This window comes from Talpa occidentalis, unplaced genomic scaffold (genome assembly GCF_014898055.3).
Source record: "Talpa occidentalis isolate TD23 unplaced genomic scaffold, MPIMG_talOcc4v2.1, whole genome shotgun sequence".
NCBI lineage: Eukaryota > Metazoa > Chordata > Mammalia > Eulipotyphla > Talpidae > Talpa > Talpa occidentalis.
In genome coordinates, this window is record NW_026555331.1 from 85,253,494 (window position 1) to 85,314,441 (window position 60,948).

General features: G+C 38.0%; 1 protein-coding gene and 2 long non-coding RNA genes across 3 annotated transcripts; 1 reads left to right on the forward strand and 2 right to left on the reverse strand.

Annotated features, from left to right (window-relative positions):
• The first annotated feature begins 6,348 nt into the window (after positions 1 to 6,348).
• COL1A2 (collagen type I alpha 2 chain) lies at positions 6,349 to 42,345 on the forward strand. Its single transcript, XM_037508037.2, has 52 exons — positions 6,349 to 6,632; positions 9,158 to 9,168; positions 9,794 to 9,808; positions 10,468 to 10,503; positions 11,512 to 11,604; positions 13,153 to 13,206; positions 16,351 to 16,395; positions 16,484 to 16,537; positions 16,629 to 16,682; positions 16,996 to 17,049; positions 17,463 to 17,516; positions 18,012 to 18,065; positions 19,586 to 19,630; positions 19,910 to 19,963; positions 20,064 to 20,108; positions 20,458 to 20,511; positions 21,027 to 21,125; positions 21,237 to 21,281; positions 21,386 to 21,484; positions 21,899 to 21,952; positions 22,064 to 22,171; positions 22,535 to 22,588; positions 22,680 to 22,778; positions 23,690 to 23,743; positions 24,200 to 24,298; positions 24,681 to 24,734; positions 25,204 to 25,257; positions 25,404 to 25,457; positions 25,713 to 25,766; positions 26,708 to 26,752; positions 28,206 to 28,304; positions 29,381 to 29,488; positions 30,183 to 30,236; positions 31,148 to 31,201; positions 31,896 to 31,949; positions 32,052 to 32,105; positions 32,202 to 32,309; positions 32,676 to 32,729; positions 33,444 to 33,497; positions 34,748 to 34,909; positions 35,618 to 35,725; positions 36,374 to 36,481; positions 36,853 to 36,906; positions 36,992 to 37,099; positions 37,272 to 37,325; positions 37,698 to 37,805; positions 38,281 to 38,334; positions 38,460 to 38,567; positions 38,893 to 39,151; positions 39,548 to 39,732; positions 40,407 to 40,649; positions 41,352 to 42,345. The coding sequence occupies exons 1-52, from the start codon at positions 6,563 to 6,565 to the stop codon at positions 41,496 to 41,498; spliced, it is 4,101 nt and encodes a 1,366-aa protein (XP_037363934.1). The 5' UTR covers positions 6,349 to 6,562; the 3' UTR covers positions 41,499 to 42,345.
• A 2,251-nt stretch (positions 42,346 to 44,596) lies between these two features.
• LOC129145237 (uncharacterized) lies at positions 44,597 to 48,666 on the reverse strand. Its single transcript, XR_008550477.1, has 3 exons — positions 48,646 to 48,666; positions 46,113 to 46,202; positions 44,597 to 44,649 (listed from the first exon to the last, which is right to left on the reverse strand). It is a non-coding gene; the product is annotated as an uncharacterized LOC129145237 (long non-coding RNA).
• Positions 48,667 to 48,897: 231 nt separating this feature from the next.
• Positions 48,898 to 50,456, reverse strand: LOC129145236 (uncharacterized). The gene is made up of 3 exons (XR_008550476.1): positions 50,421 to 50,456; positions 49,997 to 50,055; positions 48,898 to 48,935 (listed from the first exon to the last, which is right to left on the reverse strand). It is a non-coding gene; the product is annotated as an uncharacterized LOC129145236 (long non-coding RNA).
• Between the last annotated feature and the right edge of the window lie 10,492 nt (positions 50,457 to 60,948).

The window sequence follows — 60,948 nt, forward strand, 5'->3', positions numbered from 1 at the left end:
GTACTATTCTCGGATCTGGTTGGAGGTGTGAATAAAATAGGCACTGTCTCTGCTATTAAAGATCTCAACTGAAGTGAAATCAACCAGTGAGTAAACTCCTTCAATTATTAATAAATTATCAATGATATATATATATATATATATATACACATATATATTAGAAGTACCAGGCATTCTGAAAATGTACATATCCATTCTAGAGTAACTGGGAAGCTTACAAGAGATTCTTCACCTCTCTAAGCCTCAGCTTTTTAATCTGTAAAATTTGGAAATAATAAAATATACCCCCAATATTTAGATAATTGTTAGATGTTTGTTTTTGTAAAATTCCCAGAGTGTGAAGTCGTGATGTCACATTAACTAACTGGTAGGGTTATCCATGTAAGCAGATAATTCCAAAGGTAAAAATTAAATTTTGAACTCTACCAGTTTGTCAGGAAGACCATTAACTTAATCCATCACTTATTTTTAGATGATGAAATATAAATTATATAAATTCTGAACATGGTACCGCACACCAAAGAGAATATATCATGATTGAAATTAATATGTGAATCAATTACCAACACCTGGAAAGTATCTGGCAACAGAAATGAAAGTATTCCAATTTCTTCTATCTACTGAAAAGAACTGGAAAATATGAGTCTGGAAACCAAGCCAAACAAAGTTCTTACAAGCCAGAGTGGAGTTTTGGACTACCTCAGCATTCTGGTGCCCTTCAATTTAATGATGGATTTGGAAGTAGCTGAAGAAATGTAATCAGCATCTTCTCAAAGAGAAAGGTAGACTTAATTGAAAGCTGAAATTTATGTGACCTAATATATCCCAACGAATTGTGGGGTTTAGAAGAGTCAATAACAAGAGAGCACAAAATAACTATGTCCATAAGATCTGTATGTCAGAATACTCAGAGTCATGCATAAGTAAAAAAGTGGCTGTTTATTTTCATATTTCTAAACTTCAAAAATGGGACACTGAATCCCAGATTAATCCTCCAAATTAAACTGGAATTTGTACTGAGATAAATTGATTCTGTGTACACATTTCAAAGAAACTCCTTAAAAAAAAATCATTCGCTACCAAGTTAAAAAAAAAAAAAAAAAAACCCTGAAAGCATGTAGGTTCTCCCTGCTTCAACACTAGAAAGCTAGTAAGAAGGGCATAACATGGGAACTGTAAAGAAGGAGAAGAACATTTCAATGGAAAGCTTTAAAATGGGTCCTAGTGTTAAGATTAAACATCTGCTTCAAATGTTATTATTCATACATGCACACTTCTCTTCCCTATTATTCCTCTCACCACCCTTAAACTATACCTCAGCTCCTTCCTATAATTAAAATCCTATAATTAAAATTCCACTAGGTGTGCTTATTACTTCACCTCAGACTCTTCCACTTTTTCTCAATGAAATGGAGTTTATTCCTTTAAAACCAACCTCACCAAAGTCACCAGTGATCTATAAACTGCGAATTTGTATGATCTCTTCAGCATTTACTTGACCTTTCAGAAAAAACATGAATCTTTTAGCATCCAAAAATTTATGCTCTCCTTCCCCCACCCCCAAACAACTTGCTCCTTTGCCTTTTGTGATGTATGTAGCATTGTGGTTTTCCTCCATCCCATGTGGCTGCTCCTTCATAGTCACCTAGATGGTTTTCCTCTTCTGTCCACTGCTTACTTGATGGACTTCATCAGCATTTTATCCTAGGCTTTCTTATTGTCTGTTTTCATTCACACATACAACCTAAGGGATTTCATTCATTCCTGTGATATCAGTCTCAGTTGACTCCTCCCTTTTCCATAAATCTACACCAAGTATTAATTTTGGACTTGTGAAGTAAATGTCTAATTATCTAGAGCTATCCACTTGGATAGCCCACAATCCCCCAAAACTGAGCAGATCCAGATTAGACCTCTTTATCTTCTCCTCGTCCAGTCAAAGCCTTTCCCTCCTCAGATGTTCCCAGCTCAATGGACATGGATGATTCCTCCAGGCAACCGGTGCTACAGCCAGAAACCTGGTGATGCTCTCCAGTCCCCCTCTTCCTCACTCCCCACAACCAAAGTATTTTATTCCACTTCAGTCCCACCAACTTCTCTCCAACTGTGCTTGCACACCCCAGTTCAAGCCACTATTATTTCCTTTCAGAGTCAGTGTGCAGCCTCCTTCCTTGTTTCTGTCTCTGCAGTGCTCCCCTTCTAATCACTTCTCTATACTGCAGTCAAAGTCATCATTTTAAGAGCTCTCTCTCTCATTACAGGATTTCTCCAGTTAAAATCATCTAAACTTTCCCCATAGCACAGTTAAGAAAAGACAAACACCAGAATACAGCCTAAAAGGTCCTTTTTGATCTGATTCCTGCTAAACCCACCAATTTATCTATAACTCCTTTCTCTAGTCTCCTCCTTTTCATCAGCCTACCATGGTGAAATGCTTCCATTCCTCACAAGTGCCAGATTTTCTAAAATCTGTGCCTGGATCTCTCCTTCATGTCTTTTTTTTTTTAAGATTTATTTATTTATGTATTTATTTATTTATTTATACAAGCACTGAGTACAGTCAGAAGCTCAGGAGGGTGAGAGAATTCACCAGAGCCAGAGCGGGGAGCAGAGCAGGCAGAATGACGAAGTACACTGCTGAGGGGAGCAGCGGGCGGCAGGAGAGGTCTGTGTGCCATGTGGGACCCTCTCGCCAGCGGCCGGGGATCAAACTGGTGCTGAGAGGCTGTGGGCAGCTTCACAACCCAGCACTCAACCGCTGAACCTCTTAATCACATTCATATTCAAGGTTTGCATATGTTGCACCTCCAGGAAGTCTTCCTTTTTTTTTTTTTGTGGGACCCTCATGGCGGGGGAACAAACCAGCGCTGCTGAGGCTGTGGGCACCCGTCAGCCTCACAGCCCAGCGCTCAACTGCTGCGCCACCAAAGGAGGCCCTCCAGGAAGTCTTCCTTAATTCCACTCAGTTAAATCTGGATTGGGTGTCCTTCGCAAATCCTCCTGTAAACACATGAGCAACTTGTGCACACCATCACAGTACTCCCCGCAATCTTCTCTGTCCTCCAATAGATTTTAATTTCCTGAAGGCAATAACTGCGCTATTCTGTTTGAACAGTTATGTATCCATCAACTAGTACAGTGCCTGGCACAATACTAAACATTTCTTGAGTGAATATATAACTGGTCACATTTAAATAACCAGAAGTAACTGAATAACCTAATTGATACAATGTAGGCAGGAATCTCCTAGCCTTCCAAAGAAATATCCCAGAGAGAAGTCAGTCCTCAAACCATTTCAGCAACCAACTCAATTATCAGTTAATACCTTCTTAGCCGTTGTTTGACAATCAACTCAGTTAGAATTAGAACTAGAATGAGGTGGTGTAGTATTTTGGTGCTTTCCACAGAGTGAATCCTCAATAAATGTTTGAAAGGAGATGTCAGTCAGATGCTTACTTTAATCAAAGAAAAAAGGAGTAGAAGTCTAAGACAACATGGTCTTATCAAGCTGTTCTACATTCCTTTTTTAGTCAGAATCTCAACCATTCTCTTGACATACTTTGAGGTATGGTCTGCCTTGTAGGTTGCAGGGAACTAAAGAGATTTTTTTTCCAACAATGATTTAGGAATAGGAACCCAAGTATTATCAGTCTAGCAGCAAAATGTAGGAGTTATTTTTCCTCTGCCTCCTTCCCTCCCTTGAGCTCTCCCTCTCTCTCTCTCCTCTGGTCTCAACCTCTGTGTCACTCACCACTCTACTCTCTTACTCCTTTATCCTCCTACTCAGTCTGCAAGCTACCCCTTCCCCCACAACACACACACACACACAAACACACACACTCACACACCATCACAGCCATCACCAGGGCTCTCCCTTTAGACTTTGGGTCTGCTCTCTTCCAGCTCCACCCCACCCACACAAAAAGCATCTCCTTCATTGAAGGCACAAACTGTTTAACAGAGATCTAAATTAAGCATTAAAGAATCCCTCCTATAGCACAAATATTCAATTATTTCTCTTCCCCCAATGAGTAAGACAGAGGAGCAAAACAATGTGTAAAAATGCTGGTACTGGAATCTGCCTCCCACTTTAAAAAGAAAAAAAAATCCCCTTCAGTTTTCTTCATGTGCATTGTTTCCTCTAGTTTGGGGCCTCCCACCAAATGCTGAGACTGCCTGCTTCAAACTCTGCCACATCAGCAGGGCGGGAGTGAGCAGAGCGGCAGCATTTGGTATTTGCATCAGTTTCCAGGAATGCTTTTCAAGTTATCAGTTCACTCTGCAGAGATGTTTTTCCTGTAAGTTTATAAATATGTGTTTGAACTTAACATTTCGCTAATTCTCAAAAACTAGCTGAAGATTTTTTATGCTGAAAGGGAAATTATAATTGCACATCCAGAAAATGTTCTACAGTTTATGAAGGATCAAATATAACTTTAAATTCCTCCTTGGAAACACCCTCCTAGACATGACCAGACACCCTTTCAAATTCCTTCACTCCAAGTTATCTCAAAAAGACTCCCAAAGTTACCTCCCAAGTCTATGTCCTTGATTAGAATGAAAGAAGAGTTGATTATAGTTTTGGTTTTTTCCTCCTATTTGTTGATGCTTTTGTTTGCTTTTAAGTTTAGAGGAAGCAAGCAATTTAAGAATATTCAGTTCTTTTGGTTTATAGCACTTGCTGTGGAGTTAACTTAGGCAGAAAATCTTCCCTAATGTACAGAAGAAAAAAAGAGCAAAGAGATGGGGATAAGGAAGGAAAAAAGATTAGTGAGGAACTAGAGCCCATTTGTTTCGGGTTTTTTTTTGGAGCCAAAATTGACAAAAGATGCCCTGTGCATGATGACTTTGGAAGAGGGTGGCACCATAACTAGTGCACGGCTACTACATGGGGGTGCTGGCCAACAGAGGTATAGCCGGAGATGGTGGCCTTTCCTCTGGATGTGGATGACATCTCAAGAGGGTTTGGGATAAGGACCATGCACAGTAGTTGACCGCACACAGTATTCCACAGATGTCAGGACCTCTTCTCACCCACAGTGCCTCAGGGTTAGCTCCCAGCTCCTCTTCTCCCAGTGGGAAGCAAAGAGTGGAATGGGGGAAAGGAAGTTGGATGTTGGGGTGAGTTAACATCACATGGATGGGGGGCCTGCTTGGGTTGTTAGCAGAGAAGTCTGTATTCCAAACTTGAATTAGAAGCCCCTATAGAAGAAAAGAGTGTGGAGAAAAGCTAGGACCAACACAGTAAGGTGGTTGGGCACAGATGTAAGAGTGGGGTCATTGAATAAGCAGTGAGATGAAGTGGGATTAAGAGACTCTTTGGAGGGTTTTCTAAGTCTAGACTCAGGATGAAGCTGGTGAATCCAAACAAGGGCTCTAGGGAAGGGGATTGGGTAAGGAGCATTGGTCGTGTGGAAGGGAGGGAGCAGATTCTCCACTGCCCTTTCAGAAAGGAGAGACGGTGTAAGAGAGGTGTCCCCCTTAAATCAATTGTAGCTATTTTGCAGGGCTACCCAGTGCCCCAGTCTTGGTTTTCAGCCTCTGCCTAGGGCAGCCAGGAGGTAGAAGGACTTCTAAGGCTTGATCTCCTCTCTGGTGTGCGCAGAGCTTAGTTTCCTTGGTCCTGGGTGCCACAGGGCCCTTGGCCTGTGCCCACCCCACCCACCCAGCAGTAGCAGTTCTCAGACTCTGACCCAACCCTCTAAGAAAGAACCCTCCTCTCAACCTCTCCCCGAGCCAGAAGAGCAAAAGAGAGTTAGTTACTGCAGAAAAAAAGTAGGCTCACACGTCCCATCGCTGGAAAAAAGCTGGACGGGGGCTGGAAGGGGCGTGCTGAAAGGAGTGGGGATGGGTGGAGGGTTGCGCCACGTTGTCTGGTCTGCACTCCCCGCTCCCCGTTCCCCTGCCCTCTTCGCGCCCTCCCGCCCCCAGCCCTGTCCACCTGCGGGTGGCCCGCGGGGCACCAGGTGAGGCAGGGCTGGACAGCTCCCGCTTTGATCTCCGAGCTCCCGTCCCCTCTCCAGCTGCCCGGGCGCTCCCGTCCCCTCTCCAGCTGCACACGGCCCCTGTCTGTATCTGCAGAGCGCTCCGACGTGTCCAAAAGTGTTTCCAAACTTGGAACGGGCAGGGAGGGCGGGGTGATGGGGAGGGCGGAGGTATGCAGACAGCGAGTCAGAGTTTCCCCCTCGAAAGCCTCAAAAGTGTCCACGTCCTCAAAAAGAATGGAACCAATTTAAGAAGCCAGCTTCGTGGCCACGTCCCTCCCCCCTCTGCTCCCTCCTCTGCGCCCCCGCAGTCTCCTCCCAGCTGTGGCCGCCCGGGCCCCCCGTCCCAGCCCTCCCATTGGTGGAGGCGCTTTTGGAGGCACCCTCGGGCCAGGGAAACTTTGGCCGTATAAATAGGGCAGATCCGGGCTTTATTATTTTAGCACCAAGGCAGCAGGAGGTTTCGGCTAAGTTGGAGGTGCTGGCCGCGACTGCATGCCTGCGCCCGCCAGGTGATACCGCCGCCGGTACCCCAGGGGCTCTGCGACACAAGGAGTCTGCATGTCTAAGTGGTAGACATGCTCAGCTTTGTGGATACGCGGACTTTGTTGCTGCTTGCAGTAACTTCGTGCCTAGCAACATGCCAATGTAAGTGCCTTCAGCTTGTTCGGGGCAGGCGGGGAGAGAGGCTAGAGGTTGGGCACCCTGGTCTGAAAGAGGAAAAACTAAACCTAAGTTCTAAGTGCAGTGTGGAGGGAATGCTCCCTGGCCTGTGGAAAAAGGCTGGTGTTGATAAGAAACATGAAAATTACTTTGGAAATGAAAACATAAAAGGCTCAGCTCTCGCCAAGAGTTAGGAAACTTTTCTCTTGACTCCGAGTGAGACTGTTCAATCGATCTGGAAGCTGGGGTGAGATCAAAGGGAACCTCAGTCTTTTCCCGAAGATAAGTTATAAACAACTGTCGTGATGGAGGAGGTAAAAGGTATACACGTCACAGGCCTCATAACTGCGCGGGAGCCTACCTTGTAAAACGTGAGGCCTACTTTAGAAAACCCCTTAAGATAGTCATGCAAAACTCACCCCTGCGAGATTTTCTCTTCTGGGCGTAGTTGGACTTGTCTGGATAATGCTGATGACTATAAGGCGCCCTCTGCAGGGGGGACAATGGAAGCACAGAGGACCAGGCCTTAAGGCTAAAAGATGACCTACAAGTTCATATAGAGCGAGCTGCATGTCTGATTAAAGCCATTCGCCATAAGTAGTCACTGTATCTTGGGAAGGAAAATGGAGACTGCTTGAAATGGATACATTCTGAAAAATAAAAGTGGCTTCTCAGTTCATTATCTATTCATGGAAATGGTATCATTTAACAATAAGCTGCTCTGCCTTTTGTGGGGGCTTAGAGTTACCGCCTCACAATATTCCCAGTGACCATCAGACATTCTAAACACAGCAAGCGGGGAAATATCGACAGTGAGATGGGACTTAAGCGACTAGGGTCTTCCTCATGACTTTGCCTCTAATTTATCCTGTAAGCTTGAGCCAGTAAAAGTGGGCCTTTTCTAAATTGGGGATGGAGGGACTCTTAAGGCCACTTTTCAGTTGTAGTTTTTGAGGCCATACTTTCATGTCAAGATAAAATGAAGAGACTCATCCTGTTTTTGTCTTTAAGAAGGTTGTCTAATTACCAGACAAAGATACTGACTTGGTGGGTATGAGAGTTGTTTGGCCACACCCATACTCCAAACTATTCGCTCCACCCACATGCCATGTGTCCATTGCATCATGACAGGTGCTTTTCTGTGTGTGTTTTTCTTCATTCATCCACTTTCAGTATATACATTGTGGATGTCTAATGCTAATTTTTTGAACAAATTTGCATAGCCAGGTTCATTTTTTTTAATGAGATAGGAGGATGGAAGGCAAGAATTGGCTCCTAAAGAAAGCATGGATGTTTGAAAGAATAAAAGGCGACTCACTTTCCAATCAACAGCCAAACATGGTCTGCAATAAAAGTTACCAAATACCCATTCTTCAAAATGGCTCAGTCTGAGTAATTAAAAGGCAAATTTCCAAAATCATAAGGACTTCAGCTAATCAAGTCCAGGCATAATTATTCTTCCTACTGATGGACACAATGAAGTAAACATATCATTTTCCTAATTTAAAAGTAATTCTCATAAATTGCCCTTAAATGTGAGTCCTGGATGTGGTCCACACTCCTGAATTGTGACTGTTGCAACAGATGTTCTCACTCCAAATGACACACTTCTTGGCCACCTAATTAAAGCAATTTGGGGGAGTGGGGAGGCGGTGATTCACCTTGTTGCCAGCTTGGCCACACTTATATCCTGTGTTAACCTGTAATTTTTATACCGTAGGAGAGGAATTCATCCTTTAAGAACTGACAGCAATTATGGCAAAGGGAGGAAGGATATTTCTTTAGTATATTTTTCCCATTATTTTTCAAGATCTTTAATCCACAATTTTTCCATTGATAAAGAGCAATTCCTCCTCAGGGACAAAAGTGATATATATCGGTAAAATGACCTTACCTAATTTATGTGAACAATTTAAAGCAAAATTTCAAATGTCCAAATGAATCCATTTCATGGTGATTAATTTGCAAATTATGTTCTTTTGAAATGTGTCCTTTAGAAAACAGACATTAAGAATAATACAAACTCAGTGAAGTACTAGGTAACTTTAATGTTTTATAAAAAATAAGATCTATTTTAGGTAACATACATTTCTAATTTTTCCCTTTGTAGACTTCTAAGTATCAAAAATGACCTCAACCATACATTATTTCCTCATCAATCTACTGGTCTTGCTCACATTCAGCATCCACCTGTGCAATTTATCAGCTTAATTACTAGGCATTAGAAGTATCCTTCAGACACATTAATATTTCACAATATTTATGAAATAGTAAATAATTAACAATTTAATTTCAAAATATATTTACATATTAATCTTGCAAGCAAATCACCCTGCTGATCCCTGCCATACTTTTGACCTGTGTAATTTCCAAGTCAGAATATTCTTAATAAAAATACAATTGATTTGCTAAATAGGTAAGTCAATTCTATTAAAAAATTTATTTGTTAATCACTGCTATTAAGAAAAGTATACTAATAATTATTTCCCACTTTTCCCATCCTTCTACAGCTTTACAAGAGGTGAGTAAAATTATTTTCAGAATTTTTTTTTACATTTTTATTTCCTTGGCCACAGTAATATCTTCTCTGGGGAAGAGAAAAGAGACCACTTTGGTATTGTCCAGCCTGAATTCCCAAGAAAACCAAGAGTTATGATAGTCAAAACCTTTCTGGCTGCCTTAGAAAGTATCCACCCCCAATTTCCGAAATGGGGCAGGACTACTAACTAAAGACTGCCCTCATTAGAAGGAATACCCATAAGAAATAGAGTAAATAAAATTTGGTTTTAGTATCAGCTACTATGTACCCACAAAGCCAACTGCGCAGTTCTAGACAATCATGTCTCTCTTGGAATCACTTGCAAGGGTATTATGAGCAAATTCTTAGATAATGAATTGAATCTGAGTCATAATTACAGATAAGTATATATTTTGATTATACCTATTTAATACATTGGTAAAATTCTAATTGTATTTTGAAATATTAGTATATAGTAAAGTGCAATGTAATGCATTCTATTGTATACTAATGTGTATCACACTGAATTGGGAACCATTTAAAATAATACATTTATATGTGCATACATACATATATATGTATGTATATACAATTTCATCATAATAATCTTTTGCTTATTCTTTTCTAGGTAACTGCAAGGAAGGTAAGAGTTGAGTACTTTTCTATAGTATCTGACATGATTAGAGATAACTTATAGAGATAACTTAAAGATTATAGATTAGAGATAACTTAAATTTATAGTAGATTATAGAAGGAAAATAATTTTCAACATTTTGCTCACATGAATATGTATTGGTTAAGCCATAATAAGTGGCTTTGATGTTTAAGATTTCAAGGCTTTATTATCTTCCAGAAATTATCTCTCATTATACTTACATTATACAAGATGATGATTTACATTCTAAAGAAAAAAAGTTGTTTTTATTCTCAAGATGGAACGAATATTATGTTAATTATGTGTAGTAAATGAAAGTTTATTTTAAAGGACTCTGACTATATAAATATGCTGTTAATGATGTAACAAAATGGTAATTTTGTCTGCAGAAATCATCTTTCTGAAAATAGTACTAATATTGATATAATGACTGGAGATAGAGCCTCCAATTTCCCAATTAAAAAAAAAAACACATGTAATTATAATTTTAAAATACACTTTTATCTCCTGCATTGTGCCATTTACAGCTACTATCTTTACATTGTGGTCATATCAGTCTTATCAACAATTATTATCAAGAATGCTTTGCTCATTTGCTGGAAATTGCTTAGACATTTGCTATTATGCTGTTTGCATCTTCCTTGTAGGGTCCAACCGGAGATAGAGGACCACGCGGAGAAAGGGTATGTAATTTTTGAACTATTGAGAGGCTTCTTTGGCTCATATTTGAATAGCTACATATTAGAAACTATGAGACACTGACAATTTATAAGAATATGCATCCAGATAATTGCACCACCTTTTAAACAGATAATGCCCTAAAGAGACAAATGAGCATTATTATATATAATCAATATTCTTATTCTTTATTCTTTAAAAAAGCAGAACTATTACAGATAACCATATTCTTTGCATAGCCCATCTTTCTTTGTGTTTAGTTGACCTGTCTAGTATACGCATAATGGAAATGGATCTATGTAACACTACGTATTCCTCTTTTCAACAAGTTTTGTTTGCTTTTCAAGTAAGATCTCTTAGGTTACCTGGGAATAACAGTGAAATAACAGTCATCATGTTTCTTTCTAAATTAAAAAATGTGCTAGTTAGACTTACATTTTTCATGGTAGTCTTAGATCTCTCTGCTATTCTTATTTGAGTATTTTCTAACTGCATGATTTTGCATCATATGGTACTTTCATCAATGTATAAATACCTGTATCTTACATCTACCAGGTACTGTAGACTTAATGTATTTTACTTGAGCAATCTATTAGTAAATTATTTTGGCAACATAAATAGCTAATGATAGGAAATATCTATCTATATATGTATGTATATATCCCTCTTCATTGCTAATGATATGAAATTTATAGAATCATAAATTTTAGCTAAAATTTTGATCTTTGAATAGTGGAGTTCCATTAGGAATTAACATTCAATGACTGAGATAGTCTTCTAGGAAAACTACCTTGTCCTGTGTCTTCATAACCTGTTACTAAAGCTCATTCTCAAGTAGACCTATATCATAAGTAAATGTCAACCAGCGACAAATATGCCAAGTTCAATTTCAATACCACTTGTGTCACACTGAAAGGTTTAACTGGTTTGACCACGTTTTCCTAAGTCTCCCTTTCCACGTAGAGATGTCTCTGGTTCTGACTAACACTGACTGTTGACTTTTTGCATAACAGGGTCCCCCAGGCCCACCAGGCAAAGATGGTGATGATGGAATCCCAGGCCCTCCTGGTCCACCAGGTCCCCCTGGCCCCCCAGGTCTCGGTGGGGTAAGGTGTCTCAAGTATTGTAACTTTTAGCTAAATTTAGTTTCTTATACCTCAATTGGAAGAAGACTTATTGTGGAATTTATTATTAGTAGTTAAGAAGAGTCTGCTATTTGAAAATTGGTATATTTTATTTCATTTTTTTGGTTTCTTCATTCAAAATTCTGCTTTTCCCATTTTCATTGTGAGTCCTTGTCAATTACAGAACTGGCCTTTGTGTTCAGTAAAGGTAGCTGCAGCCCTCATGACCATTATTTAATTTGGGGATTTAATATCTTTTATCAATAGAGCACAAATAAGAGGTGTTGCATTATTAAAGAGTTTGATTAGACTGAATTATAAGTGAAATCCCTGATCTTAAGCAATTTTGCAAACATCCTACTCTTTTTATTCTCCTTGGCTTGAAGTCTGCTGAACCAACATACAAAGCAGTTTTAGGTTTAATTTGCTTGAAACTAATTTGAGAAAAGTACATTTCCCTTTTTCATTAATATCTTCTTTTAGCTTTATGTCTTTAACAATGGTATGAGTGCCAAATGGCCTCACTGCAGGAAGGAAAACATATTTGCTTAATTGGTTAGCACTATGAATCAGAAGCCTAATTCTAATATCCAACTGTATGCCAGTAAAATAAGACCTTTTTCCCCCAAAGATCTTATTATGATTGCTTATCTACTGAGTGCATTGAAAAGCACCTTCTTTAATAGATCTACCACTATAAGAAAGATCTTTAACAGTAGAGTTATTACTGTGAACTATTTTTAAAAAGTTTAATCTTCCAAGGGGCATTTTAATTTAATTTTGCTCTAAACTTGAAAACTCTTTATATCCTCCTTGAAACTCCAGCAAGAGAAAGGTCTCTGAGTCATTTTGTTTGGTTCTGGAGAAGAGGGGCAAAAGGTGGAAATGCAATGTTATCCTCTTGGTCTCTGCTTAATTTATCAGGAGTCCACAGTGACTTTTAAAGTCTAGAACGATGTCCTTCCTCGGCATAGAGGTAGGGGTGGAGATGGGGCAGGAGAGGTTTAGAACCATAAAGGAGGGCAACTCTCCACTTCAAACTGGTTGTGAACTAAATTTTAAACTTTTATTTGTCCTTACTTTTTAGGAGTTTAGTTCAATATAGATTCCTAAACTAATAGCTATTTTTAAAATAGTGCTCCCTTTTATTTTAAGTAGAATGGGGCCTCCCTGGTGGCACAAGGGGTTAAGACACAGCACTATGAAGCAACCCGCAGCCACTGCAGCACGAGTTCAATCCCAGGCCAGGAGCTCCCACATGGTGCAGCAGACCTCTCCTGTCTCACCCGCTGCTCCCCATAGCAGTGTATTTCCATCATTCTGCTGTTCTGTTCCCCACTCTGTCTCTGGTGAATCCTCTCACACACACCCCCACATCTCTGGCCTGTAACCCAGTTCTTGTACGCAAATAAATATTTAAAAAATAACTTTAAATTAAAAAAAAAATAAATAAGCAAGTAGAATGAGCAAATGAACTAAATGGCTGGTAATTATTATAAATAAACATAAAACATATGTTTTCCCCCCTAGAACTTTGCTGCTCAGTATGATGGAAAAGGAGTTGGACTTGGCCCTGGACCAATGGTATGCTTGTATCTTTTTATCTTTTTATCTTATTCTTATCTCAATATAAGAATAGAGAATGTATCTAATGTTAAATTTCACATTGCCATTTGACTATGGAAGGTAACAATGCTTATATCAGACAAAAGCAGCAGCTCTTTTCATATTCAAATTTATTAAAATCAAAGCCTGCATTTGCTGGTTCCATTTTCTCTGCAAACCTGCCTCCTTCAGACAGGGCAGATATGTATGTCCAAGAAATAAACTCTCAACACAGTAGTTATACTTAGGTAAATCAGTTTAATGAAGGAGGGTAACCACTCTAATTGTTACATCCTTTAATATTGCTTAGAATTTTAAGCAACCCTGAGAGATATAGAATAAAGTTCTATAAACTTGCTGGAAAGGATCAACAACTTCTCATCCAGCCTATTTACTTTACAACTAAAAAATTTAAGCTCTTTTCTAAGTGTTTATGTGTGGTTATGATAAAACTGGGTCTCCCTACCAGGCAATATATCTGATAATGGATGTCATGTCATGGCTCATGTATCCAGTTTTTGAATGAAACATTAATTTAGTCAACAAATAAGTATATCTGATGCCTTCATTGAGCCTCAAGCTGTATTATGCACTGGGAATATAGCAGTGATTGTGGCACATTCTGACCCTTCCTCAGGGGTTAACAGTATAAGAGATGTTTCTCTTTATCCATTTTGGTAAATATTTTCATTTTAGTCTATTAATTATAAATAATTTTAGAAGAGAATGAATAAAATTTAGCATTGATATCACTCAGCCCAAATATTCAGCAACATGTTTGTAATTTGAGTAACATTTAGAAAATGTTTTTTATGTGATTATGATGATGATAGACTATCTTTAACAAATGAACCTTCTATCAAGCCTGGTGAGATGTGTTAGGGGAAAAAATATTGACATAAACATGCAAAATATATACTCATATGAATGTAAAAGAGGGAAAATTTTTGGAAGTAAGAACATTAAGTTGATTAAACACTGCAGAATTTAATACCCACACAGCGATAATTAAAATATTTTAATTAATTGTTTCCAAACAAAGGTATTTATCTACCCAAAGTTAACGTGGTCTTTAAAATATAAAATTTACCTGGACGATGCATTTAGTGCTCTATCTTCTAAAGAAGATGTTCTGATGGAGCTAATGGTCTGCAAATAAGCTAATTCACTATAAGGGCGAGATAATATTTTCTGTAAATTAAAACTTTCACTTGAGAAGTAATGTGCCTTTAATCGATGATTTCCAATTTCCTGAGTTTTTCTAGTAATTTAAAACATTCATATCTGAAATGAAGAAGTAGAGATTTTCTTTCGGCTTTGTTTATATTGGCTATTTGAAATTAGCCGTTTCAGCTAATGCAGGACATTAGTTAGTTTTAAAGCAGTACCTATATCTCAAGAAGAATAGGACAGCGAGAGCAAAGCTCTAATAAAAAAAGCTTACATAAGCCAGGAAAATTAATATGGATTTCACATTCCCCTGACTTTGGAATATCTCTCTAGGATGCATAAAACAGAATGTTTTACTTCTAAATATCAATGAAATAGAACTTAAGCTTGCATATTCACACACATTCACAGAGACCAACGGACATGTGTTTTGCAAATAGGCGGCCATAAAGTATTTAAATAATTTTCCATGTTAGAAAATCAATAACTATAAAACCCCACAGGGTTCTTCTCTGAATTAATGAATAATCATCATCTGCCTCACAGCATCCACAAAATAGACTACCTTTTATGTAAATGAAATTGTTGCAAATACATGGAAAAAGAAATAAATATAATTAAGAATTCATGGTGTCAAAGAAAATTATTTTTAATGTATACCTAAAAAAAATTATCTTGATTGAAAAGTGACAGTTTCTTTTAATGTCAAAGCAATTTCTAAAACCAATAAATAATTCTTATAATTAAGATGATGTGCTTTTTAATAAAATCCATATTATTTCACTTTAAGCATTAATACAATGGGACAGGCTTAACTGCAGCATCTTCATGGTTGATGTGTCATGAACAAATTACTCAAGTCTTATCTCTGCCATATTTTCAACATTAGAGGAACGGGCCCCTAGAAAACAATGTGCACAAGCATTGATTATGAAAAGGGAATCAAGAGTGTACATTTAACTCACAAACTAGTAACCCTGTTTTACTATACTCATGTGCTGCAGAATGAAGAACAATCTTCTGTCGTTTGAGCCACATTCTCAATAATAATGCCATATAATGGACTCTACCAGTAGACTGTTTCAATATTTTATTTTTCTCTCACCCCTCATTATATTCACTTTTGCTTGACATTTTCATCAGTCACCAACAGCCCTTCCAGGAGCTATAAGATGATAGCAAACCTCCCTCTACTCATTAAGAAGGACTTTTGATTCTTTTTCATTTATGCCCCTGGTGGCAATAAAAATATCAATTTCTTAGCTACGTATGACATGGGGTGATGACATATGATCAAGGAATCCAAATGGAAATGCTTCATCAGCTGCATGGAAGACAGTTGCATATTCTGAACAGTGCAAAGATTGATTTGGCTCGTTGCATTATAACAATCTCAATGTGCACAGTTGTACACAACTTGAAGAAACCTGAAGTTACCCATACATTTCTCATTGAGTTCTGCTAATTTGATTAGGAGAGAAGATGAAAGCAAAGGCAAAAAAAAAAAATAGTGGAAGAAAGTTGGGTCCTTAAATCACTCGTAGCAGGAATTTAGAAAACCTAAATAAGGGACCAGGAAAAAGACTAATTATAATAAAGTAAAAATCAAAATCAACAAGCAACTATAAACCAGAGACACACTATGGGAGAGGGTGGGGAGCGGAGGAGGGATTAGGGTCAAAATTAGGGGGGGTGGGAATTGTATGGGGAATATAACCAAGATGAAAATGCACATTGTGCAAAAATGAAAAATGATGTAAAAAATATATAAAATAATAAAAAAAATTAAAAAAATGATTCCTTGGGAGGAACAAAATCTTTGAAGTAAAAATCAGGAAAATTCTGTCTGTCTGTCACAAAAATATCTATAGTACTTACAAGCCTGTCCTATTTGAGCTAAACCAAGGCCATGAGAATTTACCAGTGCTAACTATATATCTGTCCTCTTTATAGGGTTTGATGGGACCCAGAGGCCCTCCTGGTGCATCTGGAGCCCCTGTAAGTACTAGAAGCTTACAATCTCTCTTATGTAAAAAGATTGAGAATTAAATAAAGGCTTGGAATATGACGTATTGTTTTCTTTCAGGGTCCTCAAGGTTTCCAAGGACCTGCTGGTGAGCCTGGTGAACCTGGCCAAACTGTGAGTTTATTTCCCCCATTTTGATAAATTTATTTTTCAAGAAGTTTATGAATATAAACCTAACAACATGATGGATCTCCCATTTTCTTAGGGCCCTGCCGGTTCTCGTGGTCCAGCTGGCCCTCCTGGCAAGGCTGGTGAGGATGTAAGTATTTTCTCTTAAGTATATCCGAGTGCTGTGCAATTACTCCTGCCTAAATAAGGTTTCTGGATTCATATTAAGTATTCTGCCAGGAAACTAATGTGCCTGACTTACTTTTCCCCAATGGAAAATATTATTTGAATGAAATATTAATGGATTTTATTGCATTTAATAAAATGTAGGTGTTAATTAACTGTATATTTGGGTGCATATTTTTTGTGATGCCTTTTCCCCTATTGTGAAAACCAAAATGTCATCACTCTTATCTGATAGTTTACAAGAAAAGGTTTTATTTTATGATGCATTCATATTTTAGGGTCACCCTGGAAAACCTGGACGTCCTGGTGAGAGAGGAGTTGTTGGACCACAGGTAAGACTTTTCATAGAAGAATATAGCCCAGAGGTCAGAGACCTCTCTTACATAAGATGAGTTGCTACAACTAGAATCAGTCAACATGGTAACATAGATGTCTGCATACTTATAGTACTAATTGACAAATGAAAGTATCCAATTAGAATGCATACAGTTGTTATTAATACAAGTAATGCAGTATTCATGACAGCAAGCATGCTATAAACAACAAAATCGTGTTTCCACAAAGTACCATAGTATTAGTTCCTCAAATTAGAACAAGTTAATTTGCTGTTCTGCATTTAAAAATGTACTAGTCTGTGATTTCAAGCATCAATTTTGATGAGAACAATACTTTGGAGGGAAGAAATCATTGGCTTTTTATTTAGAACAAACACATAATTAATTCGTCTTCTCTATTTGCTTTTAAGGGTGCTCGTGGTTTCCCTGGAACCCCTGGACTTCCTGGCTTCAAGGGCATTAGGGTGAGCACATTCTTTTTCCAAATGAGAAAAAGGTTGATTATTTTTAGGAACAACCGCAACTAGCTTCAGACTCCTGGGTGGCTCGGAGTTACTTTAAAATTCCTCGAGTTTGGCAGAGTGGAGAGAGAGGGCTGAGTAAGATCTCTGGAAAGTAAAGTGAAGTATAGTTTTTTCAGTCTGTTCTTAGCTTCCAAGAAACAAGGATTCCCACAGAGAAAATCACGCAAATGCAGATAACTTAAGTGGGATCTGCAATCATCTGAAAATTGTCAAATTATTGAAGACAGCAAGGATGTGAGAAAGTATTATACCCTCCCCTCTAAGTGTGGGGAGGCTTATCGCTTCCATAGGGCTATGGAGCCAGTTTGCCTGGCACTGAAGCCCTGCACTCCATGCCACTAAGTCAGTCACAAGATTGACCAGGAGGTAGTAACTGGGAAGACAGAAGACTTTTGACCAAGCACCACATTTTAATCATAAGGATTTGCCTTTCAGGGACACAACGGTCTGGATGGATTGAAGGGACAGCCTGGTGCTCCTGGTGTGAAGGTAAATCCTAGATCAGAAGTGTTGTTTTTAAAAGTACTCATTGTAAATCCCCATCACCATCAAAAAGTATATTTTTACTGAAGGCTGCCCATATTCTAAAAGTATCTTATTTCCTCTTCTACACTTTAAATCCCTCATTGGTGGAGACTATGAGGATTTTCTGACAAAAGGTCAATTATTAATATTTATTTAATTCAGTATCTATTAAATAAATGAGATAAAACAATGCCAATAATTTCTTCCACCATTCCCTTTTCCCCTATAATGTCACTCGACCTCTGCAGGCAAAATAAAAGTAAATAAACACATAATCAGATATTAGAACACTCCATGTTATTTGAAACTGTAAATTCTCCTTTGCCATGCACTAATTAGATAGGTACATTCATGTCACAATACGCTTTTCAACCTCTTTCCTGTGATTTATCTATGCACACTCAAAAAATTTTTAATTAGGTAATTAAAGTCTCAGAAGTGTGTTATCTCTTGGCTAGGCTCTTCTCTGACAGCATTTTCAACTATAAAATGTTCTCTCTCCTATTAAGGAGATAATGTGATATTAAAGTGAATACCAACGTAATTACAAATTAATGAGTAAGGAATACTAGCGGGACCAGAAATGTACATGAATATGGAGGATCTGTTCTAACCTTCCAGCTGCCACACAAATGGATAAGGTCAAACTCATTCTCCCAAGAGCCTAATATTATAGCTGAGACTACTAATCACAGCATCATAAAATAGCGCTTGCAAGGAGCTTTGGAAACTCCCTCATTTTGCAGATGAGGGAGACAGCCCGAGAGAGAGTGAGTGACTTGCCCAAAGTCACACATCTAGGGGTTGCAACAGAGTAGGCAAGAATTCCTGACTCTACTCTCCAGCTGATTCCCAAAAAGTGTATTCACATAGGCTCCTAGAAATGAACAGTCCTTAAATGGTCTCTCAAACCATCTTCTATATCTAAATCAGATTATCCGAAAGGAAATTTCTTTTCCATTTGCCATTGTGTTAAATTATACCACCCCATGGTTTTTATTTAAGAAAAGAATATAGATTGGAAATAAATAAGATAGCTATAACAGTTATTATGAAGCTTCACATTTTCATTCATATCATACAAAAATGAAAATAATGAATTTTCAAAACAAATTGAAAGAAGGTAAAGATGACTATAGTGAATGCAAATTTATCCTCTGCTATCTCTTTTTATGATATCATTCCTAATATTTATACCACTTAGTCTAAATGATGTCCAAAATCTAAGAGAGAAATTGGGGGCAGGGTAAATAATGCTCAGAAATAACCTCTCCCTACAACTGTGGTATTATCTAAATAAAAATCCATATTTTAGAATTTTTTTTAAAATGTGTATATTTGGCATATTTGAGTAACAATGTAGGTGTGTCACAACTGTTGCAAAATATATAACTAGGTTGCATTTAATAGGGTAAAAATTACCCAATCAGAAGAAATAATCAATATATGTAATGATCAAAACTCAAACTTCCTTTTCTATATAGGGTGAACCTGGTGCCCCTGGTGAAAATGGAACTCCTGGTCAAACAGTAAGTATTGGTTCCTTTATTGTAAACCTAAATGTGTGCACTCTGCAAGCTGGAGCTTCTTTAAGTGCTCTTTGCCAGCTCCCTCAGCAATGTATTCTTTCATATTTTTCAAAAAGTCTTCTGTTTATTAGTTGAAATCCATTATCTTTTAGTTGGAGTTAGAATTAAGTCTATTTCTAGTGAATTAAGGCACATACTAGAAATTGGGCAAAGCAAATGATGCCTATGATTTGTTTTAAGTACCAGTCTAAATTTCATTGAAAATATTTCTGTTTCTAGGGGGCCCGTGGTCTTCCCGGTGAGAGAGGTCGTGTCGGTGCCCCTGGTCCAGCTGTGAGTGCTTCCATTTTTATTCATTTTTAGCTTAAAAGATATCTTCTTGTCACTACCATTTCACTTTCTTCTTGACTTTTTCTGTTTATTTTCTTCATAGGGTGCCCGTGGAAGTGATGGAAGCGTGGGGCCTGTGGGGCCTGCTGTAAGTTTTTATTCTGAAGAATTGTGAGGGGTAGAATATGGGATGGGAACTCTCTTCTTTATTAATTTCCTTTAGAAATAACACCTTCAAATATCCCATAGACCTTTTGAAGATTCTGTTTATAAGTACTACTGTCCCAGGTTTTTGATTGATGTATAAAGTAAAATCTACCCCATCTTGGACACCTTGAATGTCTTCCACTTGATAAGATGCTAATGACAACAGACGAGCTGTCAGTTTTCTCTTTGCCAGTATTAAATAAATTCAAGCCATGTTTAGTCACTTCAATCTTCCTTTGTTGTTAATTTCCCAGGAAAAAATGTCTTACCATCTTGTATTTTGATTTTAGGGTCCCCTTGGGTCTGCTGGTCCTCCAGGCTTCCCAGGTGCCCCTGGCCCCAAGGTAAAAACACTCGTACCATTCTCATTACCTTAATAAATTACCTTGTGATATAAAAAATAGCGAGATTGTGTTTGCAGATTGAGCGATAATTACAGAACCGGTAGCTTAATTAGTCTCTCCTTCAAAATGAATATAGAATAGTCAGTTTTCTTGCTCCCAGCTTGAAATAGGTTGTCTCTCTGTACTTAAGCATTATGAGCATAGATATAGATGGTAACATGGAAATTGATTTCATGGGGTCCCTCTGGATAGACTCTCAAATAAGTTTGGACTGACTCGCTGAGAATCAGAGTCACTACAGCAGAGAGTCAGAGGAAGGAATGTAGCAGTGGTGGCCAAGATGGCAAAACCAGGCCAGGAACATAGAAACTCAAATCCTAATCTTCTGGTACCCAAACAGATAAGGGAAGTTATTGCTGTTCTGAAGAAATTTCATAAAACGTGATGTCCTAAAGACGGAAATATGCTGTCTCACTCTTTGCTGGTGGGTGCCTTAGTGTCATTCTCCCCTGTAGGGTGAACTTGGAGCTGTTGGCAACCCTGGTCCTGCTGGTCCCGCCGGTGCCCGTGGTGAAGTGGGCCTCCCAGGTGTTTCCGGCCCCGTTGGACCTCCTGTAAGTGGCTGTCATCATTATTCACCTCGTGAGTGGAAGGGAAAAATAAAAGAATGAAAGAAGAACAGAAATACTTATATTAACTGATTTCCTTCTGCCTTCTCCCCATAGGGTAACCCTGGAGCCAACGGCCTTACTGGTGCTAAGGGTGCTGCGGTGAGTAATGGCAAAGGCTAAAGTGCACCTCTGTGGTTTTCAAGTCATTTTAGTGGGTGTTGACTTTCCCTCATCATGGACCATCCTATGTTTTTCCTTCCTAGGGCCTGCCCGGTGTTGCTGGGGCCCCTGGTCTCCCTGGACCCCGTGGTATTCCTGGCCCTGTTGGCTCTGCTGGTGCTAGTGGTGCCAGAGGACTTGTCGTAAGTGGGCATGACTGTGGCTCTCATCCAAAAATTATCATCCAAAATGCCAGCTGTACCATCATGTCATCACCATCTAGGCTTCTTATAGTTTTGTCATTCTTATTTTTTACCCCTTGGCATTTCTAGTTTGTATTTCTTCAGTATGTTCATGTAGGTGCACTTACCCCGCTCCCTCCAACACACACATGCACAGATCACCCTAAAACATTACCCAAAGGTCAGTGAGGCACATTTCTATATCAGTCTTGCCCTCTCAACCAAGACCACTTTCTGGAAGTTGTTTAAATACGAACATTACTTAGAGATCTTGAACTTCTCTTTACCTTGATCCATAAATATTCTAACATGTATGTCTGTCAGAAAGTTGTAACAAGTATTTGTCATTTGATCACTGTTTTGTTTTGGATCTAGGGTGAGCCTGGTCCAGCTGGTTCTAAAGGAGAGACTGGTAACAAGGGTGAGCCAGTAAGTGCTCTATATCATAATTTTATGCAGTTATTTTTTTTCAATCCAGGTCCTCTAGCTGGATATGATATAAACAATGCTGTCTTCTACTCCCCCTTTTTCATTAAACAGGGCTCTGCTGGGGCACAAGGTCCTCCTGGCCCTAGTGGTGAAGAAGGAAAGAGAGGCCAAAATGGAGAAGCTGGATCCACTGGCCCCACAGGACCTCCTGGATTGAGAGTAGGTTCCAAGTACTCCTGATCCCAGATACACTAGCCCTTCTTTGGGAATTGGTCAGAATTACGGAATGCATTTGCTAGATGAAGGAAGCATCTGCTTTCCATCTGGTTTATTGAATCAGTGACTCTCAATTTGGCGTGTTTTAAAATGGGTCTGGAAACAGTGTTGACCTACTTCAGCATAATGCCTCCTCCACACATTCCTTTGGGGTTTGGGTGAAGTTTTTTTGGCTTCATTTGTGTTCACATCTCCCGCTCGAGGGGATCAAGGTTTCTTGCATGCATGTCACGTTTCAATAAACATTGCCCCGTTTGATTCAAAGATTTTCTCCAATGCTCTTCAGCTTCATGTTTTTTCTCCCAGGGGAATCCTGGTTCTCGTGGTCTTCCTGGGGCTGATGGCCGACCTGGTGTCATGGTAAGTTGTCTGTCATGCAGTTCCTGGGAACGAACATGGTGTTATGTGTCGTTCACTCCAGCAAACACCCCTGTTCCTTTCTATTTAATAGGGCCCCCCTGGTAGTCGTGGTGCAAGTGGCCCCGCTGGTGTCCGAGGTCCCAGTGGAGATTCTGGTCGCCCTGGAGAGCCTGGCCTCATGGGACCCCGAGTAAGTTGCAAACTGAGCACACCTGGCACTATTTCCTTTTTTAAAAAAAAGGCTACTTAGTATTTGAAGACAACAGTGAAAAAAAAATCAAAGGTAAATTGGTAAGACTTGCCTACGGTTGCCTTTTTAATTTGCCTTTATCAAAGCTCAGTGGATATTTTTGCAGATTTGGTTATTTCATAAATATCAGGTTTATTACTTGATACAAAAGCTGTGAGGTTTTTGGAAGAATAGATTTATTTCAATATATCCAAATTAGGTGGGTTCTTCTATCAGCATGAATCTTTAATCTTAATTTGTGAGTTTTATATAAGGTGTTCATGAAACATATTAGGACTATACATTATCAGTTTATTAGATTCATAAGTGAAATCATTTTCCCAGCAATCACAAAGTGCTGTAATGTATTCAGCATCACACTAGCTGTGGAGGGTGACCTTTAGATCTGTAGACACTCTAATCCATAGCAATAGAGTAATTTTTTTGCCTCCATCATCTCTAATGGATGAATACCAACTGTAATTGTACCATAAACAAGTAATAGAGACACCAAGTATAGCAATCAAAGAAAAATCCACTTTGAAAATTGCTTACAAAAAGTATTTGTTTTTCTGTTATGAGGTAAATAACATGACACATTTTGCCTATATTGTACATTGCTTAACTGTTTCTTGAGCTATCTGTAAATGGACCCCTTGCATTAATATTCAATAAAAGTAAAGGCACAAGAAAGAAAAAAGAAAGATTTCAAAGCACTTTTCATACCTCTCAGCTAGTGGCTAATACCCCTAGTGATTTACCCTAAGCGATAAAGAAGTGGGAGAAAATGCTTGTGTGAGAATTCAATTAATTGGAGGTTCAAGTATATGCTTTAAAATGCCAATATGAAAACATCCTCATTTGTTTTATAGGGTTTTCCTGGTTCCCCTGGAAATGTTGGCCCAACTGGTAAAGAAGGTCCTGTGGTAAGTATTGCTCATTCTTTATTTTATTTTCAAGGAAGCTTATTGCACCCTTATCAAGTCTATTCTGTGGCTTATTTGCACATGAACACAATGAAAATAAATATCAGCCACATATATCATCTGGGAACTCAAAGTAATAGATTGTAATTACAGAACCAAATGAATACATGACTCAAAGAAGAAATGGAAAAAAAAAGACACGGCAGGGAAAATTGAAGAGGGCAATAGGGTATGAAAGAGAAGGGGGAAAGGAAAATTGTGTGCATATAAGAGGGACTTGGATGTATGTTACCAACATCCTATTTCTACAAGGAAAATGGATTCATTACTTATTGACCCTTTCTTCAGGAAGCTCTATGCATTCGGAAAATGATTGTTTCATCCCATGGCAGGATAACAGGCTTGAGATTGTGAGACCCTGTTTGTGCATAAAATTTAAATCAAGTCTGCTTTCAGGGCCTCCCTGGTATCGACGGCAGGCCTGGACCAATTGGCCCAGCTGGAGCAAGAGGAGAGGCTGGTAACATCGGATTTCCTGGACCCAAAGGCCCCACTGTAAGAATCACCACAACCTCCAATCCCTCCTCACTTTTTGGCCATATTTCACCAAGCCTCTAGTATTTCTCTCCTGCCTCAGTCTGCTCTAACTCAAGAGAGTCCCTTTCAACACAGGAAAACCGCACATCACTTGCCACATTTAAAGTTGACCCCCAGAATATCTTTGTATACCTGCTGAAAATCCAGCTCCTGTGTCAACTCAGGGGTACCTTGCTGCGTATGGAGTTGCATGGGATGGATCACACCAGTGTGAACAGAATTCCAAGACTAGGAATTCCCACCCTTACCCCACTAAAAGCAAGCACGAAATGAACACTTCGAAATTGCTATGGTTAATTTAGCATCTAATGTGTAAAGTATTTTTTACTATTTATTATAGGGTGAGCCTGGTAAAAGCGGTGAAAAAGGTCATGCTGGTCTTGCTGGTCCTCGGGTAAGTGTTGACTTTTGTGCAGATATAGCCAAGTAGTATTCATGTAGGCCACATACAGCCTTTGAGGTCATCTAATATCCCAGCACTCTCTTCCCAAATGACATCCCCAAGAGCCCTTTACCATCGCTAAATACCTTCCCTCCCCACACACTTGTAAGATTGTGAGCTATAACAAATCAGAATGTACACTAAATCAAAAATATCTTTGGGTACACTTAGTTATTTCATTTGTTTTGCAATTAAGTGACAACAAATATGCCAGCAATGTTCTCTGGCCTTCATAAATTGCCCTCCCTCCATGTACTGCCTGTAAGCCCCATCAAGAGCTAGTAGGAGGTATTCGGACCTAGTCACCCAAAAAGAGCCTTATTCAAGCTAACATGACAAGCTGATTTTAAGGAAGCAACCCCTGAAGCATTACAGCATCTTAAACTCCCTGAGTCATGGGTCTTCCTGTTAAATATTTTAGGGTGCTCCAGGTCCTGATGGAAACAACGGTGCTCAGGGACCTCCTGGACAACAAGTGAGTACTTTTGCCTCTGTTACTCCATGCTATACTAAAATGAATCTGCTCTCACAAGATGACCAGCTCTGTTTTCCTGTCCAAATATGTAGCTCGGCAGTCATGTGTTAGACATCTCTGTTTATGTTCTTCCCTATCACTTCCAGGGTGTCCAAGGTGGAAAAGGTGAACAGGGTCCTGCTGGCCCTCCAGGCTTCCAGGTAAGTCAATAAAAAGATCCAGAATGCTCAGACTACTCTGTTGTAATTCACCCTACCACTCTCTCCCACCACACAGAACGTGATTTTAGAACTGAAGTAAAGAAAGGTACATATTTTCAAGGCAACTTTTGTGTAATGCTTTAATAACACACAGTAGTTGGTGACCATATTGATATTAGGTAGCTCCCCAAGCTAGTTATTAACATCCCCTTTGATTAGAGTAATAAGATTGAGAGTTGTATTTCTTCCTTGTAGGGTCTGCCTGGGCCCGCAGGTGCAGTTGGTGAAGTTGGCAAACCAGGAGAAAGGGTAAGTAAAACAGATGATAGTCAATTTACCTGAACTTGGGACTTTCTCCCTTTAATACCTTGCTGCAGTGCAATTATAATATACAAAAGGAAATTTTATATTTCACATGATAATGATAGTGTTCTGTATATGTTGGTACCAATGAAGAAAATAAGCCACGTTAACTCACATTTGTTCAAATTACTTTACGAATTGAATAAAACATCACATTATGGAAGTAAAATATGTCAATGAAAATTCCATTTAATAGCCTTACTTTTTATATTACTCTGGAAATGTTATAATACAAATTATCTCCTTCCCCATAGTGAAAAAGTAAATGCACTGATTTTCCATCAAAGTAGACCCTGAAAAATTGCTTTTAATGTTTTTCTTGGCATTCAGACATGACACTGCTGTCCACAATCAGGGCATGAGTTCTGAATCATTTTCTCTGTAATTGTGATGAATGTGCCTCAATTCAGTTACATTCTGTGGCCTGGTCTCCTTTGTCAACAGTGGGGCACATTAAGGAGACAGCTGGTCAGTAATAAAGGAGATGCACTTGGGTATACAATTAACTAGGTAATGTGCAGAATATGATCATTTCTATTAAAAAAGCAGTCTGTTATGTAGCTAAAAATAGGTAATGTCTGATATTGTTCATCATTATTTATCATATTTTCAAAGGAGAGAGTCGATTTTGTCACTTTTTAAAAATCAACAAAAGGGAAACTTAGATTTTCTGATACCATATTCTGGATTAGATAAATCTTTGATATCAATGGAATTTTTACTTTTTTGGTATCATTCCATTCACAACTGGAATTTCTTTTGTTCCTAACAGCCCACATCTTAAAAACGCATCAGCTTTATTTCATGCTATGTTTCAACATCACGATCATAAGTTGATTTAGATAGACATACATTTCATGCTTTACTTACTCTCATGTTTGGCATAGGGTCTCCCTGGTGAATTTGGTCTCCCTGGTCCTGCTGGCCCAAGAGTAAGTGCTACTTTATTTTCATAAATTTCTGGGATGTGATTTTAAAACTAATAATGCCTTCTTAAAACTATGGATGATCCTGCAACAAGTTTCTGACACTCCTCAGTAGTCAAACGCAGTCTGTAAAGCACATTTAATTTCTAAATCGGTAGTAGACTTTTTAAATTTGTCATATTTTCTATTCAAAAATCCCACAGTTATAAGAAACTAAATGAACTAATGCATGTATTATACCCAGTGATTTATATTGACAAGTATGATATATTTATGATAGTGGATTGACTCAAGCCAAAGAAAAATAATATGTTACTAAGATTTAAAGTCAATTTCTGCATGTGTGTTGATGTTCAAAGTCTAAAGCTGAAATCATGAGTCTGCTCTTAAAAAGAAAAAAGAAAATCACAATAAATAATAAGAGAGATTTAGTTTTTCCATGGTCATTAAAATAATGGGTATGTGAAACCATCCCATATTTATACCTATATGTGGAATATAGAGAAATCAAACAAACGTTCAAGAAAAAGACAGAACTTGCAAGCTGACCATAGACCTGAGGCATACAGCAGGGGAGGGAGGGCAAAGGGTCAAAACATGGCAGGGAAGAGCACAAGGTACTGTTGTGATGATTCATGGGTATTACGGTTGTGGAAGATCTATGGGGAATATACCTGAGGGGAGAAATCAAGTACTGCCCCAAAATTAACAGTGATGTAAGAAAATGAGTTAATTAATTTAATTAAAAAATAATAATGGGTATGATTATTTTGCCCCTAAAATATCTCATTATGTGTTCAGTTACCATTTACCTAGGATATCTAAACAAATTTAGTGTCACAGAATCACAGTCCTCTTGAATCACGTTATAACAAGGACTTTTGAAATAATTGTAATGTAAATTTACATGTAAAGTATTCTGGGCCAAAGAATGCTATGTCACAGTGATATTTACATGCAAATTGGGAAATAAGTAGAAAAATAGATAGATGATAGATAGACACATACATAAATACATACGTACATAACAACTGTTATGTCATTACTACATGTAATTGTAAAAAGGACGCAGAGAATCTAAAAACATTGACTCTTATTTACACCTAGCATTGCTTTTTACCTAAAATGGCACAATCTTTCCCTTTGAGTACTATGCATAACTGGCATCTCTTTTTTTGCCCGTGGATTTGTGACAGAAAAGAAAAGTAAATTAATTCCAATGTTTGAATACCATACCATACAAGCAACAAATTCTGGAGTTGTAACCACAACATTAGATCTAAATGAGACTAGAAATTCATCATCCCTTCATTTCACTGTAGAGAAATTAAAGGGGAAATTATAGTTTACTAATAAATGACAGAACAAGGACTGAGAAGTTAAAGAGTGAGCTCTGGTGTGTAAAACGTAGTCTCTGAAGGCAATGAACAATGCAACACTTCTAATTGCCTTTTTACAGGGCGAGCGTGGTCCACCTGGAGAAAGTGGTGCTGCTGGTCCTTCTGGTCCTCTAGGAAGTCGAGGTCCTTCTGGACCCCCAGGGCCTGAAGGAAACAAGGTAAAAGTTCCTGTCACATATTGCTGGTCTGGCTCCTTTATAGTAGGATAAGTAGATCCATTATAATAGTAAAAAAAAAGTGTTTTTCAGATTTTGTATTTGTTTCCAATTCTTGCTGATCTCCAGCTCTGTTTAAACTAAAAACATCGTATATATTTAGACACTCTTCTCAAAAAAAAAGTTTAATTTCTCAACTGATCCTACTTCATAGAATAAAATTTCAAAGAGCTATCCAGTAATCAGAGAATTTATAACAAAATTTAGCTAGACAAAATTTAACTCTGCAAATTTGTTTCAAAGTAGTTTGTAGTTTAGATTTTAAAATAGATGGAATTACATGTTTTAGAAAAAACATTACTTCAACCACAATAAAGAGAAGGCAACTCATATTACTTCTGAGTCTTATGTTAAAGGGAAAAAAACTGTAAAGATTAGTTGTAAAATGCTATTTTTGATATGTGGAAGGATATTGGAAAAACATAAAAACAAGGTAAGAAGGAGAGAGGAAATCAGAAAGAAATGTGCCTGTATGAGGTAGTACTTTCAAAAGGTTTTATCTGAGAAACTAGTCAACAAGTTTTACGCACGTTGGATTGTGGGGTTTTTCATAAAAATAGAACCTATTGTCCCCACTCTTATAAGAGAATAAATGTAAACATCTCCCCAATTGAAGTCTCCTTCAATATTTTCTGTCCGGCCTAAGAGACATCCTTGAAAAATGTTTGCGGATAAAAAAAAAAAAAAAGAAAAATGTTTGCGGATAAATATTTTTACATTCTGCCTGCCATTGTCCTATCTTCTTCTTTTCCATGCTTGCCTTCCTGAAGAGGATTGAGAGCAGGTTATAGAAAAATCATGGCCACCCACTCCTACTACTCTCTTCTCTTTAGTCACCGTGTCTTTAATAGCATCTTCCTTGGCTACATTGTCCTTCCTTTCAATAGACCTCTTTTGTGTCCCCAAGCAGGCAGGAATGCTATCTATTAAATGTTTAAATTGGAATCCTTCAAGAATTTGAGTCTTCATTTTCTTCTTTTGCCCCTGAAATAATTGATTTCACATGTGCTTGATTCCAGGGGGAAGCTGGTGCGGTCGGTGCTCCAGGCGCTCCTGGTGCACCTGGTCCTGGTGGCCTCCCAGGAGAGAGAGGTGCTGCTGGCATACCTGGAGGCAAGGGAGACAAGGTACCCTCTGAGTGTTGGACCTTAATACATGTTGTTGATGACCTCTAGCAAAGAAGGCTACACAAGGACATTCAGTTTTTACAATTCTAAGCAGGTGCCCTGGTGGCATTTTGATCTCTATCTGTATCCACTTCCCTCTGCCACGTAGCACCTACACATTTCTAAAGTCACTAATCTGGCAAGAATCCTTGCTACCATGGAATTTCACGCAAACAGATGGTGTTGAGTAATACATGAGGCTCATTTTAATGCCACTAACAATAATGCTTCATCCTGCCCTAATTAATGGGAAGAAACTATATTGAACAGCTGTCAACCGTGCTGCTGCATTAGTTATGCCGTAAGAGTGATCAGGCACTGAAGCCCATTGTGATGTTGCCTTATAATTCTGTCCACATGAATTTGTACCTTGCTTGATTATGCTTCAGGAGGGTATATGGAAATTAGGAAAGAATATTTAACAATAATCTGGAAAGAATTATTTTTTCCCCTCATTCAACATCCTTAGAAAGGTAGGGAACTAAGACATTACTAAAGATCTCAAATGACTAAAAGATTTACAGCATGTTCTGTAAAAATACATGATATTCATTTTGATTTAAAGAGTGGGGATTGAAAAAAGAAAAAAAATAATTGATAAAAATTAAAATTGGGGCTTGAAGAACAAAAAGTTGCTTTTGCTTTGTACTTTCAGGGTGAAACTGGACTCAGAGGTGAAATTGGTAACCCAGGCAGAGATGGTGCTCGTGTGAGTAGAATTTTGTTTACTCAGAGTGTTAATTTCTTTTTATTTTTCACTCAATTGGCATTGAGAAGTTTTCCAAAATAGAGCTAACAAAAGAAGGATTCAAGTTTAGTAAAGTAAAAGAATATTCCATTCCTTCCTGGGTCTGTGACTAATAATACCATATTACAGGTTCCAAAAAGAAAACTCAATAAGATTTATCCCTTTGAAAATCATAGCCTGAATTCTCTATTCCACCTAGTGTTACCTATACCAAGTATGTCCTACAGATCAAAAGCTCTAATTTGAATAGAACTTTAAATGACTGTTTACATTATTGTAGGACTTAGGGGAAAAAATAAAACAATAATTCCACTTACATTTTAAGAAGCCAGAATCCCTACTAAAGTCCTTCTTAATCAGATGTATGCCCTAAGAATTTATGACTCAAAGAGCAGCCCCAAAGATGAACTGTTAGTGCCATAAGGATGCTAACAACGAGCCCATAAAGGTGTAAGGTAGCCTTGTCTAGAGGGTTGGGCATTGTGGCTCTTCCAGAAACTACCTCAGTTCTTTCTTCCCACCTCTTCCTCAGAACACGTAACTCCCTGTAGCACATTCATAGTAGTGTTTCCTCTGAGTCGTTCAATGCTTTCGGTTCCAAACAATGCTGCTACCCAGGAAATGTTACAAGAGCAGAGAGTCCAGATCTCCCCAATTCCTCACCTGCCCTAGACCTACACGTTTCTATCACCTTCATGACTGAGATATCCTCTAGTTAGAACTGAAATACACCAGAGGCTTTCTTAATGTCCACCCGGAGTGTGTAGGCAAGGTGTGCAGCACCAGTACAAGTACAGTAAGGGGGAATGGCAAGGGTCATTTTGATGATTTGGTGGTATTACTAGTAAGACTTGTTTTCTTCTTGGTACTAGGGTGCTCCTGGTGCCGTTGGCGCCCCTGGTCCTGCTGGAGCCACTGGTGACCGGGTAAGCATGCATTTTCACTGAGTAGCAACTCTGAGCCTGTAGCAGTATCTAAAATTTCCTGCCTGCTGTAGCCCCAAAGAGCCCCGGCAATTCATTTTTATGACTTGGTATAAAACCCACTTATTTAAAAACCCATCTGTTGTGACTGGCAGCAGGAAACAAATGCTGTATATTTAAAGTTCTCCTTCCCCTTACTATAGATGTGCCAGCTATCTGATCTATACTTTAATCCCTATCGTTTGTTTTAAAGTCCCTGTTGCCCATTAACAAAATCGTAATGCACTGAGCCTTCTCAAAGCCTCAATTATAAAAAATCAATAAAATACATAGTGTGCCCAACTCACATCAAACAGTCCACTTAAAATAGATCTTATTTATTGTATTGCACAGATAGCAACAAATAGATCAGCCCTGTGTCCATCTAAAAATTAAAATGTTCTCTTCCTGGTATTGTGGGTACTGATTTATAGTGTTTTGCAAGTGTACGACCAATATCACTTCAACCCCCAAAATGAATACAACATCAAGCAGAGTAAAAACCCACTTTATCTTATTAGGTGATATGTACCTTAGTCATCTCTTCTGATGCAACTGAAAACTCTAAAAGAGTCCACGTCTCGCACCCTTCCCTCTCCTAACCTCTTTGAGCATCTATGTGAAACACATTAACAAACTCACCTTTGTCTTATTATAGGGTGAAGCTGGTCCCGCTGGTCCCTCTGGTCCTGCTGGTCCTCGTGGTAGCCCTGTAAGTAGAAAACTGGTCATTTTGGACACTCATACTCACAAATTTTAGACATCAATGAAGCTAAGATGGCTTAGACATCTTTAAATCCCTTCTCCCACTTAGGGTGAACGTGGTGAGGTTGGTCCTGCTGGTCCCAATGGATTTGCTGGTCCTGCTGTGAGTATCATGCAATGAAGGTTAATCTGAAAACATCTCAAGTGGGTGAGTAGAATTAAATGGAACACTTGAGCAATACCTGTTCCTTTCCAACAGGGTGCTGCTGGCCAACCTGGTGCTAAAGGAGAGAGAGGAAGCAAAGGCCCAAAGGGTGAAAATGGTGTTGTTGGTCCCACGGGTCCTGTTGGAGCTGCTGGCCCATCTGTAAGTTGAAGTCACTGGTGGCTAATACAATTTGTGTAGTTACCCATGAAATCTTTTAACTCAACGCACATTAATCAAGTGCCTAGTATACACCAGGGCCTATACTAGCTAGAAGATGACTTTAAAAATAAAAATTAACATTTGCATCCTGCTTTACAATTTATAAAAGTCTTCTTCTTCAATAACCCCATAAGGGTCATAATAATGAAGCAAGAACATTTAGTTGAAATGACACAGATAATAATTTTTTTTTTATTTCTATATTTTCTCTACTAGCCATGGGAATGATTCCTTTGAAGGAAAGAGTGACATTTATAAGAATTGTTTTATGATTTGACCCCATCTTTTTTGTTTGTTTCTATTTAGGGTCCAATTGGTCCTCCTGGTCCTGTTGGAGGTCGTGGTGATGGCGGCCCCCCTGTAAGTATTTACAGTATTTACTGATCACTTTTCTTTCTTAAGAACCTATTTAGGGACAACTTGAAAGTATGCTCATTTTTGGTGTTTGGACTATAATAAAGAAACCAGTGAGAATAAAGTTAACTCTATTCAGAGAAATTCTGAAATTAAGATCAGGTTCATGGGATATTAACTTAACATTCTCACGAATGTTATTAATGTTAATCTCAGCTGGAACTCAGTGTGGTTTATATCCCCAGAGATCCAGAGCTCCCCAGGAATGAACTTCAGTGACTCCTTCCTTCTTTCATTGTAAAGTTAATGCTCTAGGTCTTTTGTTGTACCTTCCTCTGTAAATAAAATCACTTAGTCAGCATCCATTCCTTATCACCCAGCCAGGTTTTTAAGTAATGATTGCACATCAATGAGCAATAATGGCACAGGATTTTAGCATCTTGCTCTTACAACCATTAGATAATATGTTGGCATTTCAAAAGACCCACCGGAGCCTTAATGCAACATATTGGGTGTTGCAACTGGCAGCACACTGATCAGAAAGGCGTGTGGAAATGGAAGGTGTTCAAGACCCTGCTTAAATAATACCATTTAAGGCTGCACCTACCTAACTCTTGGCCCATCCTTGGCTACATGTATTGAGGGGCTACCAAAGAAGAAATTTCCATATGATGCCTAGAATTGGCACCAACTGAAATTTCCATGTGCTTGCGTTCTTAGGGTGTTACTGGTTTCCCTGGTGCTGCTGGACGGACTGGTCCTCCTGGACCCTCTGTAAGTAAATCATTTCAAACATAGGTCTTCACTTACTCTAGCTAAAAGACTTGGCCTCTGGTAGGAAACTGGTAAGAAACTCTCTATGAAAACATGCTAATAATATTTTGCTATTACTTTCCTGGTCTGAAATCAGTTTTTCTGACCCATTAAAGCCAAACCATCACAAATTACATTGTACAATATCAGTTTAAGAGGCTTTTATTCATGGGAACACAAGTTCCCTTTGAGGGGCACGGTCTCTGTTAAAAATAAAAACAGAACAGTTTTAGTCACATATCAGATATTTCTATATCTAATTACCCTTTATGGCCAACATTCTGCCTCTGTTGTTAAGGTATAATTGTTCCTGAATTTAAAGGTGGTTTAGCCTCTAATTTAATTCTGATTCAGACTCTCCTGTCAGGACTCAAGAGAATTTAATTAATTACCAAGGATTAAGTCTTCCGGTTAAGGTTTCAGGGAAAAAATAAAATAGCAAAGATGTTGATTTCTTGGAATCCTTTACAGGTTCATAACAGAAAATTCTTCATTCCCTGTAGGCATTTAATTAAACCTAGTTGAGTGCATACGTGATTCCTCAATTATGAACAAAATGCCAGTATTGACTTTTTCAGAAAGAAATGAGCATAGTCATCCAAAACTCAAAGTCCCATTCATTTACAACTAACTCTGAAAATGCTCCATCGTTTCAATTGCAATATGCCAGGTTATGGGTGGCACAACATTGCTTTTCCTCACAGGCATTTGCCATTGCCTCTCTCTCAGTTGTTTACTTTATCACAGTCTCAGGAAGAGAAATACGGGAGTTCCTTCTCTCTGCAAGAATGTTTAAAAGTCTAAACATTTCCTAATATGGCCAGGATACTATTTTATTGCTTCACATTGTTTGCATCTAAAGCCTCCCCGGTGGCGCAGCGGGTTGAGTGCAGCGCTGTTTGATTCCCTGCTGGCCAGGGAGATACCCACATGGTGCGGCAGACCTCTTCTGTCTCGCCCACTGCTCCCCTCGGCAGTGTATTTCAGTCCGTCTGCCTGTTCCGCTCCCTGCTTTGTCTCTGGTGAATCCTCTCACCCTACTGTGCCTCTGGCCTGTACCCCAGTTCTTATATAAAAATTAATAAACATAAAAAAATAATAAAAATAATAATAAAATTCTTGAGCCTCTGCTCAAGGTCTGTGATGATTAACATCTCTTCCAGGTCCATGATGATTAACAGAAAATAAATGACTTGTACATTTGCCCTCAGGGTATCACTGGCCCTCCTGGTCCCCCTGGTGCTGCTGGTAAGGAAGGGCTTCGAGGTCCTCGTGGTGACCAAGGTCCAGTTGGCCGAACTGGAGAAACAGGTGCATCTGGTCCTCCTGGCTTTACTGGAGAGAAGGGTCCCTCTGGAGAGCCTGGTAGTGCTGTAAGTGATTTCAGACTCCTCCTTCTTCATACCTTGTGTTGAAGTAAAATGAAGCCCTTACAGAATTCTTCCAGTGGCATATATCTGTTGATGAATATTACAGATTCTCAAGCAGAGCACTGTTGAGCCAGGAAATTTGTTCAGCAGCTGTCGAGGTGTCATATTTTTACTGGATGAGGATAACAATAAATAAAAGAACTCCACTATTTTATCAAAATGGCCCTTTAAGGTGATAAGGGCACATTGCTGGTACTGGGATTAGAATAGAATCCCAGTGCCGTGGTCATTGTACTGTAAGTTAATCAATCTCAGTTAACTATCAGTTTTTTAACCTGAATTGTCCAGTATGCTACTCTGAATGTTCCTTATCAGACTTGGTTCAGTTAGAAGCCAGGGTCAAAATTGCTTCCTTGCAAAAATCCTATAAAAACTATTCCCTTACCGCAGATGGTTCCATTGAACTCAGCCACATGGTTTTAAATATTATTCCATTGGTTTCAAGGAGGAACTAGGTACATGGAAATATACACGCTAAGACATAAATTCCTTGTCATCACCAGGAAAAAGATGTCCAAGGAGACTTCCTACTATAGGAGGTCCCTAGTCTTTTTCTAAATTGAGGATAGCTCATTCTCATAGTCCTCAAGCCTACCTGTGTTATCTGTTAGGGTCTTACCAGTAACACTCAGTATTTTACCTCTTTTTCAGGGGCCTCCTGGCACCCCAGGTCCTCAAGGTCTTCTTGGTGCTCCTGGTATTCTGGGTCTCCCAGGCTCCAGAGGTGAACGTGGTCTACCAGGTATTTCTGGATCTATGGTGAGTGTTTGACACCATTCTGATTCTCATTAACATAATAAAAGATTTTAAAAGCTGCCACTTCAAATGTGACAGATTGATCACTGAATAACTCCACTTAAGATTTTTTATTCATGGCATTTCTTTACACAGATCACATGTCACTTATCTAAGAAGCTTTAATACCACCTTACTTAGACACATGCTATAAAGATACAGCTTAGCATTATGCAGAATGATTTTTGTTCTTTTTACATGCTTAAGAAGGATATAAGCTTTAATTGCATTTACTCCCCTGCAATATGAAATGCTGGCATCATTTATCCTGTAGGAAGAATGAAACTCTGGAAGTTCTGAATCATTCCATTAAACCTTATATGTGACAGCAGCTAGGAATCTTCTCATCTCCATAAACTCTTTCAACTTTATGAATTCATTTCATTTAAGATATCAGGTGAAACTAGGCTGACCTTGTTAAGAGCATCATTCCCAAATAACATAAAGTTGACCACCTGAGTAAAGAAGAGGATGATACTTCTTTCCTTTTTGTCACTAATTCACATTCCATTTATCTTCTCAAACTGGAAGCTTTTGACCGAGGGTGTTTGGAGGAGAGTGAGATTAGCATCCAGTTTAATAAGACGTGGTTTATCTTCTCTGCCTCTTTAGGGTGAACCTGGTCCCTTGGGCATTTCTGGTCCTCCTGGGGCTCGAGGTCCCTCTGGTGCTGTGGGTAGTCCTGGAGTCAATGGTGCTCCTGGTGAAGCTGGTCGTGATGTGAGTTCTAACTCGTATTTTATGGAATAATACTGAGGGGTGTTACATTGTGTGTGACTTTATGTCCTGAGCTAAAGTTCCAAGCTTCTGAACGTGATATCTACATGCATAGAGAGCTTCTGGTAGTTCTATAATATTACATGCACCAAGAGCTCCTAGTATTAAAAATGTGGAAAGTTGCTTGGGCTGGGAATTAAGTCTTTAACTAGCACACTTCAAAGTTGGACCAAAACATTGAAAACAACTCTTAAAAAGATATAGGTCAGCAGGTTCTTGGTCCTCTATTTTAACAGTGTAGAGGGGTTCACCATTAAGAAATGGCACGCAACACAGCCTCACTAAGTACCTTCACTGGCATGGTGTCTTCACAGGGCAACCCCGGGAGTGATGGTCCCCCCGGTCGTGATGGTCAGCCTGGACACAAGGTCAGTACTCGTCTTTATCTCTCTATCTTAAATATGATTCAAGTAGAGGCCAAAGTGAAGCTAAGCTTGATTTTGCCTTTGGTAGGGAGAGCGTGGTTATCCCGGCAACATCGGTCCTGCTGGCGCTGTGGGTGCACCTGGTCCTCATGGCAACGTGGGTCCCACTGGCAAACATGGGAACCGTGGTGAACCTGTAAGTTTCTAAACAAATGCCTGTCCTTTGATGCAAATGCTTGTCCTTCAATGCTGTCATCCTCATAGGCTTCACTTCTGATGCCTTCACTTCATGCTTCGGGACAATAGGATCATGGGAGGAAGATCTTGGGCTTGGCTAATGAATTGCATTTTTCTTTTCCAATTCACAGGGTCCTGCTGGTGCTGTTGGTCCCGTTGGTGCCTTTGGTCCAAGAGGTCCTAGTGTATGTACATGGCGAAGGTTTTTTAAAAATTGACATATAGAGAGGATCGGTCCAGACTGCCCATTATGAAAATAAATGCTTTATACACTAAGCTTTATGGTATTTAAAAAATTTTAGTCTGCATTGAGCATTGCTACAAGTAGCTTTTAATTCCCTTCTGTTTGTTTGTATTAAATAATCAAAAGCACTGGCCACTTTATGGACACCTCAACTAAAGCAGATTAAAGAGAGAAATGGCAGTGACACCCACATAGCTTTTAGATGTTTGCATGCCTTGAATTACCTCCATATGCAGTTTAAACAGTATTGATGAAGAAATGAGTGCCATATTTTAAAGAAGGTAAATGTCCTGTTTTTCTCTCTCCTTTATAGGGACCACAAGGTATTCGAGGTGATAAGGGAATGCCTGGTGATAAGGGGCCCAGAGGTCTTCCTGGCTTAAAAGGACACAATGGATTACAAGGTCTTCCTGGTCTTGCTGTAAGTAAAATGGCAACATCCAGCATGTGTGCAGATCTAAAGACCTTCAATTCAGAATGTTCACCTTCAATTTTTTACTGCTATTATTCTAAAATGTCCTATATCATATTCATTTCCCATCCTCCGGTTAACTCCATCTCTCCAGAGATAATGCTATCTCATCCCAACACAATGAGGTGAGGGTTAAGGGAGATAGAAATATACATGTATTAAAATCTCCTGGCAACAATGTCCTTCAACCCCACTTAAAATAAATATCATTAGAGGAATGACTAATATTACACTGCTGAAATGGCTTGTAAAAAAAAAAATAATTGAATATAATAGACATAATGGGAGAAAAGAGCCCCATTTTACATTTTCAATGTTCTCAATTCAGAATCCATTGAAACTAAAGTTTTCCATCCAATTAAAAAAACATCCATTGATTAATGCATGATCTAAAAGTGTGATTTTTCCTGTTCTCTGTTTAAAGGGTCACCATGGCGATCAAGGTGCTCCTGGTGCCGTGGGTCCTGCTGGTCCTAGGGTAGGTCAATATAAGAGACATTTACCTCTGAAATTGAGCCAACTGCAAGCAATGAACCCCAAGGCTTTTCCTCCCCCTTGCAAGGTTTTGTTGGCTCGTGCAGACTCAGTGTCCTTCTTTCTTAGGGTCCTGCAGGTCCTTCTGGCCCTGTGGGCAAGGATGGTCGCAGTGGACATCCTGGTACAGTTGGACCTGCTGGCATTCGTGGCTCTCAGGGTAACCAAGGTCCTGCTGTAAGTATGATTTTGGAAAATAATAAAAGGCATCCTTGACCTAAAAGCTATATCCTTCAGACTAAACTAAGACAATTATGACACATTAAAGTACTCCCCCACTTCCATATGCTTTCTAAAATATGTAAATATTATCTGGATAGAATGAACTTTTTAAACCCTTCCCTGCATGTACACCTGGGAGCAAGTTATTTACATGAACTTGATTCTTTTTTACTTATTGGAACATGCTTTTGTGTCATGCTCAACTGAAAATCTGCTGTCATTGTCGTCTTGGAATGTAATCCAATACAAACTCTCCTCTCTCTCCCTTTCACCTTTGCAGGGCCCTCCCGGTCCCCCTGGCCCTCCTGGTCCTCCTGGCATAAGTGGTGGTGGTTATGACTTTGGTTATGACGGAGACTTCTACAGAGCTGACCAGCCTCGCTCACCACCTTCTCTCAGACCCAAGGATTATGAAGTTGATGCTACTCTGAAATCTCTCAACAACCAGATCGAGACCCTTCTTACTCCAGAAGGCTCCAGGAAGAACCCAGCTCGCACATGCCGTGACTTGAGACTTAGCCACCCAGAGTGGAGCAGTGGTAGGTCAAGATGTCTAAGCCAGACTGACCTCTCTCACAAGTTGGACTTTTCAGTGTTCCCACTGACATTTAGAATAAAAAGGGTTTTGGGTAAAAATTGCATTATGTGATGAAATTAATGAAACATCATTTTCTTCTCCCAACCAGCACCCATTCTCAAGCCCTCCATATGTATTTTTGCCTTTTCATGCTAATATGTGCCTGATCTAATTTTTCATGGAGGACCTGTCTAATCTCGAAAACAGCCACCTTCTTCCTGTTTCATGTGCCATGGACAATTTAACAGTAAAATCAAAAATGCAACTTATGGGAATTAAAATCTTTGACTAGTCATTACTGGCACCTGTGCCCCATTCAATGAGAGAGTTTATGCTCTGGGTCTTGTTTTCTTAAAAGGTTACTACTGGATTGACCCTAACCAAGGATGCACTATGGATGCTATCAAAGTACACTGTGATTTCTCTACTGGTGAAACTTGCATCCGAGCTCAACCTGAAAACATCCCAGTCAAGAATGGGTACATAAATTCCAAGGTCAAGAAACATGTCTGGCTTGGAGAAACTATCAATGGTGGTACCCAGGTGAGGGATCCTACGAACATTCCTTTTCCTGCTAAATAATATTATTAGGATTAGTTTGCTTTTTAATTACCTGCATTTTAGTCCTTTACCAAAAATAGGCTTATTTTAAAAACTTGATCTTTTCTCATCTATCTTGGATTGCTCGTACTGGCAGAGCTACACAATTCAAAGTTGTTCTGCAAATTTTACTCAGCTGATACTCACTAGCAACACTGACTAATGTCATTTACTATGAACGAGAACTAGCCACTATAGAGTCCTAAACAAAATACATATGTATTTTCAGAACAATGAGTTTTTCTGAATTTATAATCAAACCTTTTCATCAACTTTTTTGAGTGCCAATTGGTAGGAATTACAGAAAATGAAAGAGGTTGGAATCTCTAGCTCCTTGTTCTCTTATTCTAAAGAAGAAACAGACACATAAAGGCTTCCCTGAAACAGATACCTTTGTGAAATTACCTTCCCTCGGTGTAGTAGTTTTATGTTCCTTCTAGGTAACTAATGCTTTAAAGACAAGTGAATTGAGTTTCCCCTTAAAAGTGCCTTTTTTCCCAAGGCCTTGATCTGACTTCATTATGTCTCCTTACAGTACACTTTTTTGTCATTTAATTTGACTCTTAGCGTCCGAGTCCGTCTCCACTTAACTGGAATCCCCATCTTATTCTCTGCAGTTTGAATACAATGTTGAAGGAGTAACCACCAAGGAAATGGCTACCCAGCTGGCCTTCATGCGGCTGCTGGCCAACCATGCCTCTCAGAACATTACCTACCACTGCAAGAACAGCATTGCATACATGGATGAAGAGACTGGCAACCTGAAAAAGGCTGTCATTCTGCAAGGCTCCAACGATGTGGAACTTGTTGCCGAGGGCAACAGCAGGTTCACATACAATGTTCTTGTGGATGGCTGTTCTGTAAGTAATAGCAAAATATGGGAATAGTATTTTGGGGGGGAGTAGAGGTAGGAAAATTTCTAGCTTAGACCAATAAATGAACAGATGGATGAAAGACCTAACTGACTTATAAAATTCAGATGGTAGATCCAGATTATTCTTATATATAAGAATATATATATATATGACATATGCTATGTCCACATATTAGTTGCTTTTCTTTTAACATGAGTTTCTTAAATGAAGATGTATACCCATAACTTAAAATTACCTGAAGTTAAAAAGGCCCAGGATATAATTTAGTTACACGTATTTTATTTTACTTATTAGCATTGCTTCCTTTTCCTTTTTCTTTTAGCTTTGTCTACAATATGTTGTAAATTAAGGAATAATTAAGATTCGCAAATAGCAATTCTGCATACCCACCAGACTCCCTGTCCCCCCACCCACCCACACACACACTTTCTGAAAATGATAACGTAAAAATTGATCACTTGTAATATGTATTGAAATTTTTTTTCCCTAAATTAGACTTGCAAGAAACATTTCCCCCAGAGACACCCCAATGCTGCAGTTTCAAAAATGAATGTGTTTATGTCAGATACATGTCTTCAGAGTGACACATAGCAAAAGTTTCTTATAATACATAAGAGGTACAGGTGATGTAAGATTCGGAAATAGTGCTGCTTTTATATGTATATTTTTCTTTTCTTTTTTAAACAGAAAAAGACAAATGATTGGAGCAAGACAGTCATTGAATACAAAACAAATAAGCCATCTCGCCTCCCTATTCTTGATATTGCACCTTTGGACATCGGTGGTGCTGACCAAGAATTCAGGTTGGAAGTTGGCCCAGTCTGTTTCAAATAAATGAACTCAACCTAAATTAAAAAAAAAGGAATCTGAAAAAACTTTCTCTCTTTGCCATTTCTTTTTCTTCTTTTTTAACTGAAAGCTGAATCCTTCCATTTCTTCTGCACATCTACTTGCTTAAATTGTGGGCAAAAGAGGAGAAGGAGTGATCAGAGCATTGTGCAATATGATTTAATTAAATTCCCTCTCCTTTTCCCCCTCCCCAAAAGATTTGGACTTTTTTTCAACACTCGTACACCTGTTGTGGAAAATGTCAACCTTTGTAAGAAAACCAAAATAAAAATTGAAAAATAAAATAAAAACCATGAACATTTGCACCACTTGTGGCTTTTGAATATCTTCCACAGAGGGAAGTTTAAAACCCAAACTTCCAAACTACCTCAAAACACTTTCCTGTGAGTGTGATCCATACCATTAGGTGCTGACCTAGACAGAGAGGAGCTGAGGTACTTGTTTTTTTTTTTTTCAAAATACAAAGGTGCTAATTAATAGTATTTCTCAGATACTTGAAGAATTTGATGGTGCTGGAAGCTGAGAAGACATACTCCTCTGTATTGAGTTGTATTGTGTATTGTTTTCATTTGACTTAACATCAAGATTTTAAATCTTATACCCAACTGAAAGTATGCACGTCATCATTTGCCCAACATTGTCCTCTTTTTTAAATTTAGCATTTGTTCCTTGCCAGTCTCATTTTCATCCTCTCCCATGGTTTCAAAGAAGCCTTGTTTCTTGGACAAGCAGAAAAATTTAATTGTACCTATTTTGTATATGTGAGATGTTTAAATAAATTGTGAAAAAAATGAAATAAAGCATGTTTGGTTTTCCAAAACAAAACATTGAGTAGAATTCCTTGCTTCAATGCTCTTTGCAATACAAATAAGTATTATAACATCTCTACCAGTCATTAGACCGCATGTTTCTCGTTAGGTGGACACTGCAAAAAGAGTAATTTGGGATAGTAGAGAAAGAGCAGCGAACAAGGACCCAGAGACCTGAGCTCTTTTAGTGGGTCTGCTCCTTATGACTGACTGACCTTGGCACTTCACCTTTCTGAGTTTCAGCTCCATATATATAATATGAAGAAAATTTCTTCTCTCAGCTATCAGGCATTTGTCCTACTCAAAATACATAATACTTACGCCACGTGGAACTGTTGACCCAAGTTTACTCTAAGCAGAGACGCTTTTGGTTTATTATCCACTGTGCATTTTGAAACTGGCTGAAAGTTGGTCTATGCACAATTAATACTATTAACTAAAACAGTTTCAAATATTCAGCAAAAATGCCATACACTTAAATCTGATGCAACTGAGCACAATGCCTGTTAAGAGGTAATGTGTGTGCTGTCAATCAGCATAGACAGTTGTGGATAATAGTACCGTGAACACCTACCTGCCAAATCAAGTTCATTTTCCTCCCCTGCACCTTTCAATGACATCTTTAATACACTTAAACATAGTAATGTGTCAAGTAAAATGTTAAGATTCATTTAGAGCTTATTTCCTGTTGCAGAACATAATTGTGATTGTAATATTTGCCTCCTGTTATAAGTCATCTCAAGATTCAATTAGCTTTAAAACGCAAAAGACTGAACATGATGAAAACCTAACATTAACTCTAAAAGTTAGCAAGGTCTACTAACCAAATGGTAACTTTTAATTATGGTTCTCCCACCTCCTGAATCAGGACACTGAGATGCTTATTAAAACGCAATCCTCATTCACCAAATTAAGATTTAGTGACAAATCAGTATTTTGAAGCTCTCTGAAAATTATGATGTGCACTAATTGGGAAGCCATTGGATAAGGTAATTTCCACAATCTTTTGACTTGCTATAACTGGAAAAAATAAATCACTACACGTGGCCAAATGATATAAAAAAAAGACTAAGCCCCTGTGATCAGAATATTAGCCCTCCCTACAAATTAATGATTGAAATGGCCAGGGCAAACTTATGTGAAAACCAGTTAGAAATCTCTGGATTAAATATATCCTATGCCCCCAGACTTGAAGTATAAGAAACAGCCAAAAGACTGATATAAAGAAGAGAGAAAGAGAAGAAAAGGAATACCAGTGATATTTATTGACTATCAACTATGAGCCAAACACTCTGCTAGATGGTAATAATAATGACCTTTGTCAAACTGAATCCAAGTTGGCAGCTTTCCTAAGCCACCAGACACTTAATAATCACTTAGTTATCAGCCTGAGACCATAAGTAAATAGTTAAATAAATAATGGTATATTTTATACATAACAATGAGAAAGTAAATTTTGGCATCACCAATAAATAACAATGAGAAATTAACGATGTAGCTAACAAAGAGTAATTGCAAAATAGTAATATAAATTTTGCTATTCCAATAACATTTATGAGGTTGATTAAACAAAAGGAATATGTTAAAATGGAGTGTTACAAGCTTAATAACATTTGAGTACACTGTCATTAGAAATTAAACATACATATTAAAAAGTGCTGAATAGGAATGACTTTTATGCTTCGATTTTCCAAATTTGCTGCAATGTTTGCATTATTTTTATTCTTAACAATAACTTTACTCTTTAAATTTTATGAAAAGAAATAAGCAGGCAACAAGTGAAAACAATACTGGTTAAGGAGTAGCTGAACCTCCCGCCCACCTGTTTTCTGAAAGAGAAGGAAAAGCCTAGCTTAAGAGTAATCACCCCACGTCTCGGTCACTCCGGGGGACTCTGGGGAAAGGTGTCCAAAGCAGTACCAGGCAGCAGCGTCCTCTGGGATCTTGCAGTTCAGTTGTGGAGAAGGAATAAAATAATGTGTGAACACAGTTTTAAACAAAGTGTCCTCTGAGGATAGCAGAAGACACTATTAATTAATGAGAGGGAATCTCAGGAAATTAACCTCAGTCTCGTGCAGTAGCAGTGACGTTTAGATTGAGCTGGCCAGCTCTTGTCAGAGATCTCGTTCCAAAAGTCTTCTCTGGAAGCCACGTATTAGGACAGTCTGGTACTTACCAAGCCCGGAGTTCCGCTGAGTTCCCAGGGCTTGGGCAAGGTGCTGACCCTGGCACATGCAACCCCCTCTTTAGAGGCTAATTCCCAGGCCCAAAGGACCCTCCTTTTCACATTTCCTGACTCTTGGTCGTGTGAAGGTCAGCGTCTCTCACTTGGGTACATGAAAGAGAGAAGGAGCAGGTAGCCAAGATGAGGAGAGGAGATATTAATCAAGTCTGGTAAAGAGGGTCATTTAAAATTCTAAAATCAATACAGCTAATGCACTGGCAAAGAGCACAGACACCTGAGCAATGCTGAACACATTTATTATCTTTAATGCCAAAAGACTTTTTTATGCTATTCCACTTAATATCACTGAAAAGGAAGTTCAGAAATTGGATTATATATAAGAAAAGTTGGGGATGTCCTTTTGGGTCAGAACAACAATCCATCTAGATGAGTACTTTGTCTTTGACAGTGGCACCAGGGGAAATTTGGGAGGAGAGGTTGGCACTTCCCACAAAACCAGCCTCAAAACTCCCACTTAATAACCCACCGTAAATCTTTTTTTGTACACAGATGTATCTAAACCCTTCCAGAGCCCTCTATCTCATTTGAAATATGTTGGTATCTCAGTACCAACAAGAGAAAGCTAATGCTGAATTGTTAGCCCAGCGTCCTGGCCTTCTGATCAAGTAGATAAAATATGTTTTCTATCTCTGTGGCTGAATCAGCCAGGGGTTCAACAACAGCTCAGTATCCTGGGGGAGCACCAGTAACTGCAGCTAGGGGGCCACAAATAGCCCATAATGATTGACTTCTCCCCGTGGTTCAGTAAAACAAGGACATAATTTGTGGTCAGCAGCCAAGGTTATGAGCAGCAGCTCCACTACTGACTAGCCAAGGACTCTTGGGAAAGTCTCTTAGTTGTCTGAGATTTGGTTAACATACCTGCTCTCAGAGTTTTCCTTAGCATTGCTGCGCTATCTCCTAGAACCAGAGCCAGATCCTCTGGAGAGGACCAAGTGGAGCAGATGTGAAAGTGATTAGTGAAGTGTGGGCAAAGGTCACTAGTCATGATGAGGTTCAAAATCTTCCATCACTGGCCCTCCAATTTTGGAAGGAAAGAGTCTAGAATTTAAGTTTAATTAACACCACTCTCTAAATGGGTAGTCTACCAATCTTTGAGCCATGCTTCCCTATCAGTAAAAATGTGAGCTCCTACAACTGACTGTATACACACACTTATATATAAATGCTAAATGTATGCTAAGGTACCAATAATAAATGCAATATAAAACCTACCCACAGGGGAAAAGAACTTCAAAAGACAGAAAATAAATACAAATGGAAAATTCCATATTCCAGTAGATCATTATGCACTGGGAAACAGCCACCCTCCCCAGCCTCCCCACCAACACACCCATTTTAGAAACTATTGCTCTAATCAAAGATTCTGATGGGCTTGGGGGTTGGTAGAACATCAATGAACTTCTGACATAACATGTTACATTTTGTGTGTATGTGCATTTTTCTTAGAGAAAGCTAAACAACATTTTTTAGATACTCTAAGGGATCCATGACCAAAAAGACATGTTATGAAACACTGCACAAAAATATATATATATAACTCACTTCATTACTCCTGGGCTTTCCTGAACTATGACTTTCATATCTCATCTTGGGCCTCTTCCACAGAGCATGCTGCTTTTCTTATCCTAAGACCTAAAAGAACCAACCAACAATGACAAGAAGTCAAAATAAGAGATTTGTCTTTCATTCCTCTATTTCCTTGCCATCGACCTTTTGTCCTGAGCTTCAACAAGGTTTGGCAGATGCTTTATGATCCAGCCTTGTGCTTTGCAACATCAAAATGCACCTGTCCACAAGACCTTTTCAAATAAGAAGAAATAAACTCAGTATTGGAGATGGATGAGTTAATTCTTTTAGATCAAATAAGCATGTTTGCCACATACATGTGAGTGTGTGTGTGTGTGTGTGTATGTGTGTAAAAATTGATGTCAACCTAAAAGGGGTTGCAATTCTAGCACCATAAAAGGTTGTAAGACAGTAATTGGAGCATGTCCCTCAGAGACCCTTGAATCACCTCATAGAACCAATTGTCTCCTCCTCATCTGGCTTCTCCCAAGCAGAGCTATTATTCTGAGCCCAGGTATAAGTGTAATTTGGTCAAGAATTAACAATCATAATGGATTCTAGAAAACTATCCTTAAAATTACAATTTACTTCATATTTTTAAAAATTCATAAACAAAATGCTCTTTACCACTAAAGTGACTATTTTTCCTAGTGGAGTACTGCTCTTGGTGTCCAATTACTTAATTAACCATAAACCACATGAGGGGAAAAAAACCAGAAAAAAAATTTTTAATGGAATCTGTTAATGATAGGCAGGATAAGAACATCTACTCTTAAACCACTGTGCTGAGTGGATGGCCTTTCTCTCCCTACGGGGTGTCACTTCAAGTTCACTGCTCCCCCTGCTGACTGGATAATAGAACACCCCAGTCTTTTAACACTGCCACATGCACAGAGAATGAAAACTCAAATTTCAGAGAAGATAATAGAACAGCTTCTTGTGCTTATTTCCTGTCTGCCCCAGAAACACAGCTTTCTCTCCAGCTTCCACAGCAGTCTACCTTCAGTCCTCAATGCTCCCTTTTTTTCCCTTACCCTCTGTAACCTGTCCTTAATATCTCTCCCACGGAGCTAGTAAATGGAAGTCACAAGGAGGCAAACAGAAGTTCAAATGAAACTTACAGCCTTTTGTGTAGAGCTGTCCAGTGCTACAAATGTCACCCCGAATGCAATGAATAACTATTCAGGGTTTAAGCACGGGGTTTGGGGAATTATATGAGACCATGAAAAGAGGAGGTGACAAGATGAATAGGGGCTTAGGAAGCAGAGCTATTTAAATTTGAACCCTGTCTCCACCATTTCCTCACCTATACCCTAAGGGAAATGATGACGCCACCCACAGGCTTGTTAAGATCACAAACAGGCCTGCACAGCAACTTGTAAGGTTGGTGAAGAGTAGTCATTGTTGTCATTATCCCCAGAGTTGGCTCTTCCCTAACAGTCTTCACCTCCATCACTGGCAAAAGTAACCACATTTCCACAAGTCCTATTTCTTTGACAACACTGGTGTAAAATGATAGAACAGCTATAATTCAATTATACTTCAAATTCTCCCATCACAAAGAGATTCTCCTAACACAAGTAAACTTCCAAGCTCTTACAATTTTGCTAAGTCTTTCTCTGTAGTCCGTTAAAAAAAATAAATAAGCCCAGCTTTTATTAATAGTTTGAAAATCTTTTTAAATTTTTACAAAAGAAAACCAACAATTCCACCTTAAAAGTAGAAAAAGGTAGCAATTCTGACAGAAAAGACAAATTTGATTTCAACTGGTCTGTGCCTTATGCCATTAAGTACATTCAATTCTGGAGAGGAAGCTTTCTGAGCTTAGAAAAGGTCGTTTGCTTACTTGGAAGCCAGTTCTTCTACACAAATAGACTATAACTCGTACATGTGAATTAGCCAAATTTCTGCCACTTAATTTTCACGATTTTCTGAAACTTTGTCTCTGGCAGTGGAAATCCTAACTCAAGAGTTATCAGCACAAGAAATGATTATAATTATTAAATTCGTGTCCTCAGGGAAATTTCATGGCCTATGTGAATTTACTCAAGGGCTTTAAACATCATTAAATCACCTATTATTGCCAATGCTCTGAATGTCTATATGAATAATATTATAAGTGGATCCACTTCAAAGAAATATAGAAGAAGCTTTGATTATAGTTATTTTCAACATGGTTTTTCTATCTGATTATACGTCTCCTTTCATTTGTAGTACTGAAATCTAAAATAATTTTTAAAACCTTATCAATGTAACTAAATTAAAGTTTCCATCTACTACTTTGCTCATCATGATAAGATCTATTCCTAATCAAAAAAATAAAAAAGGACCTTCCTCAGATAACATCTAGAAAATTGCCCATTTAAGAATTTATCTGGGTTATTCATAATGAATATTTATTTTTAGATATTACTGGGCATGCTCTTAAAATTAGTGAACTTATGGTCAATTGGAAGCTCCACATCTTTTTTAGCCTTTTTTCAACTAAAACATCACAATAAGTACTCACCTTGCCGCCGTAAATTATAAAGCAGTCTTGCTTTTCTTCTCTCAAGCTTGGGAGGGCTATCTATCAAACAGAGTACAAAGTCCACTAAATCCTTTGAACTTTTGAAGAGAGAAAAACAAATCAATGCCAAAAATGATGTGCCTTCTCACCAATACACAAATTAAACTGTGTATTTTGTAAGATTTATAGGGTACCTGGGCTTCTTTTTATTATCACTTTTGCTAGGTATTTGTCAAGTGAGTCCAACTCAGTAACAGATTGATATTTGGGGGACATCGCTAGTCTCCATTCTGTATTGGGAAAAAAAAAAACATACAGATGGTAAAGGCATCCTATCCCACTCATCTTATGATTTAATTGGCTGCAGAGTTTTTTAAAACTCCCTTGGTGATTATAATATGCTGCTAGTCTTGAAAAAATTGTGCTAGACTAAATCTACAAGGTTCTGAAACCCACCTTTAAAATCACTGGTAAGTTTAGAAATATGTACATACATACATACATGACTTTTTCTGGAAAGACAATGTACATTACTTCTCAAATTTTTTTCAGATCCCATTTAATAGTTAGCTAACCAGAATTATTGGGGATGAAGCCAAGATAACTACATTTTCACTGAATACACTGAGGTTATTCTCAGGTGCTCTCATCAGAGTTTGGGAACCACTTGTTTATTGCTATCATATTCTTGGAGGAGAAGAGCCTCTCCCCCAAAATGTTTAGGACCACAGCTCTGAAATCATGGGCTCTTTAAGCTGCTTTAAATGGGAACATGTAATGGCTCATTGAACACGTGAGCAATTAATTTGAGAACAGCAGTATTATAAATGTGATTACTTATTGCAAACCCAATTAATCCAGTCAGGAGGAATGTTAATTACAAAGGAGTATGGAAATTAGCATGAGTGCATGACTAAATGCCTAAATTCTGACCTATTATATTGTCTGTCTGGTAATTTACTTTAAAAATACTTCCCAAAGAGATCTCACATATATGTTCACGTTGGCAGTAAAGTAATATTAGTTCACTCTCCAGGACTGATTAGGTAACTTTGGGAATCCCTAATTAGGGCAATCTGCCGCTTGAGAGGTATCTGCTATGGTATTCTAGTAGCATATTAAAAACTACACCAGAGGCTGTATTAACTAACATAAAAATTGATAAAATTAATTTTTCATTGTTGAAATAATGTTCTTAAAGATCGATGACTAGCTAATAAATATTTCATGTTAACAAAATTTGACCTAAGGCTTGCTCTGCATGTCACATACTCACTGCGTGAAGCAAGACTGACAAGAAAAGACATTTAGTCCAACCTACCTCGAACCACCAGAGGCGATATCTACTTACTCAAAGCTCTTGAATGGCCAAATTGGCTTAAAATCAGTTCACAAAATGACTCCAGAAAGCTGAGAAATGGCAAAGGATGGCCAAAAATTATACACAAAGCGAAACTATTTAATTAAAAAATGAAATAATACTCAAAACAATAATTGTCTTCCCCCTATGAGCAATGGACTATCAATCAAAACAAATGCAGATCTACTAGAAAGCAACTGGGAAGGCTTCCAGTGCTCCCAAGAAACTCTCTCTCCTTCCTTGAGAACAGTCAAGATTTAGTAGGTCTGTGCTTTTGTGGCTCTGCCCTCTTGAGCATAACTGAAAAGACAAAGGCAGAGTCTTGGCCAAGCCAGTCCACTGACTCCTGTCCTCTGAGAATGTAAGACTTGGAACGGAGAATGACAGAGAGGGAACCACGGAAGTCAAGGCGTACCGGTGATAGCACTCCAGAGATGGCTGTGAACTTCGGCTGATGAGGCCCTAGGTTTCTGGTTGTTCCTTGAGCTCTGAGATAGTGCAGCATCCTTCCACTAGCTTTCTATTTTACTTAACCTAGAGAAAGATGGTTTCCATTACATGAAACAAAAACAGATTTCAACTAATACATTTAGTAAACAGGATATGACAACAACAAAAACAAAACGAAAAACAGGAATACAAAACAGTTTTAAAGTTAGTAACACTTAGACAGAGTAGAAATAAGAAACCAAAATTTGACTGGCTTAAAAAACTACCCAGAGAAAAGGCATTGCTGGTAGACAATTCTCCGTGGCTCTTTGACATTTCTGCAAAATGTCTTGCAAGCAAAGGCACAGATGGCCTTTGTTCTGGACTATTTTTTTCAAGAATGTTTATAGAGTGAGAGTGAACAGCCAGGGAAGAGAGTGTCCCCCTCCAGAATGGAAGGTGGGTGACAGTCCAGTATCATAAAGATAATTTTTCCCCACAGGGCAAGTGACAGGCAGATTTGTTTACAATTCATTGTGGAAAATGAGGATTCCCATACTTGATGTTCCTTAATTGTGACACATTCACTATGGTTGCTCTGCATCATGCCCCCCCATTCTCCGCCCACTCACCCCCCACAGGGACTTGGGGAAAGGGGATTTGAAGCAAACATCAAGCTTTCTGTTGCTCGCTCTAAGTAATAAAGTCCTTTGTCTCTGACCCAGAAGTCACGTGTCTTCTGCCAGCATCTATTAAACTGTGGCAGGCTAACATCTTCACTTTGCAGAGAAAATTTCTGGCCCTTCACAGTTCTTGACAAACATTTCCAAGAAGAATTCATATCAGAATGAAGCTGCATCACTTCTGTGTTCCTGTCTTTTAAGTTGCCTAGCAACTAGTTGGTCACCATTGATCTGACAATCTGCCGTAATGAAAGACCACACTATGTAGAAAAGTGTGATTGAACTGTGTGTTTCTAGACGACAGGGATTGTCTGCGTCATCTCTGTATCTTTTTCAACACCTAATCCACTGCCTAATATAGACTATACGCTCAATAACTTTATGTTGAACAAGCTGTTGAGCTGAAGAATTAATTTTAAAAAATGACTGCAGAGATATAGAGTTTGGTATGTAACTAAGATATTTTAAACCTGTATCATCCCCTCACAATCATTCTGTTTCTTCAGATTCACTTACTGGCAAATAATAGAGATCTTCTCAGTGACAGAGGCATAGAAAAATATGAGTGGGAACGATAAACAACCTCGCTAAAACCAGAGCTACAATGTGGCTCTTTATTTAAGGTGACTTTAGAGATTTCAGGGGCAGGAACTGTGACACTTGCCCCTACAGCTCCACCACCAATCTGGTACATCCATATTCTGTATGTTTGTCCTTTCAGATCTGCTATTAATTGACAATCTCTTTTTTTACCCACTATCCTAATTCCTTAGGGAGAGATTTCAGTCGGTACCCTTCATAAGTCCCTTGGCAGCCTATTAACTGATGACCTTTGAGTAGACAGCCCATCAACGCCATCATTAAAGTCACGTGGTGTAACACGTGGCCACCTAAGCTTGGAAGTTATGCAGGGCAATTTTTATTTATTTATTTATTTTTTCCAGTTTTTTTGCAGGGCAATTTTTAAAGGGGATGAGGGTGTGAAAAGTCATTAAGTAACAGCTCTATTTGAATGTCTGCTGACCGTATCTCCTATATACCCCCTTCCTACCATGTTTTTCTCCTAAGAAATATTTCTTATTTCATGTGGTTTGAGTATTTGGTCTTCAGATAAGGCTATATTACGAAGTATTTAAGTTAATTTTTTCTAAAAGAAAAGTTTGCACCAAAAATATTTGGACTGGGGCGGTGAGGGGAGGGAGGAACAAAGAAGATAAAAAAAAGACAAAAGATCATTACACATACAAAACACTCAACTCCTCCAGTAATGAAAGAAATAGACAGTAAAATTTTGTCTATAGTTATGCTATAGAAATAATAATGTTTTAGCCAAAAGATCACTTTCATATAGTTGTCATTTTTTATAATTGGTACGAAATTTCTGGAAAGCAATTTATCAGGATGTAGCAAAAGCTTTAAAGATGTTTATACTTTGGTTGTTTTTTCACCCCTAGGAGTCTAAGAATTCTTGATTTTTCTAAAATTTTGTGAACAGAGATCATATGAAGAGTTTCCCATAAAACTGTGAGATCCTGGTTTTCCTTGCACTGCTTGTCAGAACAACACATAGATATCTTCCCATGCAGCTGTCCAAAGCAACCCAAGCCTGGTGGGAGAGCTATGCCAGTCTGAAGGACGAGCACATGAATCACAGAAGTCTTCTAACTTTGAGAAATGCCATGGCTATTTGCAGCATGAAGTCAACAGAAAAAAATCCCGAGCACTGCAGGGCTCAAAAAAGCTACAGCAAATACACTCTTTGAACTGCCCTACATGACTCAGTGCCAGTCCAGTCCTCTGAACAGGAGGTTTCATGGCAAGACATCTACAGAAAATGCCAAAAGGTTGTATTAAAAATTCACGTTTTATTGCTTCCTCTTCCACTGAAGACAATCACCCAATGGTTATGGTGAAGTCATGTTAACCTCCTTCCTTTAGCTTATCACTATGAAAATATGAAAAACACCTGAAGGAAAGACACTATAACAGCAGAAAGTAAATATGCAGAAGTAATGGCTAACCCTCTCATCATATCTTGGACACAACAGTTGTCACAGCAATGTTTATAGCAAAACATTGGAAATTAACCAAATGTCTAATAATAGAGAATTGGTTAAAATAGATTTGGCACATTCAGAGGATAGATTGCAATCAGTTAAAATGTTTCTTGAATGATACTTCATAATATGAGAAAAAGGTACGAAAATAAACGATAGATTACAATGAAATTTGATCTCCCATAGGATATAGGGCTCAAAATCATCTCATGATGAAAAAAAAATCTCATATAGTTAACATTACTCTTAATAATTTCCAGGTTGGACACCTTAATACTATAGCTTCAACAATTTTTCTTTTAAGTATTAGAATAGATAATTGCTTGTGTGATTGAGCAACAAAGGAATGAGCACAGCTTTAGACCATGTTGTGGGAAAAAGATATTTTTATGATTAGAATCATGGTATATCTAGGTGCACTTACTGTGAAAGATAAGAAACTGAGACTAATGAGAACATATCAATTACTATGCCCTGTCTCCTCTATCCAGGATGTACGGCACACTCACGAACAAAAAGAAGGGGGTATTTAAAAATCTTATTTAAATAGTTGTATGGAGAGCAAAATTCACAGAGCAAAAAAAAATACATATTAGTGATTATCTTTATATATCATGTGTAAGTACAAGTTTATTTTTAAATTTTCATTTTATACAGATATGCCTAAAAATTCAGAAAGGATATATGGAAAATTATATTAGCTATCATCTAATGAGATGATGGGTATTGTTAGGGTTTCTACTTTTCTGGATTATTTTTTAAAAATTTAAGTGAGCATGTATTACTTTCACTATTAGTTTAAAAACAGTGATTATATTTAAATGGCACCCACAAAACAGATGTGTATTGATTTATAAATGCTTAACAATATATAGCCTTAGGTCTCCCATTTCTATGTCAAAAGGACAGGCACTTATTAAAACTACTGGTAAATATGACAGAAATATAAGATTACTCCTATATGAAGGAAAATTTAATCAGCAGAAATCTATTAGTACACCTCGGTAAAGCAGTGCTATTAGGGTCTATTGAAGAGGACATAGAAACAGCTTCCTTATATTGAACTGGACATTAAAAGATACTTTTCAAAAGAAAAGGATTATATAAATATACATAGAATCTATAATAAATTACCTTAAGAAGTGCCTCCTGAGCTCCCATGAATTAAAACCCTTTATGTGCTTCACCAAAATATCATTAAAAGACCTATTACAGCAATACTTACTCTGCTTCATTCATTCATAAAAGATGCATAGATGCATTCACGTAATAAAGGAAATTTCTCACTGAAACACATATATCACTCTAGTAAGTCTGTTTTAGCAATAGAAAAAAATTAATGTCTCATATGAGAAGGATTTAAAAGACAGGTCAGTTAGAATAGTTCTTTGATTACGTAAAATTACTGGTGGTTGATCCATTGTGTCAGATGTGAAATGAGATTAAACTGTAAGAGTAAGTTTTAAATTCTCAGCATTAAACTGAATTAATAAATTGAGCAAAGACATGGTTCAAGTAGGATTGAAAGGTTCTGCTAAAATCAGACTGTTTAGCTCCATTAGCAACACAGCTACAAAGAAAGAACATCTTATCAGAAAACAGTGTAGGCTGTGGAAAATTAATAGACAGTGCTAGACCCAATCTTGGTGTAGAATTACATGGAAGGGATTAGGAAGTGAGGGGAAGGTAATTAAGTAGAAAGAACAGCCGGAAAGAACTGAAAAGCGAAAGATCAGATGGTCTGAGGTTGAGCCCTTCACCATCTGTTGGCAATCATCAAAATTTATTTGATCTTATTGTGTATTTACTTTGCAAAAGGGAAAAAATAAAACCTCATTCTAATGAATGAAGAGGTGAGATGCAAGGCAAATGCCCATTATAACAGAGTTCATTATTGTAGCGAGTAAAGTCATCACCACTGCAACATAACAAATACAATTAATACAATCTAATTGTCCCATCTCATCTCATCTAATTGTCCCTGACATCAATTTCATATAAAGGCTCTTAGGTTTTACTGACCCTTTGTGATTTAGTTGGAGGGCTTTGTCTATGATTTTATTCAGTGTTTATTGTATGTCCATACATTTTGCTCCTGTAAAATTTCTGAGAGACTGCCTATGTCCATTAGGAAAATTTGTATCCTGCCACTTATGTTTCCCCTTCTAATCAACATCAGCACCTGTGATTTCAATATCAGTTAAATGTGTTACTAGCCACTCAGTTACACTAACCAGTTATACTCAAGTCTTTCCTTTCCTTTCCCTCTGGCCCCTTATTCACTCAACTTCCCAGTTCTTCTAACCAGTTTTCCTACATACATTACCCTTTAAATATTTTTGTGCTTCCTCTCCCCTTTTCATCTGTACTACAACTTTTCACTTCAGGTTTTCATGGATTTTGACCTGAACTACTTACTACCTGCCTCTTTTTGCCATCGCTCTCAAATCCATCTTCCATCACACAGAGAAAACACAAATTTGACCTTTCAATCCCCTGTTAAGAGATTTCTGTTTCCAACACACTTACAGGATAAAGTCAAAAGGCATCTGTGTGGTATATGAAACCCTTAACCACGGTGTCCCCTGGCAATTTCACCTCTCTAGCTCATCTCTCCTGTCTCACGATTTATACCCTTCAGCAAAACCAGAGTGAGTAATTTATAAAGCAACTAGCAATAAATAATTAAGCACTTTTCATTATAATCAGCTTGACATGCCTGGGGGAGGGGAGTATTTTCATTCATTCCTTAGACCTGCACCATGCATTACTATTTTAAATTTAACTGCTTGGATTTGGAGTGTGAGCCTTGCAAGTAAGGCAGAACAGACTCACATCCAGCTGTCACAAAGGAGCGTCTATGCAAGAAGTCTCCATACAGCTCAGAGAGACTAGCGGATACATCATCAGATCTCTGGACACATATTAGTATTACTTGGCTGTCAGGCAGTGTGCAGCTACACAGGAGAACTGAATATTTTCCTTTATTAAAAAAATGATTGACACAGTGTCATTCTTTGCTAGTATCATCTTTCATCTACCTAGCAACACATTTTTTAACCTGCCGGATATTTGAAAGCTTTATCAAAAAGGCTGGCTGCTTCAAATCAAGGATTTTATTTAATTTAGTTCTGAAGTTGCTTAAAGAAAATAAATTGATGTCAGGTTTTTCATTTTAAAGTAACATTTGCATTGCAGATGGACTATTTAACAGTTCACATAATCAATAAAATTACTGCTGAAGTACAAGATGTGTTAATGAGAGAATCTAATATCTGAGTAAGTGGTTCCCTTGTGAAAAGTCAAAATATGTTTGCCTGCTTGTTTAAGTTTGTTAATCATAAGAAATCACCTTCTTTTGATGGATAAAGAGAAACAGCTGAATGTTTTCACAAGGTAGTCAGCTCCTTGCAGATGATGTTAATTTCCTTGTAGGATGAAGATATCTTGCTACGTGGCAATATTCTACCTTATTCTCCCCATTCTACCACCCTGGAAAAGTCTGTAGATCCAAATTTGTGTAAAGTGATTCAAACTGCTAACTCATTACTGTACCAAATGCTGTGAAGAAATATTTCTAAATGTCTTGGATAGTCTACACCCCTACAGAAAGGATGACATGAATGTAGAGCTGGTAAAGAGCGAACACTTTGAAATTTTTAATGTTCATTTTTCTTTTTTGAAAGAAAAAATAAATTGTTTTATTTTTTACTGGATAACAGAGCTTTATACCATATCTTTAAACAGCTTTAGTGAGGTGTCATCAATATATAATAAACTGAACATATTTAAAGTATATAATTCAATGCACATATTTTATATATATGGACTTTATTTTTGCTAGTTGAAAAGTTAAAAAAATGAATAATGATGATAACTATCAACTAATCCACAGAGCTATAGATGATCACAATTAATAATCACAATTAATTATTAATCACAATTAATAATCATAACTTTGTTTTTAACAATCTAGTCATATACATGTAGGAATAAAATAGATATTTATTTCTATTTCTATTACATTGTGAACAAACCGCATACACTGCATGTATTTTTCCTCTTTTTAAGGTTTTGATGAACATTTTTCCACATTATTAAATATCTTACTAAAGATGATTTTATATATATTACACACATTTGTATTCATCAGTAATAAACTAATTACAAAACAATCATTGAAGAAAATAACCATTTACAACTATAGAAATATAGCACTGAAATAACTTAGCAAATAATAACTAGTTAAATCTCTAAAATAATTTTTTATCTACATCTTTAAACAGCAAATACAGATTACTACATACATATGCTTTTATTTTTATTAAAATAGTAATCAAACTACATCTATTTTTGTACCCTAATTTTAAAGAAGTTTTAATGTGTACTTTATGTATTTGCAATTATTGTTTTTTTTAAAAAAATACTTTAAATACAGAAATGAATGAAGGGGAAATTTTCAACAATAACTCTAATAACACAGATTATCACTATTGAAACTTTGGAATGATATTCATCTGGAGAAAATAAATGCTATGTGTTAAATAAAATGCTATGTGTAAATAAAACTGCATTATTTAAACCCTATGTAATCTAAATTAGATATGAGCATTTTTCTATGCTATTATATGTCATTTTAAGACATAATTGTAACTAACAGAATAGCTCTAGCATATATTTTTAACACATTTTGTAATAATTTTTTTAAATCTTGGCCAATTTTATAGCTAAATTTTTCATTTTGAAAAAAATTCAATCCTTTGATGAGTACTAATGTTAAGCTTCTTTTTCACTTGCTCATAGACGTCTTAAAAAATGTCTTACTATTTTTTCAGTTCTATATCCTCTAAATATTTTCTCAGTTTATCATTTGTTCTCATAATGATAATCATACACAGAAGTTGTCAATATTTTCATTTGTAATTTTTCCTTTGAATTGTTACTTAACCTAAATATTTATATATTTTAATCTGTATCTGTATTTTTAATTTTTCACATCTGGATTTGATTTGGTAAAATGAGTGAGGTAACCAAGCATCCTTACACGTGAATTTGAAATGGCATCTTTATCACATAATAAATTCTTATGTATGCATTTGAATTTAAAATTTGTGCTGGTGGAGTGATGAAAGCTGCAGTTCAATCTCCGGGCTTTTGTTCCTTTTATATCTGTTTAGTTAAATGTGGCATTGATTTAGGGTGGTGCTTTTTTTTTTAACACTCCATAAAGTGCCGTTATTGAAGACTTACATTTCGATTTATGTACACACATATAATTATTTTTCCTCTTCAGATTTATCTTTTAAAGCACACAAGCCTTCTGAAGAAGAAAAAAATAGTGTAAAGAAACAACAAAAATTATTTTAATTTCTCTTCATTTTAGTACTCAACAGCAACCACGGATAACACTTTGGTCTATTTAATTCCAAGATTTTTTTTTTTCACTTTCTCCCTTATTTATGAAGGTTACAAGAGATATAAATAAAGGTCTCTAAGTGGCTGCATATGACATTTTTATCCCTCCAGGAGAACTTTAAATTGTTTCATAATAATGAAATTCTCTATTCTTTTAATAGAGTTTGAAATATATTTTTAGAGACTAGACATATAAATCTATACTGGGTGGGGTGGGGGGACACACTCTTTGAATGACTCATTAAAATGGAAATTCTTTAGTTCACCAGCGGGTGGCAATCTCCACATATACTCAGCCAGGTATTTTCTACAGAACTGTTTGACGCCAAGGGGAAAACTATCTAAAATGTCTGACAGCCGTAACTCCAGCAGCTGTTGTTGCCCCTCAGTTGTTGTGATTATAAAAAGAAAAAGGGAAACCTGCAGGAATAATCACAAGTGAGAACATTACACAACATGAAACAAAATTACCTTGGCTTAATATAAGCTCGGTGAAAATAAATGTTATGTGTTAAAATATTATTCCTCATGTGCTCCCAGAAAACAGTGTTTTAAATAGTTCCAGACGGGACTAAGAGCCTACATCAAACAAATGTCCCACAATTACATGAATTACAACTATAGCTTAAAAAAAAAAGTAATGGAGAATATAATTGTGATGGGAAAACAGCAGATTTGAATTGTTAGCAAAATATCCAAAACCCAGAGCTGAGCCACCATTATAGCTAGAGGCAGTTGAGATAGTAGAAGGTTTCCAAGAGCAGGGCAGTCCACATGGGGAGGTAGTTGCAAATGCAGTCTGAAATTGCGCTTGCCTCTGATTTAAAAGAAAAATAAACACCAAATCAAAGTAATTGCTTTCCAAGTGCAAATTCAATAATCCCAAACATTGGAAAGTGAAGGAGAGCAGTTCTTGGTGTTTTCACTGACAGTTCTGATCTACATATTTATCTACTCAGTCTCCAAACCAAATATAGAATAAGGGGACTGTTTATTTTATACATAAACCATATTTTTTGCGCTGGTAATTTAAAATAAGCCGAATAGCAAAAATTGAGTGAGAGATTCCCAGAATGCAGAGTCTAAAATTGAGGATAGGGTTAGCAGCAATTTGTCTTGAAACCAGTTGTCCTCACTGAGACAGCTAGAGCTTTGAATCTACTTTGTCTCAACTCTCTCTCTCTCTCTCTCTCTCTCTCTCTCTCTCTCTCTCTCTCTCTCCATGAATCCTGACTCCCTGGCTGTGTACAGTTTTTAGCTCCAGGTTTCCACCTGGTTTTACCCCATTTCTCTACAAACTACTGAGCCCAAAAAGCAGTCATAATGTGAGTTTGACTCTGGGTTTCACAGCGCCCAGGCCCTCCAGTTAACTCCTAGGCACTCCCTCAAGAAGCGCATTTGCATAAAGACTTAGGCCTCTAAGGCGAACACAAGGGGGAAGGGAAGGGGGTGGGGGTGGGAATTCCAAGGACAAGAAAACTGGCCTAGAAACAAAATCACAGAGATTGCAAGAGTAAGGGCGTTTGAAGTATGGTTACTCTTAATGGTAACTATCACTATCCATCCTCAGGGACTCACAATAAAGCCTGACTAAACCAACATCTAAAAACTGCAAACCTCCCCAACACCACCAAACACCAAAGAAAAAGACATTCTCATGCACCGTGTCATCTTTTCAACCTTTTCAAATAACAAAAGGTTTCTAGACCCTCAGGTCATAATTACCCTCCTCTGCTTGCCTCTTGTTAGCATTGTCATTCAGGGTCAGTATAGATTCACACAATTCAACCCAATCAATATTCTAGCAATGAGGACAAAGCAGAGCTTCTTCTATCAACTGGGATGGTTTTTCTCCATGATGAGAATACAGCATTCCTTCAGTTTTGTTGTTTTTGTTATTATTGTTTGCTTGCTTGCTTGCTTATTTAAACAGTACAGTAGCCATATTCAGCAATCTAAAGGGGGTTAAAGTCACCTCAATAGATGGTGATGGGTGGATTAATGCACGATCAAGTGCCAAAATGAGGATTGCAGATTCCAAGAGCTTTAGTGCTTCGAGTCAAGGAGTAGTTATGGCAGACAGGACTTAACAGCTAACATTCATTGAGTGTTTATTTGGTGCCAGATTTTGTCCCGTGTTCCCTTTAGCAGCATGATCTCATTTAATCCTCATATCAACCCTCTGAGTTAGATACTATTATTATCTCCATTTAGCAAGCAAGGAAACTGAGACTTAGAGATGTTAAATAATTTGTCCAAAAGAATATATTAGTAATTGTACAGACCTGATTCTTGAGCCTAGACAGTCTGACTCCACTCAGCTATACATTCTCCCTACACAGCTGTGGTACCGTCGATT

What these genes read in the sequence shown, in the direction of transcription:
- COL1A2 (XM_037508037.2), top strand. Translation starts at nt 6,563, where the DNA reads ATGCTCAGCTTTGTGGATACGCGGACTTTGTTGCTGCTTGCAGTAACT. An exon ending in CTGGTGCTCCTGGTGTGAAG is followed by an intron (nt 18,066 to 19,585) that starts GTAAATCCTAGA and finishes TTTTCTATATAG; the next exon opens with GGTGAACCTGGTGCCCCTGG. An exon ending in CTGGAGAGCCTGGTAGTGCT is followed by an intron (nt 34,910 to 35,617) that starts GTAAGTGATTTC and finishes CCTCTTTTTCAG; the next exon opens with GGGCCTCCTGGCACCCCAGG.